Here is a 72089-nt window from a genome sequence, read left to right as displayed (position 1 = left end):
TACTTTTGAAGAATTACGAAAAGAAGACAAAAACATCTTCATTGGATAAGTTTTTAGTGAAGCTGATGAAGAGTGTTGTCAGAGTCTGTGGTGTAAGTTGAAAAAAGGCAGAAAACTTAAGAATACCTGAAGTGAAAGTGACTGGTACTCTATTGAAGAAAGACTTTCCTTCCAAACAACACTCCATATAACCTCTCTTCCTCATCACTCTCCCCCCACCATCCTAGTAGGCCTGGATTTTTCTCAGTACAGCTAAAGTGAAGTTTTATTTTTATTAAATCTAAGTATTTATTAATTTTTAGGTTTATTTCTCATGTAAGTAATGAAGTACAACCCTACCCTTTTATATATTGCCTTAAAAATGTGCATTGTCTTTGGTTTGGGAATGCATTAAACTTATTTACATTACTCATCATGGGAAAAATTTGTTTGATACTCATCAATTTTGGTACTCCTCATGGCTCCCAGAACCAATGAACTATAATACTGAAGTACCACAGTAATGTTTTATTATTAACTTTATCAATGAAAGCATTCACTTATAGCAATATTCAAGCAATAGTTTACTCATTCTTGAGTTAATATGCATACAACTTTATGTTATGATACATATTTTACATACATTACCCCTACTTTTTACTGTAATTTGTAAAATTCTGGGAACTTGTCTTTTTAGTAATTATATTCTCATAGTGAAGTGTATTAACACATATTTAGTAGTCATTGGATTTATATTTGTTGAATGTACAGTAGCATTCAACATTAAAATTAACACATGTTGAGACAAGCAATTTTTTCTGCAGTTTGAAAGATTTCAGAAAATTTTAGCAATGAGAAATAAAGGTTTTTTTCCTTTGACATTGTTACTAAAATTTTCTTCTTGTTTCATATCATTTTAAGCAAATTGCATGGCCTTTACATCTCAGTTACTTTTTCTGTAAAATGAGTATTGGATGAGATGATCTTTATGACCATTTATAGCTTTAACATCTTATGATACCAAATTTGTGACATCCTTCTCTCAGCATTTTATAGAAGAAATTAAATAATTTATGGGAATTTATCTCCATTTATCTCTTCATTTTAAATTTGGTTTCCTATCCAGAATATTTGAAGACATGGAAAAGAATAGTTCTTAGCAGGAGAATCAGTAGTGAACAAAAAGTATTTTTAAAATGTGAATACATTCCCAGGGACAGGAAACAAAATGGCTCACACAAAGGGACCATGCTGTCCACATTAATTACCTGGAAAAGTTTCAGAGAAAAGACTTCACAACCCTCATAAGAAAAGTAGAAGAAAATACAGAGTTTGGTTGATGTCCCAGATAGCATAAGAAAGTCAAATTTGGAAGTGTTCATAAAACAAAGATATAAAAGAAAATAAATCCTGAAAGATCCCATTGCATGTTGGGACAAACTTACCACCTACGACATTTTGTTAGACCACTGTTGTTTAGTAGATAAATGGAGAGAAAAGTCCATTATATTAAGTTAAAGAGAAAAATATATTATTGAATCTGAGAAAAGATCTTATATCTAGATGAATATTTAGTCAATAAGTAGAGTCTGTAGTAACACTCTATACAGAGTTGAAATGTGTACCATATTATTGATATTCAAAAATAGTAAGAAGCTCTTTCTAAGTTGTAAGTTGTTCCAAGCCCAAGACCTAAAGTCATGGAAGCTGACACTGGAGAAAAAAAAATTTGAATGTTACAACATTATGAGAAAGGAAAGATATATAAAATAATTGAAATATCTAAATTATAGAATTCATTTTTTTCAATAATCCAGCCAGGGCACCATTAGGGAATATATTAAAACAGATTTAATTTAGCATAGAGAGATGGAGATAGACATGCAAATATAAGAAAAGATTTAGTGAAGTTCTAGGGGATTTTATATCTGCTTCTACTTAAAGAGGGGGTAATAATAGTCCCCTTTAGTAAATTTACAAAATTTTCACTTTTAAATACTTCTTAAAATACTTGGCATCAAATTTCATTACCATCTTCATGGTAGGGAGGGAGAAAGAAGGAGAATGGAAGTAAACAGGAAAGAGAGAAAAAGGAGAAAAGGAATATCAGAGATTCATAGTGATGGACAGATCTTCTGTCAAAAAGGTAAGCTCTACTGTCAGAAGTGACACAGCTTAAAATTAAAAAGAAATCATATATTCTCCCAAACTTATCCAACAATCATTCTTAAACATTTTAAGAGGGAGTAATTTGAGCCTCCAATTATACTTATAATTGATGAATTATATATTTCATAACTATTGGGTAAAATTTAAGGGAATATGTTCTTCAATAGAGTTACTATTTATTTTCCAGTGGAATCTTAAGCATAGAGTACTAACTTCCATAAACATTAGGCAAAAATTGTCTCTTTTCTATAACAGGATAAATATAAAGATGAATGTTAAACTCTATAGATTCCACTTTCTATACTGGGAATGTTAGACAAAGCAAAGCCAACTGAATCTTAATAAGTGATCTTAATTATAAACTGTTTAAACATCCTTCCCTTAAATTTAAATAAGGGATAATTTATAGAGATTTATTTACATTGTATAATGGATGAATAGCAGAATAAACTCTTTGAGCTACAATTAAATTGTCATCAGATAAAATGGGAATGAAATTATAAAAAAATATTAATAAATGTGTTCATGGATTTCATTTCAGATGAATAGGTAGGGTAACTATGAAGTTTTCATGAAGATTTCAAAATTTACTCAAAATATAATTCACTTTAATTGAAATAAATGATACATTATTATGTCCTTTTAAAAGGCAATAAAAGAATAGTGTAAACAAAGAAAGAGTGTTTTGGAAACTTATATTGAAAAAATCAGCAAACACTATTTCACTTGAATTTGGCATATTGTTTTAATTTGTAAAATATGATCATATTTACCTACCGCTATATACATGATGGATATACTTTTTAAAAGATTAAATGTATGCTGAGAAGCTGGAGGAAAAAATAGGAATAAAGAGTTTACTTTTGAATCTTGTATCATTTTTAACTTACAAATCCTGAAAAGAATGATTATTTGTAATATAATAAAGTAATGCATATTCCATTTGCTGTTCATTAAATAACTTTCAGATTTAGTCTGTTAAAGACCAGTCACATTTGCATAAGTCATTTGCAAACTACTATATAACCATGAAAGCAGAATTGTTTGTGAGATAGCATTTAGCTTAACAAAATAACCAAATAAATGATCTCTTTCTTAAATCATTTTACTTTAGGAATTCTTAGTTGAGTTGTAGTGTTCCAAGGTAATATAATAGATATTATAAACCAAATACAGAAGTAAATAGTGATATATTTTCAATTTTTAAATTACTTTTTGTAATTAGATTACCTCATTTAAAGATTCCTGTGCACCTTGTTAGAGCAATGTTCTCATCAAATTAACAGCCCAATTCTAATTGGTTTTGAATATCTTTATACAATTAATATTATGCCATCATTCCTCATCATTCAATTTTCACCATTCTATACAAGACTCTTTTTTAATTTCTAAGTTACATTGTTTGCTATTCATTTGTATATGCTTTAGTTATATGACTATTGTTATTAGTTCCCTGAAATTTGTTTATTTCACCAGTCAAATCTTATGACCTTGACATTTTCTTTTTTGGCAGATATTCCATAACACACTCAATTTGGTTACTAGATACAAGGCCATTCAAGTTTGGTTTCACTTCATGTCAATATTGGTCGCTGTAATTTTCAAGGAATCTATGTGTTTCATGAATTCAAGTTTATAGGTATAAAGGTGTTTTCAATGTCTCTTTATTATTCCTTTAATGCCTGAACTATTTGTAATGACATTGATCCTTTCATTCAATATTGGCAATTTAAATTCTCTCGTCTTGTTTTCTTGAACAAATGAGTTAGGGCATTATCAATTTGGTTGATGTTTTAGATGACCAACTTTTGGCATGTCTTCTAAGATATCTATATTGATATCTTCTCTATGTACTATTACTTAATATTTACTTTACTCTTCTTTTGTTTTAGCTTTTAAAGGTAGAATGCTAAATAATGACTCAGACCTTCATTTTGCTCTAATATAAATTTCCTTCCAAACACCTTTGTAACTGCATCACACAGACTTAGATATGATTTGCATACTAGTTATAAATATTTTCCAGTGCTTTGTTTTTGTGGGATTATTCTTTGATCCATGGATTATTTTTTTTTCAGAATTTGTGGTTTTCACAGATATACTATTTCTTACTAATGAAATGTTTTTGCTCAGAAAAATAACTGTATATTGAACATTTAAAATAAATTGACATTTGTATTAAGGTTCGTGAAATGTGTATATTGGTTACTGTACCATGTGCAATTAAAAAGAATTCATTTTCTGAAATTATTACTTTCAGCATTCTATACATCACAAATAATTCCAGGTGACTGAGTGTGTTTTCAGATATTATATGACTTAACTAATATTTTCCCAGTGGTTTATCAATATCTCAGAGATGAATGTTAATATTACAAATTCTGCCCATGGTATGGTCATTTTTGCTTTCTTTCACTTGCTTCGTGTTTTAGAAGCACTGTTACCTTCAAATATATATTTTTAATTGATTTGTCTGAAAATTGATCTTTCATTATTACATAATGTTTTCTCTTTATCTCTTCTAATGATATTTGTCTTAAAATCCACTTTTTTTCTGATATGAATATAGTGTCCACAGCCTTCTTACTCTTGGCATAGTATAACTTTTTATATTTAATTACTTTCAACATATTTATGAATCTTTATTAAAAATGCTTCTTTATAGAAATTTTAAAATCCTTTTCTCTTAATCTCTGCCATTTCCTTGGTGTGTTTGTTTACTAACACAGCGTAATGTTTGAAGAGTTTGGATATAGTTCTAGAAATACTTTTTTTTTTTTTTAAAGCAGGACTCCCTAGGATAGGAGTTTAATATTTTGTTGTTCATTATGTGGGTCTCCAACCATGTGACAACAATCTATGACAAGGTGAACACATATATATTCCTTAGAAGCACGCCCTAAGTGCACCCTTTCCAACACATCCCCCCACCACTGACGCCCTGCACCAGTGACATATGTTGCCATATTTGACAAAAGAACATTCCCACAATTGTATTTTCAACCACAGACCTACACCTCCCTGAACTCACCTGTTCCTTTCTCTACCTTCCCCTCCAATTCCTTGGATAATCCAGTTCAAACCACCCTAAGCCTGCTCACCTCCACATCCCAGCACCTTTGACCTCACTCTCACTCCTGAATCTTGATCACCCCAATCCACTTCCAAACCACCCATTCCACCTTCTCATAGGTTCTGACCAGATAGAGCATCAGTTCACCACTCTCTACTCTCTTTCTGTCTCCTGGTAACCTATCTTTCAGATTCTATCTCTGTTAGTCTATCTTTACTACTGGTTGTCTTCTTTTTTTTTTAAATTCTGTCACTCTTTTCTTGACTTCTTCTGGATTATTTACCTCCTTTAGACTTTCATTTCAGCTTATCTAATACTTTTAAAAATAAACTTCTTTGCATAATTTTTAGTGGTTGCTCTAGGAATTAAAATATACACCCCTGATATTTCAAACTCAATTTGAATTAGCACTTTTACAACTGGAATAAAATGTGGAAAACTTGTAATTGTATATGAAAAGTTACCTAATTTATGCTAAATATCTTTATTGTATGCTTGAATGCACATAGGAAAATGATAGTAAACACTTTTTATCTACTCCAAGATTATATGAATAATATTAAATAAGCCAAATATTGTTTTTGACAGGATAATAAGTTGATGTAGATATTAAATTTTAGCAATGAAAATAATAAAGTTCACCAACTTTGCTACCCTATTGAAATAGCTTAAATATATGTAATGACTTTATCCATTTACAGATTGATAATCTAGAGCAGTATTTGGCAAATTGTGGCCCATGGTACCACCTGGTATTGTACATAAAGATTTATTAGACCATAGCCACATACATTTATTTACGTATTCTGTTTTGCAGAATGCTGGCATCTGGCAGAGTTTAATAGTTTGAATACAAATCATATGTACTGCAAGCCTAAAATAGTCACTCTTAGACCTTTACAGTAAACATTTGCCATTTCCTGATATGGAATATAGATTATTTAGCATTACACCAAAATATCTTCATTAAGATGAGTTTAAAGGATGCAGGTTATTAAGAGAAACACAAACTCTAAACTATGTTTTGAACATCAACTGCAAAATATTCTTTATCAACAGATGTTGATAAGAGCATGTATTTTACTCATGAGAAGCATAATTTCCATTAATAATTGGGTTTATAAAACAAGCTAGAAACAATTTTCCAGACATGAAAAAAAAGACTGATATTAAATAGCATAGCAGTTAATTGAAAATTAATCTAGTGAAATCCACATGTACAAGTTGTTACTTAAAGAAAAAATAGTTTTTAAAATAACTGAACCAGGAGATATGAGATAGACCAATGCTTGTCTCTTGTTTGGAATAATATATTTTAAAACTTAAAAATTAATTTTTGTAATATGTTATATATTGAAGATTTATAATAATAATACTTTTTTCCCCTAAAGGCCTGAGAAAACATGTTATTTTTCAAGCCTGCCTTTAAAAATAACCATGCAAAGACTTGATTTAAAATAAGTATATATGAACATACAAAAGGTGTCAATAAATAAGAATTCAGGAAGCCTCATTAGATTTCTTGGTGCTAAATTTAATTACTACATAAATATTATACAACATATTAAATATGTTAATACGCTGGACAGTGAATTTGGTATACATGTTATACAAATTAACTAAGATTAAACCAATATATAGGAATAAAAGATTAAATATTCTTGAGAATATCTAAATGGTTAGATAGAAAATAGCTACTGAAGAAACTCATACCTGGCTCATTACCTTAGGAAAAGATCTGAAAAAATAAATGAATCCAGATAATTTCCTGACTGGTTCAATAGCAGGAAATTTATCACATCAACAGGAAGAAGGATTCTGGAACTCTTTCATTCAGAGAGTAAACGGAGACCAATAAATGGAAGTTGTATGGCTAGTGGCCAAAAGTCAACCAAAAATCACTTTGGTCATAACAATTACTGACTGTTTATATATTTCTTTAACTAGTACTTGCTGTATTCAAGTCACACTTTAGAGGATTTCCTAAATGTAAAATGATAAAAAACATAAGAGTTAACATTTGTATGATGTTCATTGCACTTAAAACATTTAGTTGATTTAAAATATTAATTTATATAATCTTCACAAAAATCTTATATTGTTTAGAAGCTTCAGAATCTTAACATCTTTCATATATTTTCCAGCCCAAATTGATTATCCTAGAAACCTGTTCTCAAATCCTGCCTTATCCTGAAAACCAAAGTTTGAAGAGATATTTAGTTCACAGATACTGTTAATCTTATTTGGGTTTTTTGTGACCATATCAATATGAAATTCCTTTTAGGAAAATACCTTTGCCGATTCTTATTAAAGTAAATTTTAGTGGAACTATATGGTAGATAAAAGAAGTTGTATCTGGTAGTATATCCCATTTTTTGCCAAATACATTACTTTGTGGAAATGCAAAATTAAAATCCCTTTCAATTATTTGTTAGATTTCTTAAAAAGTATGATGCATATTTTCCTGAGCATGAAAATGGGAAAGTATCTTAGGTAAGGAAAACATATTATCCCTTCGAAAGAATGATTAAGATTTTTCCCTTCCTGCACTGTATTCAGGGGACTTTAATAAAGAGAAGACCTAAAATACTATATGAAGTAGTATGCTGAAATTGCATGTCTTAGGGGCCTTTTTTCTTTAGTCATGATCAAAATACTTGTTAATAAGACATGCAGAAAAGTTGTAAGGACAAGTATAAACTGTGCAACCAATATTAGATACCAGAATGGCACAGCAAAGAAAGTGTAGTGCAGAGTAGTTAAGCAGTCTAGGCACAATTTGTACTGTCTTCTATAAGCATTTTCTCCCTGGCTTTTTGACTTGAAATTAAAATGTGAGTATACCTTTAAATAAGAATACTATGCCTTACTAAAGCAGCAAACTCTATGTGTGAGTGGAGATGCCTATTTGTATTATGCTGCGAACATTGTTAGATCAAATGTTTTGCTTGTTTTGAACACTATGCAGAATGTAGTAATGTGGATTTTCCCTTCAAAATTTACAATACATCTATTAGGATATAGTAGCTGCTAGAATTCTGACATCTAACTCTAATGACTACTTGCAGTGAAAATAAAATGCATCATTTTGGACATTCATTCTCTATTTCATCTGCCAAGTAGAATGCTATGATGAACAAGATCAATAGAATGATCTGACCAAACACACAAATCAGATTTCACTCTCGGTATTCCACCACTAAAATTTTAAACCTACAACAGCACATAATATATCATTCAAAAGCCTCCAATTTTTTTTTTTCCTGAGCACACATGAGAATTTCTTTTGGTAAGCTAATGAGGTATAAACCATTGGATCTTTATTTAACAGTAGCTTCATTAAGGTCATATTTATAATGTCATTAATCAACTTTCTTATTTTCTATTGACAAATACATAGTAAAGAATCCATATTTTATTTTTATTGTCCACTTTTTCATCCTCCATTAAAAATGCATTTATTTTGCAGAAGTTTCTTATATAAACAATCTCGGAGGGGCAAATATTACCTAGGTCTTTGTGTACCATGCCTTAAAATTGGAGGCTATAGCCAAATATCACAATCATGTGCAAAGATTAATTTTAGAAAAAATTAGAGGTACCTAATATAGCTTGTACTCTTAAATTAAGGTAAAACTAATATTGTAGGATTATATTACTAATAATATATCATAGATATTTTAGGTACTATGCAATATTTATTACTATATTAAAAATATAATTACTCTCCAGTAGTCATTTAAGATTGGTAATGTTTTGTTGTGTTTTTTTTATATATTAGTATGGAATAAACTTTTACCTTTGTAACTGAATGATTTTTTTAAAATTTTATTTTATTTTTAAAGAAGCTTTAGATTACATAAATGATACATCAAAAATACAGGGTAATTCCCATATATCACACCCTCTCCCCCTCAGAATTGGTTTTTAATATCAGGAAATTTTTATAGTTCTATTTTGTTTAATGTTAAATTATTCTATTCATGGATAAGGAAGCATTTTGGCTAAAATCTGTAAATGAACTCTGGTTATTATGTTATAAAACATCTTTTTTAAAAAGTTTTGTGCTGAAAAATTATCATAAATCATATATTAGATGTGAATATAAGAAATTGCTTTATTTTTTATTTTCTAATTCTAATTTTTATTTGTTTTGTAATACCTTAATTGCTTTTGTATTAATGTTTTCCACAAATATGACTTCTTAATAAAGTTAAATTGATGGAAAACATTTCTTTTGTTTTTCCTAAACACCATCAGAATGTTTTTTTGGTTGCAAGGCCTACTTAAAAAAAAACAAAAAAAATAACCAACTAAGTAATATTAACACATACCACTTATCATTTTAAAAATTGTAGCAACAGTTTTATCACTGAAGTTCAAAATCAATAAATGGACATTTTATTTTCAAAATTATAAGAACTGTTATACATTTACCTATACTTATAATACGTTCATACTTTATTTAAATCCTGATTATAAAAATTGTAATTTAATTCACTATCTAATTGTTGCACTCATAGTGGAGCCCAGTCAGTTTTTGTGGCTTCAGGAATATAAAATCTGCCACAAAAGAACTGAAATCAACATGTCTGAATCTGAATTCATTTATCCTCCCACTGAGCTCAATACTCTTGCTTCTTCCCTCAGATTGCCTAAATGAGTGATTATCAACAAAATCAGTCATATTGCCTGGCTCAGAAGCCTCTATGTCTTTATTCTCTGGCCCATCTCTTTCCTTCTCAGCTTTATCTAACAAACCACATTTTCTAAATGCTTTGTAATTTTTCCCTACCCAGCTGCCACAATTGTGTTCATGCTATCATTAATTTCTACCTGAATTTTTGCAAGTCATTATTGTTGCCTGCTTCAAAGCCATTCTACATATTTCTGTCCGCTCATGCTTTTTGAAATATTTAGAAATATTATTTTCCCCAAAGTACCATATTTCTCTTATTTCTTCCAACATCTTATTTAACTCCCCTCATGACTATCACAAAAACTTTTCTTTGTATTAATGTATTGATGAACATTGCCAATAAGGATACGCTACCTCCTATATTCCCAGTTACTAGCTCCATGACCTTGGCCAAGTTACTTGAACTCTCTGTACCTCAGTCTTATCTCCTGTAAAATGGTCTAATAGAATATATTAAGCAAGATGCTAGGATGAGTATAAAAGTTAATATTTTAAAGCACTTAGAATAGTGTCTGAAGCACATGAAGAACTATATAAGTGTTAGTTCTTATTTTCAAGAGCAGTATTAGAAGACAAATTTTCTTAAATAAAATTATCTATACAGTAATTTTTATAGTGCACATGTGAAATTAATATATTCATATATATCCTTTATTAATAACGTAATTGATTCTTGACTAATTATAAATAAATTATTAAATGAAAAAAATAGATGCTACTCTACCAACTAAAATTGGATGTACTGGGATGAAGAATCTTTACTCTTAAAAAATTACGGAAGGAAGCTGTTGTGGCTCAACTGATAAGTGTCTGTCTAATAAAGAGGGTCCAGGGTTCGATACCCAGGGCCTCCTGACCCATGTGGTGAGCTGGTCCATGTACAGTGCTGCTGCACACAAAGAGTGCCATGCCATGCAGGGTTGTCCCCTGCATAGGGGTGCCTCACGCACAAGGAGTGTGCCCTGCAAGGAAAGCCACCTAGTGCAAAAAGCACAGCCCACTCAGGAGTGGCGGCACACACATGGAGAGCTGACACAGCAAGATGACACAAAAACAACAAAAAGCAACACAATTTCCCAGTGCCACATGACAAGAATACAAGCAGACACAAAAGAACACACAGTGAATGGACACAGATGCAGACAATGGGGGGGGGGGCGGCAGAGAGAAGGAAGAGAGAAGGTAATAAAATAAATCTTTTTAAAAAATTATTTAAAAATTAGAGTTATAAGAATTAATTGTATCCTACAAGTGTGTTTTTATCTTGCATGAATTCTATCATTTGTTTAAAATATAATCATGAGCAATTTTAATTTCATGCATTTTGTAATTGGCTACATTCTGATTAAAAATAACCGAACTACCATGTACTTTTTGGTAACTAATGGTATCACATTAAAATATATATAGTTCTATCAATTCCTTTTAAAATAATAATTAGTGTTGCAGTCTTTCTTACTGTTTAGCTTTCAAGACATATTCCTATATTACTCTGATATCAGAATGGGCCTTGTTCCTAACTAAGCTGTATATAGATGGGTGGTATGATTTTAGTGGTATCTAGAAAGTCCTTCTAAAGGAAGAATTCCACTTTGAAATCATAATGCAGATGTAACTTAAAGTGCATAAAATACAGAGGTATTCTATTATTTTTCCAATATTTCTGTGAATTTATTTTATCAGATTCTTCTCAAAACACTATGCAGTGACAGTTTTCCAGAATTTTTGATTATGGAATGATGGATAGGAAGTAGATATTTTGGAGAGGGAGCCATGTACTAGGAAAGGATGGGGCCCAGCAATAGAAGTCCAGGCAGTCAGAAAGCTGTGGGAGATGCCTATGCATGGTAAAGTTTTAAGAATTTTTGGTTTATTGATTTATTTTCTTTCACAGGTATAATTTAAAAATAAGTTGCATACGACTGCCTTCTTTATGCCTGTCTCTGAGTCCCATAGCACTCTGCAGGCCAATTTCAGTTTACTTAAAATTGTTACCTTGAAGAAGTTTTCATTCTTGATCTTCCTTCCTCCTATCAAATCAACTCAAGGAGTCTCTATCCCTGTTCCTTAGTTTGGAAAAAAAAAAGGTTTTACTTTCTCTGATTGGACTCTGGATATACTTTCCCATAGAAACGAGGTCATTAACTATGGTCAATAACATTAGAGATACTGAAATTATAGTAAATAAGATAGTAAATAATTATAGTAAATAAGATCTAGCCTGGTAACTGAACACCATTAATCGTACGGTTTCTTGGGGGAAAACAAACAAACAAAAAACAAAAAACAAAAAAAAACAAAACTCTGTATTCCAAGAGACCAAAACCCTTGGCCAACAGCTTTTAGATATTAAAAAGAAAAGGTAAATTGGTTAATGTTCCTAAATTGCTATCAACAATTAAGTTTCCATCATGATATTGGCCACAGTGGAATAAACTGCTATTTCCCTTTAACCATATTGACTTCAGCGATTAAAAAAAAAAAAAAAAAAAAAAATGACAGAGCCTGAGTATTTACAGCTGCTTTTAATTTCTGAATAACCTCTGTTTTAAAAATACAGGAAAAACGTGATGCAACAAAATACATCAAATTCATGTGTGTGAATATTATTGAAAACTTTTAAGGGACAAATGCAATTCACAGCACTAAAATATACATCTGAATGTGATTAAAAGGTAAAATGTTACATTGTTTATATGGGGACAGAATAAATTAAAAAAAAATCCAGGGAACTACACTACACAAACAGTAAACTCTAACTTAAATTATGGACTTTAGTTAATACTGCAATTTTTAAAAATGAGCTACTATCAATTATAACTAATGTCCTATGCCAATGCAATGTGTTGGTGATAGAGTGGTGTATGGGGATCCTGAATTTTATGTCTTTATGCATGATTGTTCTTTAAATACACAATATTGTATATTGAAATATTGAAACAGTTTAGATTATGAATAGATTTAATTTACCTAAAATATCATTAATGATAAATAACAAAGATCATTAAAATCTAACTATGGGGGAAAAGAATGAGTTGATAAAAAATTTTATTCATAAAGAAATATCACACTTTAGATTGAAAATATATCCTATATAAATTTAAAACACTATTAAAATAATTTGGCAAAAAAAAAACCAGAACAATTATTAAATGATATTCACTAAAGTTCTTCTCATCATCCATGAGCCATACTGCAATTACTTCACTATGACATCTCAGGTTTTGAAGTTTTATTAACTGTGAAAGAAATATATTGGGATTATTGGCCAGAGCTCACCACAGTTATTTCCACATCACCAACTCTTCATCAATCAAGAAATTGTCATTTTTTTTCCATACAGTATATTGAAGTTCATATTGCCTAAATGTCAGTGAGGAAGAGACTTAACTCTCTTTGGGATAGTGATCATGTACTCTCATTCTTGCTGCAACTTTTTCAGCCTTGACTAGATTTTGTTACTTTTCTTCTGGAAATCTGTGCACATATGAAACAGTAACAGGACAAAATGCCCAGAGCTTTCACATTTTCTACATTTATGAATTCTCCTATGTGTTAAGAGCAGTTTAAACGAAATAAATTTCAGAATAATTCATAAGAACAATTTACAGAGTATCCATGTTTTGCTCAGATAGTTTTTATGTGATTAATTCAGTCTAAATTTAAAATACCCTTAAGCTTCTCCATAGTCAAAGGATGACACTATTTGATACTTTCCTATTTTCCCCAAACACTAAGCCTAGGACATTTTTGTCCTAAGTCTAGAATTTTTGTTCTGTCTAGAATAATGAAAACGATTTCCTTGGGTTTATTGAAATTTTTAAGTAAAGTGCAAGATTTTAAAATATAGTATACAGTTTCTGCATTGCTATATGGTAGAGGAGCCCAAGACCAAGGATAACCAGCAGGTAACCCCAAAATTCCAATTTTTAGGAAAAAAAAATTAACTTTGATAATGCCTTCATTTGGACTTTTCCTATCCTTAAAACCATGAGCCAATAAATTCTTATTTGTTAATCCAACCCATTGCCTGGTATTTATGCTAGCAGCCAAAAACACCTACCTTCTATAAAATATACTTTAAAATCTTCTTATTTTGGAGCTCCATGCTTATCACTTAATTAAAATGTAAACCTATACATTACAATGTATTATGTATGCATTATTTTTTTGTAGAAAGTGAACATGTAAGACTGATTCATTGGGTAATCTAATGAAGTAATCCATAATTTAACACATTGTTATGCATATGGAAAGTAGGAGAATGTGATTTTTCATGATATTTAGTGCAAGAGCACAATGTGTTGTGTTTGTTTAGTGCCTGCTGTGCTGCCACATGCCAATCCTCACTTTCCTCATCACCCTTCATTTATACAGATATTGGGCAGAAGGAAGATTTTTTTAGATGCTTTTATTTGTGAGTAAAGATATTTCCTTATTGCTTAACAGTACTTTAGTTCATTTACAAACCTTGTCCTTATTTCAGGGTATAGCTCATTTCACATTTTCTTGAGTGGACATCCCCCTACGATAGCCCCATTGAGATTTCCTTTCTCAGAATTGTAATGATTTTTAAGTGTCATAGGCCCCCTAAATGAGTGATTTCTTAAATTCTGTAAGTATCTTTGCTTAATTCTAAAATGTTTGTTTACTTCATGTTATATTATATCCAGTGTCTTTTCTTGTAAGCCAAATACTTTTCATTTCAATCCAGAACACACAATATACATTCATAATTGTTTTGGACATAGCATCGTTAAGAAATTATCTGGAGTGGTTCCTGAGTGCTTCATACTATACTTTGAGGAAGAGAGTGACCAGGTGCAATGATACCAGATAAGGAGATACTGATGAGGACACGTATGAGGAAGATTTGACAAAAATTTATCATGCTCAGTCTTAAAAAGAAAGATGATATAAAAGGCAATTTTATCATTGCATTGACATTATTTATGATATTTTATGAAAAAGAGAGGCTGAATTCATTCTGTGTTGCTTCATAGGGAAATACAAGGATCACTGATATATGTGGAAGCAGATTTGGGTTAAATGACTGAAAAATCTCTTTTAGCTGCCCAAAAGTTATTTGACAGGCTCATTGAAATAGGATGATTTTTTAGCAGAAAATACATCTAAAAATAGTTTGTCTTAACAATCTCTAAATGCCTTTCTCTATCTAAGAGCTAAGATTTTCTGATTGCAAATTTATAAATACCTAGCATATCACTGAAAATCAAATATGAAGTTTGGGAATAATAGTATTGACATTTTAACCCTTTGAGATTGTATATTTGTGTAATATAAATATGTAGAAAGCATTGTTGCATTCTAGTTTTTATAATTCCTTACATATTTTATTCAGCAAAAAATTTGTGCTGAAAGGCAGTACAGGTTGATATCTAAGATCTAATTAGATCAGAGAACAGCCTAGGAACTGAACAGACAGAGAATCAAATGAGAAAACATGCCAGGAAAGCATAAAAACTATAGGGATAAGAAAAGTCAATTAGTTGATTAATTTGAGTCAATTCATCAATATTCCAGGTATTCAAGTGCCAATAATGCCAGAATATATGACTTTTCTCTTTCTACCTTCAATAACCACCGCTGTTGCAATCAACCAAGCTTAATCCCTTCCCCACAAGCCTCCTGAATAAATGAGTTTTAAAAGCCCAAAGGGGAATAATGCGAATCCAAGCAAGTCCAGCTACCAATAAAGCACATGGTCGGGCAGCCACTCCTCTTGCTCACAGTGGTTCATAATCCAAGTTCAGATGTGAAGCTATGTCTATTGGCTCCCTGGGACTTACCCCTCACCTCCACAGGGAATGCAATCTTAGTATGCTGACAGGTTTTTTCTCAGGGTAAAATTCTAAAGGTAGTTGTGTTGAAATCTGTTCCAGTCTAAGGAAATAAAGCATTAAATAATATTATTTTGCAAAAGAAAATGACTACTCTTTGTACATTTCAGGCCTCTGATATTTACTTCCATTATGGAACATCTGATATTTTAGAATGCCATTATAAATGAGTTCAGGCCTTATCAAATATAAAGGACAATAAAGAAATGATGGTTGTAACCTAAGCTATAGCAGAAATTGTTTTCATCATTTAAGAGTCTTTCTCTATCTCTTGGAAAATAATACAATAAATGCCTTCACAGCTGAGAGTTTTAAATTCATTTTGTGTTGAATATTTTCCTTTTCTATATTTTTATGCATAATACTAATATTCACAATAAATGCATAATAATGTTTTGTGTGGTTATTAGATTAATCATCTTATGAAACTTTTAACACATTTCAGAAGTTGGAGGCAGCTCATAGATATTACTTGAGAGCTGAATTAATTTCAGATATCTAAGAGATATCTGAACTAATTTTAGATCTAGGAGATATCTGAATTAATTTCATTGCAAATATATTCATTCAATACTTTCTGTAAGACCAGTCCATATTAGGAGGTAAAGATATCAGTGAAAACCAGTGATTCCCTTCCTGCCAGTACTACAATGTGGTTAAAAAGATAATTTAGGAAAAAGTCTATTTTGATAAATACTATGACATTCATCTATATGGGAAAAGGAATTCACTCCATCTGGAGAGATTCAAGGCACAATAATTCCATTAAGTTTACATAGGCTTTAGTTTTGAAGGTTACATAGGAGTTAGGTTGATGGATTAGGTGCATAGTTTTCCACAAAGAGTAAATTTCACATGAAGAGATATGAGAAAGGATAGTTTACCTTGAAAATTAAATGGATCAGACTTAATGGTAGACTACTTTGTATTCACATAAGATAGATAATGAATGTGGAGACGTAGAATATGCCAGGTCACATGATAATTTTTCAAAAGCCAATTTTTCATATTAAACAATGTAATTTCCCATTGAAATTAGATATGAAAGAATGAGCAATGATTTTAAAGTGGGGAATAATACAGTTGCATTTGCATTTTAACCATTGTACTGTTATAACCATTGTATCATGGTGCAGATGTAGTAGAGACTTGGAGAATAAGTAGATGACTAGGTTAAAATAATAGGGATATATGTTAAATACAAAAACAAAATGATGGTAAGTATAAAAAAAAGGGAAAATTCTAATAATTAAGAGAAATTAGTAAGATAATTTGAAGTACTACTGTGTTCAGGAAAAAGAAGTTTATTAGACTTTCTTATTTCTTATTTATTAATCATGTAGGTAAAAATATAGAATGCACAAATTTAGAAAGATAATTTCAAATGGAATACTGAATTTTAAGTGTATGTAGAATATCTTAGGGCATAGGATAGATAGACTCTACCTTTGTCAGAAGCTAGAATAAGCAGCTAGAATAGGTCAGGAGCTGAAGAAAAAGTTCATCATCTTTATCAACAGTAAGTGGGTGTGAGTATAGATGAGATTACTGACATAAAATAATCATGTGGATGAGAGTATGAAAAGCAAATATTCAGAGGGAAAAGAAAATGAGAACATCGTCCTATGGGAATAGCCATGTTTAGCTCATTGACAAAAAAGATAATTAAGCATAAAAGAAGAAAAATAATGAGACAAGAAACAGGAAACCAGGAGACTTTTTAATATTGGAAAGAGTTAAAATATAGTCACAACTCAAGAATGAGGAAATGGGGGACATTATTTGGTGATTAAGATAACAAATAAAATGGGATCTGAAGAATACTCACTGAATATAGAGATAAGAATATCTTTGATACTTTTACTTGACCTATAACTCTAAAGAGAGCATCATTTAGTGGGTATAGATTTCAATAATTGCATATTTTTGCACAGTTCAACAGATATTTATTAAACACCTTTATTAGTCAGCCAAGTGGTAATTTGCATTCTGATGCAAAATACCAGAAATTGGTTGGTTTTTATAAAGGGTGTTTATTTTGGGTAGAAGCTTACAGTTACCATAAAGCACAAGTTACCTCCCTCACCAGACTTTGCACAGACTTTGAACTGTTCATGTGATTTTTAAATTAAAAATAATGAAGGTTGAGGGAATTGTGGGAAGATGGTATTGGACTAGACAGGCAGGGATTAATTCCCTCACAAAAACAATGTAGAATGAGCAAAACCTGTCCACATGACCTGTTTTGGACGTCAGCAGACAAGAACAGTGCTACACAACTCCCAGGAGGGTAGGGAAAAGAGAGAGGAAGAACCCAAAACAACAGTGAGTTACCAAAAGGCAGCTGGGAATGGTTCTCCTGCCCTACCTCTAAGATATTAAGCTGGGATAAAACACCTGGCTCACTGCAGCTGACTGAGAGGGAAACAGACATTTTCTTCCCTGTCAGCTGTTTAAGGGAAAAGAAAAGGGAGTGGGAGTCACAGGATTTTTTCTCAGTGAATTCAGCAGCAGAGCCTTTGAAATTTGGCTCTGGACAGACAAATCTGTTATAAGGCAAGAAGAAGGTCATTATATATTAATAAAAGGTGTAATTCACCAAGAAGAAGAAATAACTATAGTAAATATTGAGTGACCCATAATACAGGAAGCACACACTGGCAAAACTGAAAGGAGAAATAGATGTCTCTACAATAATAGTTGGAGACTTCAATACATGACTTGCAGCATTGGATAGAACATCTGGAAACAGGAACATCAGGAACAGAGAAAAATAAGGAAACTGAGAACTTGAATAATACGATAAATGAACTAGACCTAACAGACATCAATTATTTTCATCTTTGGGAGGTTTTGAATACTATTTCACTCTCTTCAGAGACCTAACAGACCTAACAGCACTGTACCCCAAAACGGCAGTATATACATTCTTTTTAAGTGCTCATGGATCCATTCCCAAGGTAGACCATATGTTGGCTCTTAAGACAAGACCCAATAAATTTAAAAAGATTGACATCATTCTAAACAGTTTCTTTGATTATAATGTAATGAAGCTGTAAATTAATAATGGATTAAAAAAGGGAAAAGTCATAAATATATGCAGAATAAGCAACACGCTATTACATAATAAGTGAGTCAAAGAAATTGCAAGAGAATCCAGCAAACATCTTGATATGAATGAAAATGAGAACACAATATATCAAAACCTATGGGATAGGAGTGGATGTGGCTCAAGCAGTTGAGAACCTGCCTTCCTCATTAGACGACTTGCATTTGGTTCCTTATGGCTCCTGAAAGAAAAAAAAAAAAGAACAGACATGGGGTAAAAGCAATAAATTGACAACAAGCAAAAAATACTAAAAAATGAATTGACCACTTAAAATGTGTGAAATATAAGCTTTGTGAATTATATGTCAATAAAACATTTTAAAAAATAATAAAACATGGGACACTGCAAAGCAGTGCTAGGAGGGAAACTAACTTACACTGAGAAAGAAGAAAGCTAAAATTGAAGATGTATCTTCACACCTGGAGGAACTAGAAGAATAGTAAATTAATCCCAAACCAAGATGAAGGAAATAAATAGTAAAAATCAGAGCACAAATAAATGAAATCAAGAAAAAATAACAGTAGAAAGAACCAATAAATCCAAAAGTTGGTTCTTTGGAAGATCAAGAAAATGGACAAAGCTTTAGTTTAAGTGACAAAGAAAAAATGAGAGAAGACACAAATTTAAAAATCTGAAATGAGGGGAGACATTACCACTGACCCTACAGAAATAAGAGAGATCATAAGAGGATATTATGAACAACTCTATGCCAAAAAACTAGACAATGTAGACAAGATGTACATATTCCTAGGAAAACAAGTGCCACTTACATTAAATCTATAAGTAATAAAAGACCTCAACAAATGAATCACAAGTGAAGAGAGTGAAATAGTATACAAAACCTCGCAAAGTTGAAAAGCCTGGAACCAGATGGTTTCATGGGTGTATCCTACCAAACATTAAGAGATGATCTCATACCAGTCAAACTCAAGTTCTTCCAAAAATTGAACATGAAAGACAGGTACCTAGCTCATTCTATGAAACCCAAATCACCCTAATACCAAAACCAGATAAAGATAGTATGAAAAAAGAATATTACAGACCAGTATCTCTAATGAATATAGATGCAAAAATCCTGATCAAAATACTTGCAAACAGAATCCAAAAGCACATTAAAAGAATTATACACTATGATCAAGTATACAAGAGTGCTTCTACACAAGAAAATCAATTAGTGTAATAAGTCTCATTGATAAATTGAAAAGAAAAAAATCACATGATCCTTTCAATTGATGCGGAAAAGGAATTTGACTAAATACAGCACTTTACTTATAAAAACACTCCAAAAGTTAAGAATAGAAGGAAAGTTTGTCAGTATGTCAAGTGCAGTAATGAAAAACCTACAGATAGCACTATACTCAATTGTGAAAGACTGAAAGATTTCACACTGAGATCAGGAACAGGACAGGATGCCCACTGTCCCCATAGTTATTCAATATTGCAATAGAAGTTCTAGCTAGAGCAATTAGGTTAAAAAATATATAAAGAAACCAAATAGGAAAAGAAGTAAAACATTCACTATTCTCTGATGAGAGGATCCTATATCTAGAATCTCTTGAAAAATCCATAGCAAAGTAATGACATTTCAGCAAAGTGGTGGGATATAAGATCAATATACAAAAATCAGCAGTGTTTTTATATACTACTGATATGCAGTCTGAGGAGGAAATCAGAAAAAAAATTATATTAAAATAGCAACTAAAACAATCAAATATTTAGGCATAAACTTAACCAATGACATAAAGGACCTGTATTTAGAAAACTACAAAACATTGCTAAAAGAAACTGAAGAAGACTTAAATAAATGGAAGGACATTCTGTGTTCATGGCTTGGAGGACTAAATATCATTAAGATGCCAATTCTACCCAAACTGATTTACAGATTCAATACATTCTCAATAAAAATATCAACAGCCTTTTTTTTCCAGAAATGGAAAAAACAATTTTCACATTTATTTGGAAGATTAAGGGGTCTCAAATAGACAAAATGTCTTTAAAAATAACAAATTTGGAAGACTCTTATTTCCAGACTAAAGCATATTACTCAGCAACAGTGGTAAAATCATCTTGGAAGTGGCATAAAAGCAGACAATTTGACCAATGGAACTGAATCAAGAACTCAGAAAGAGACCCTCGCTTCTAAAGTCAAATGATTTTTGACAAGGCCATCAAGCCCTCCCAGTGGGCCAAAACTGACTATTCTACAAATAGTACTGGGAGAACTGGATATCCACACTCAAAAGAAAGAAAGAAGACCCTTATCTCAAACCTTATAAAAATATTAACCCCAAATGAATCAAGGACCTAATTATGAATGCAACAATCATAAAATTCCTATAAGAAAATGAAGGAAAAATTCTTCAAGACCCGATGTTAGGAAGTAGTTTCTTAAACCCTACACCCAAAGCAAGAGCAAAAAAGAGAAAGTAGATAAATTGTACCTCCTCAAAATTAAACACTTTTGCACATTAAAGAGCTTTGTCATAATGGAGAAAAGGTAGCTGACTCAATGGGAGAAAATATTTGGATATCATATATCCAGAAGGGTTTAATGTTGATGACCTATAAGGAGATCATACAACTCAAAAATAAAAAGACAAATCACCTGATTGAAAAATGAGCTAAAGACTGAGAAAGATATTTGTCCAAAGAAGAAATGCAAATGGTGAAGAAACACATGAAAAAAATGTTCAGCATCACTAGAGATTAGGAAAATGAAAATCAAAACTATAATGAGATTTTTTCACACTTAATTGATGGGTGCTATTAAAAAATTGGGAAACTAGTTGTTGGAGAGGATGTGTAGAGATAGGAACACTTATTCACTGTAGATGGGAAAGTAGAAGGTACCCCACTATGGAGAACTCTTTGACAGTTCCCAAGGAAGTTGAATAGACTTGCCACATGAAACTGCAACACCATTCATTACTAGGTATATAACTGGAAGAACTGAGAGCAAAGACATGAACAGACATCTGCACTCCATGTTCACAGCAACATTATTCACAATTGTAAAAATTTGGAAACAACCCAGGTGTCCATCAGCTGATGAATGGATAAGCAAATTGTGGTTTATATACACAATGGAACATTATGCACCAGTAAGAAGCAATGAAGTAGTGAAGCATATGACAATATGCATGAACTAGGAAGACATTATGTTGAGTGAAGCAAGCCAGACAGAAAAGGAGAAATACCATATGATTGAACTATTATAAGCTAAATATATTGTGTAAATTTATGGAGTTAATAATTAGATTATAGATCATCCAAAAATAGAAAGAGGGTAGAAAATGGAAAGTTGAGAGTTAATTTGCACAGAATTGGTAAATTTGTTTGTAAATCTCTGGAAATGTATAGAAAGAGAAAAAGCACATCATGGTTTTTGTAACTAGCAGAGCTATTATATGACTATGACAGTAGTTGAAAAGAAAAGTGTAAGGACATTTATATTACTAGAAGGAAAGCTAAAAATTGTAACATGGGGCTGTATTAGATAGCAAAATCTCACGTAAAACACAAATATATGTGTGGTATTGCATATATAAGACAGTTTTACAAAATATAAATAAAAATATACCATAAAGAAGGAAAAAGAATCCAGTTATGTAAGATAGGGGAAGCATAGAGATTGACAGGTGATGAGTTTGTGGGTTTTTTTGTTTATTATTATTCTTATTAAGTATGACTGAAGTGATGAATGAAGTAATATGTAGTTACACTGAATATCATTGATTGTACACTTTGGATAGTTTTATGCCTTATTAATATGCATCAAGAAACTTCATTTGTGAAAAAAAAAAAGAAGTGGTAAAATTAAAGACCTAACTACATGCCTGGAGGAACAAGAAAAAAGAATAGCAAACTAATCCCAAAGCAAGCAGAAGGAAAGAAATAACAAACACTAGAGAAGTAAATGAAATAGAGAATAAGCTAAAAATAATATAGAGAACCAACAAAACCAAATGTTGGTTCTTTGAGAAGATTATCAAAATTGACAAACTCTTAGCTAGACTAACAAGGGAAAAAGGAGAGAAAATGCAAATACATAAAACCAGAAATGAGAATGAGAACATTTCCACTGACTGACTCCTAAGAAACTAAATAAATCACCATAGGATATTTTTAACAGCTATGTACCAACATATTGGACATGGTTAATGAAATGGACAAATTCTTAGATATATACAAACAAGCCACACTGGCCTTAGAAGAAATAGAAGTCCTCAACAAACCAATGACAAGAGATTGAAACAGTCATCAAAACCACCCCAAAATAATAATGAAATTGTTCTAAAATTTTTGAGATGATGAATGTACAACCTTGTGATTCTACTAAAAGCCATTTATTATACACTTAGGATAGAATAGCCAGAAATAGAAGCTATGTACATTGGGTGCAGTATAGAGAGATTGAGAGATGAGGAATTTTCTTCTTTATTAGTATTTTTTTGTTTATTATTATTAGTGAAATAATGAAAATGCTCTAGTAAAGGTTGACGTGATGAATGCACAACTATGTGATTATAGCAAATACCATTGATTGTACACATTGGATGAATTGTATATTTATTAATATGTACCATTAAAATGATTTGTTTAAACAACAACAACAAAAAAAAAACTCACAAAAATGAATAGCCCAGGTACAGCTGGCTTCACAGGTGAATTCTATCAATCATTTATAGAAGATCTAATAAAAATCCTGCTCAAACTCTTCCAAAAAATTGAACAGAAGGGAATGCCATTAAATTAATTCTACGTAGCAAACTTCACCCTAAATCCAAAGCAAAATAAGATATTACTAAACAGTAAATTGCAAACCAATTTCACACAGGAATATAGATGCAAAAACCCTTAACAAAATTCTTGCTAACCAAATTCAAAGTTCATTAAAAGAATTATACACCAGGATCAAGTGGGTTTTATACTAGTTGTGCAAGGATAATTCAACACTAGAAAATCATCAATAAACTATAGAAGAAAAATCACATGGTCATCTTAATTGTGCAGAAAATGCATTTGACAAAATACAACATCCTATCTTGATAAAAAGCTATCTGAAAGATAGGGGAATAGAATGAAATTTTCTCAACATGACTAGGTGCATATATGCTAAAACCATAGCAAACAATGTACTCAATGGTGAAAGGCTGAATACTTTCCACTGAGATTGAGAATAAGAAATGGATGCCCACTGTCTCCACTGATATTCAATATTGTGCTAGCTAGAAGTTCTAGGTAGAATGATTATGGGAAAAAAAAGATTTGAAAAGGCACCCAAATAGGAAAAGAAGTAGTAAAACTTTCACTATTCACTAATGATATGCTCCTATACCTAGAAAATACCAAAAAAAAAATTCACAATGAAGTTATTAGAACTAATAAATATCTTCAACAAAACAGTGAAATACAAGATTAATATGCAAAGATCAATAGCATTTCTATACACTACTTGAGCAAACTGAAGAGAAAGTCATGAAAAAAATTCATTTATAAAAGCAATTAAAAGAATCAAATATTTACTAATAAACTTATCCAAAGATCTAAGAATCTGTATTCAGGCAAATGGGCATAGCTCAACTGATAGAACATCCATCTACCATAAGGAGGGTCCAGGGTTCGATCCCCCGGCCTTCTGACCTGTGTGGTAAGCTGGTCCACACACAGTGCTGCCATGTGCAAGGAGTGTTGTGCCACACAGGGGCGTCCCCATGTAGGGGTGCATGTGCAAGGAGTGCACCCCTCAAGGAGCGCTGCCCTCTGTGTAAAAAGGGCAGCCTGCCTAGGAGTGGCACCACACACACAGAGAACTGATGCAGCAAAATGACACAACAAAAAGGGGATGTTTCTCAACTGCAGGATAATGCAAACAGATGCAGAAGAATACACAGGGAGTGGACACAGAGAGCAGACAATGTGGGGGAAGAGGAGAGAAATAAATAAAAAATTAATCTTAAAAAAAGGGAAGAAAAAGAATCTGTATTCAGAAAACTACAAAACATTACTAAAAGAAACCAGAGAAGACTTTTAAATTAATGGTAGTACATTCTGTGTTCATGGATTAGAAGACTAAATATTATTAAGTTTTCAATTCTACCCAAATTGATATACACATTCAACACAACCACAACAAGTTTCAACAGTCTTTTACAGAAATGGAAAAGTCAATCATGAAATTTGTCTTGAAGGATAAGAGCCAAAAATATCTTTAAAAGGAAAATGAAATTGGAGGACTATCATTTTAAAGCATTTTATTTAGTTACAGTGATAAAAAACAGTAGGATACTGTCATAAAGCTAGGGAGATTGACCAATTGAGAGTTCAGAACAGGCCCTCAAATCTAAGGTCAACTGATTTTTGCCAAGGCAGTCAAATTCACCCCAGTGGGTCAGAACAGTTTATTTAACAAACAAAAGAAAGAGGACCCTTATCTCACACCTCGTACAAATATTAACTCAAAATGGATCAAGGACCTAAATATAAAAGATAAAACCATAGAACTCCTAGTAGAAAATGTAGGGAAACATCTTCAACATCTTGTTGTTGGTAGTGGTTTCTTAAACCTTATACCCAAAGCTAAAACAAAAAAAGAGAAAATAGATAAATGCACGTCCTCAAAATTAAACACTTGTGCTTCAAATAACTGCTAAAATGTGAAAAGACAGCCTATACAATGGGAGAATATTTTCAGAAACCACATATCTGATAAAGGCTTAATTTCTCTGTTACACAAAGAGATCACACAACTCAAGATAAAAAAAGATAAGCAATCTAATTTAAAAATAGGTAAAAGATTTGTGTTCTTCCAAAGTGGAAATACCAATGGATGAAAAGTACATTAAAAGATGTTTAATATCACTAGTATCAATATCAATATCACTAGGGAAATTCAGATAAAAACTACAATGAGATATCACTTCATGTCTTACAGAATAGCTATTATTTAGAAAACAGAAAACCACAAGTGCTGGAGTGGATATAGAGAAATTTGAAAACTCATTCACTCTTGGTGGGAATGTAAAATGGTGCAGCCTTTATGTAAGACAGTTCAACAATTCCTCAGGAAGCTAGATAGCAGACTGCTATATAATCAGGCAATTCTGCCACTAGGAATATATTCAGAAGAACTGAAAGCAAAGATTCATACAGACATTTGCACACCAATGTTCATAGCATCATTTTCACAATTGCTAAAATGTGGGAACAATCTAAGTGCTTGCCAACTAATGAATGGTAAAAAAAAAAAGTGATATATACATATTATGGAATTACTATTCACCTGTTAGAAGATATGAATTTGGGATGCTTATGACAACATGGGTGAATTTTGAGGATATTATGTTGAGTGCAGTGAGCCAGCACAAAAGGACAAGTATTTTATAGTCTCACTAATATGAATAAAATATAATGAGTAAACTCATGGAGTTTATCTATAGCGTGTAGGTTAGTAGAAGACAGACTGCGAGTTGAGAAGAGGGAGTTGACGCTGAATGCATGTAGAATATTTAATAAGGTTGATTGTAAATATTTGGGAATGGATAGAGTTGAAGGTAGCACATTATAATTAGTTTAAGAAACACTGATGATTTATAAATATGAGTGTGGTTGAAAGGGATAGTCCAGCACAATTAATGCTAATTGAAAGACATCTAGAAGATAACCTATGGCAATTCATAGTGATATCTGTGGTGGTTGAGGAGTATGGTTAAAAAAAAAAAAACACAAAATAGGAAGTGGATTTGGCTCAACAGACAGAGCATATGCTTACCACATGGAAGGTCCAGGGTTCAAACCCAGGGCCTCCTGACCTGTGTGGTGAGCTGGCCCATGCACAGTGCTGATGTGCACAGGGAGTGTCATGCCATGCAGGGGTGTCCCCCACATATGGGAGCCCCACACACATGGAGTGCACTCTGTAAGGAAAGCCACCCAGTGTGAAAAAGTGCAGCCTGCCCAGGAGTGGTGCCGCACACACAGAGAGCTGAAGCAGCAAGATGACACAACAAAAAGAGACACAGATTCCTGGTGCCACTGACAAGAACACAAATGAGCACAGAAGAACACAGAGCAAAAGGGCACAAAGAGCAGACAACGGGGCGGAAGGGAAGGAGGAGAAATAAAAAATATATACAAGAATGTTCCTCTATTACTAGGTTTTAAGAATATGATGATACACAGGAAAATACAAATAATGTAACTTATAGATTATAGTTAACAGTGATATAGTAATAATTTTATAACAAAGGCAAAGAAGGTACTATATCAATGCTACAGGTAGAAAAAGAATATAGGACTTAGTTTTATGATATGTGAATATAAACAAGCAATTTTTTCACTTTTTTTCATTAACATGGAGACCTTGGTTATATCATTTGACCAATTTGGGCTCATTTGTTAATCTTTTGGAAGGCCGGAGAAACAGTTGATTTCATTTTTAGGATTAAATAGGATAAATGTGTCTGGACAGGACTTTTTTGGAGTAATGCTTGCATGATTTGTTGAGCTGCCTATTGTCTGTTGTTTTGTATTTTGAAGTTGAATTTTTTTTTAAAAAAAGAAGTTACTTGAAAGTATACAAACACACACACACACACACACACACACACATATATATATATATATATATATGATTGAGAATCCACAATAAAAAAAGACATTTTAATATATGAAAAGAATGTTTCATTTAGAGAGACATTTGAATGTAGAGGTTAGAGGGCAGATTTTGGCATTAGACTCCTCTTCAAACCCAACTCATCTAAATGCTGTCTGTGAACTTGAGCAAGTTATTTCAGTTAACTTTGCCTCAGTTTCTTCTGAGGAAATACGAGAACTATATTAATATACATCTCTTTGAATCATTATGAGTATAAATATTTAAATGTATGAAAGGGTACAGGACAATTCTTGACAAATGGAAGTCCTGGCGTAACAAATTAATGACTTTAAGTGACCTTACAAAGGTCATTGGGAGGCATTAAAGTGTTTTCACTAGTGAAAATGAATATCGGGTTTATACATAGAGTATCTACAACTGCAAGCAAGACCGTAAAAATATAATTTAGCAATAAATCAGATAAGAAATGATGAGGAAATGGAAAAGAGTATGGATAGTGGGATTTATGGAATGAGCAGAAGAATGCAAATTCAACCACATTCATATTTTTCCTAGAATATATCTTAAGCACAAACTATATAGCAAATATTATGTATAGAAAGGAAATGATCATCTCAGACCCTGAAACTTCAGGTAATATTTTTTAAAAAGATGGAACTGATAGCTCTACTATTTCAAATGGGAAAGTTCAAACACTTTAATACCTTATAACCTCATTGTTTCCAAGACCTATACCCTAATACCTGAAAGTGTTACTCTACAATTGTATGATTATCTGTCCAGCTGCACTTAATAATCACAGTGATGCTCTTGGGAAAATTTCTTTTCTTAAAACTAATCCTTTCTTCATGTTCATTAGCAACTTTTTCATTTAGAGGGTGACTTTTGAAAGATTCTTTGATCTTCCTGAAGCTTTACCACTGGATGATGCATTCTAAAAAAGCTTAAGAATATTTTCTTTTAGAACCTTAGACTTTATGAAAATTTAGGCACAGTAAAATCAGAAACAAATTATGAATTTCCCCAGTTGGCCCCTGGATTTTGTGAAATAAATACCAATCAGTGATCTTTATATTGACACTAATATATACGTATAAATTTAATAGACCTTGATCTATTGTTGCACCCTTGTCTATTATTTTCAAGAGCAAAAGCTGCATATATTAAGTATATAATTCTAAGTGTTACACTAAATCTAAAACATTTCTTACAGAAAGAGAGAATCTATCTAAAATTAAAACACTTAAATATTAAAATATATCTTCTAATTTCTGGTAGACCATATTCTTCTGAATACCAAAATGGCTTGCTAATTAAATTGAATACAAAATTAACCTAGCTAAAAAATAAATGTTAAGTTAGCCAGTTATAGCAATCAAAACAAGCAGTTGATTTATTAAAATTTGATTTTAATTTTTCCCCAATGTTCAACTGGTTGTTTTGATATGAATAAATAATAGTTTTTTGTGATTATATGAGAATTTGCTTGTAAACCAAATTAAATTTAAGCACGTACATCATTGTAACTTTGAGATATGTAATATGAATATATGTGAAATGGATTACCACTTATTAAAGACAAATGATATTTAAAAAAAATAGTTATATATAATATACAATTACAAAGAAAATTAAGAAATTGTATATATATATATATATTTGTTATATACCTTTAAAGTGCCATTGAATGCAAAATATGAAATCCGTTGCATGGATGCTTTCTACTTATGGAAATATGGGGTAGACAAAGTTTTCCATATTTCTCCCTACAAGTACAATGAAACATACTGGTCATTACAAACCAAACAAATACAAAGATTGTAAAAGGTGGACAGATGGAACCAGTCAACCAGGTTTATAGGAATTGAAGAACAGTAATGATGGTGAGTTCCCTGCTTTTTATTTTCCATTTTGCCTTACATATCCTATATTTGAGATGAAAAATGTGGAAACATAGAAATGCCAATGGACACACGGAAACACCCTCCCCAAATCCCTTCTCTTTATAGCCAAGGGAAAAGGAAAGGGACAACATAGTAATAGACAAAAAGTCCCTTAGGCAATAAGCATCCTACCACAGCTGAGCACCACAAGAAAAAATCTGGTCCCATCCTACCCATGTTAGCAAAGATAGGAATCTAGATTTATACCCTCATGAGACTGTAATGAGGAACACCAACACACCCAAGAATATGTTGTCAGAAAAGTACTTATGAAGAGTCAGGTTCTTCACTATATAATAAGTGGCAAGGGTAAGGAGGCCATCACTACCTCAATACCAGTGGAGACCATGTGAGTAGCTAGAATTCCCTCCCCTGTCGAGGAGCAATGTGGGGCCCCATACCTTTGAGTGTCAACAGAGATCAAGTGGGGAACCTTGACTTCTACATATACCTAGAAATAACAAGGTAGCACCCTTTCTTTCATCTTCTGTATCATTGTCAAAGAAAGCTAGCAAAAGAGATTTAGATAAGATCCAGAGTCTCAGGATTTAATACCCAAAACGTCTAGGTTTCAATATGAAATAACTTGTCATACCAAGAATCAAACCAGGAAGACCTCAAACTGTATGCAGAAAGATAATCAATAGATACCAGCATTGAGATGAGAGAAATGTTAGAATTATCTTACAGTGACTTTAAAGCAGCCATGATATCATGCTACAATGAGAAATTATGATTATAGAACAATAGAAAGTTTCAGCAAAGAAATAGAAGATATAAAGAAGATCCAAAGGAAACTTTAGAATTTAAAAAAATGTGATAACCAAAATAAAAATCTTAGTGGATGGTTTAAACAGCAAAATTGAGGGGACAGATAAAAGAATCAATAAACTGGAAAAAAGAAAGACAGATATTAACCAATGTGAACAATATAGTGTATAAATATTTTAAAATATGAACAAAACCTCAGGGACCTTTTGATTATAACAGAATATCTAACATTAATGCCATTGAAACTCCAAAAGAAGAGTAGAAATAGTGTGGGACCGAAAAATTACTCAGAGAAATAGAGTGAATTCTTCCCAAATATGACAAAAGAAACTCCAAAGATAAATGCAGAGAAATTCACACTAAGGTACATCAATTCAACTTCTGGAAAATGAAGAAAATTTTAAAAAATATTGAAGAAATGCGATAAAATGACACCTTACCTTTAGGGGAAAACTCATTAGAAAGACAACAGTTTATCAGAAACCATGGTGATAAAAAGAATGTGACACTATAATTTTCAAGTGCTAAAAGGAAAGCATTGTCAACACAGAATCCTATACTCAGCAAATATATCCTTCAGGAAAGAAATGGAAATCATAACATTCTCAGACAAAGGAAAGATAAGAGATGTGTCACCAGCATACATATCTAAAAGAATGCCTAAAGGAAGATCACAAAAAAAGAAAGGATATGAAAAGTGAAACAATTATGGATCATCAAGAAAGAAGAAAATACACTGCAGTCAAAAATATGGGTAAATGCAGTATTTTAATTCTTTTGGGTTTTTAAAATTATGTGTGATGATTGAAACAAAAATTATGATATTTAATATATGTTTCTAAATGCGGATAGAGTAAATATTTAAGACAGTTATAGTGTAAACTAGAAAGGTTAACGTTATATAGAGGGAAAAAAGTTTTATAAACTTTACTCAAATTAGTAAAGTGTTTACCCAAGTACACTAGGTAAGCTAGGCATACATAATGGAGGATTTAGAGAAAGAAATACAAAAATATATACAAAAATATACTCAGAAACTATAAATAAATCAAAATGAATTCTAAAAGTTGTTCACTTCATAAAGAGGAAAGCAGAAAAAAGAAAGCAGAGGAAGAAAAAATCGGAGAGAATGTAGAGAACACCAAAAATGGCAAGTTTTATTCATTATATATCAATAATTATATTAAGCATTGATAGTCTAAGTAAAATAACTTAAAAGAGGGGAGCAGATGTAGCTCAAGTGTGAAAACCTGCTTTTATATACAAGATCCTGGGTTTGATCCCTGGTACGTCCTAAAAAAAAAAAAAAGAGCAACTCTCATTTGGGAGCAGATGTAGTTCATTGCTTGAGTGCCTGCTTCACGTGTACAAAATCCTGGATTCAATTCCCAGTACCTCCAAAAAGACAAAAGAAAAAGAAAAAGAAAAATTAAACTAAAAGACAGCGGTTGGTAGAACAGATTTTTTTAAAAATGAAGATTGTAGGAAGATGGTGGAATAGGAAACTCCAGAATTCAGTCATTCTACCAGAAGAACTATTAAATAGATAGGGACAGTCTGGAATAAGGGTTTTAAAAACTCTGGAAGCCAATAGTACACAGTACTACTTCCAAGTAATTACAGGAGAAAGAAATTGGTAAGTCAAGGTAAAGATAAGTAAATTGCTCTCTCTGTGTGACCATTCCCCACTTTCACAAAAGCTACTACAGAGTTCAGCCCCTGGCTAGTTTCTTAGTGACAGAAAGGGACAAGACCAGAGGTGTACATGGCTGATCACTGATCACAGCTGTAGAGTAGTGACTTGGATCATCTTGGACTTGGTTCTGAGGGCAGCAACTGTTTCAACTTGCCTAGACAAAGGCAGCAGCAGTCATTGTTTCAGCACATCCAACACAGAAGAGGTGGTGGAGGAGATTTGAGGTTGCTGCATTTCATCACAGCTACACGGGACCTTTAGTTGAAGGGCTGCATTTTCTGGGCTGGCCAAGAAAGCTCAGATACGAGAGTTTAAGACGGGCAGTTGGAGCTATCTACACACATTTCATGGGTCTCTGACCCTGTTTCAACTGGGAACGACTGACTTGGGAATCTTATCTCTGTCATGCCCCTAGTCCCAGAATTTGCCCTCCAGGCAAAGGCCGCTTAAGACAAAAAAAAGTGTATAAGAAATTATGGAGGCAGATAATCTGGGACATGGGCTTACCTGTATTAGATTAGACACCTGGGAGAAGATGGTCTCCTTGGAAATGGACTGGACATTGAAACCTCTGTAAACAGGGGTATTCCAAAATAGTTAACAAGCACAAGGGCAGGACAAGACAGACCCAGAAAGATAAGGAGGACCCTCCTTACTGAATTGTCATGGGCAGGCCTTCTCAAGGAAATTCTATCTTATCACCAGCTGGTTACAAAATCAAGAAGCATATCTCAGGGAATAAATATCAGTGTTAACATTTAAAAATGATATAATCTACCATGTGCAACAAAGAGTACAAGATAAACAAAGAAATAAGAAAGATGGCCCATGTGAAGAAAGAGGAGGAAAATCCAGAAAACCCCAACAAAGAAGAACAGAATGTGGACATGCCAACAAGGGCTTTAAAATTTTATCTTAAGAATGCTCAAGGAGATGAAGGAAAATACAGAGAAAGAACTAAATGATATCAAGAAAATAATGAATGAGCAATATAAGAATCTTAGTAAACAGATGGAAATTTTAAAAAGGAAATAAACAGAACTACCAGAGTTGAAGACCACAATAACTGAAATGAATAATTCCCAGGAAGTTTCAAGAGCAGACTGGAATAGCAGAAGAATCAATGAACATGAACACAAAACCATCAGAATGAGTTAGATTTAGAAACAGGAAAAAATATATATATAAAAAGTGAAAATTGACTAAGACACTTCTGTGATACCATCAAGCATGCCAATAAATGCATTATGGGGGGCTCAGAAAGAGAAGAAAGAAAGTGGCAGAAATAATATTCAAAGAAATGGCAAATAACTTCCAAAACTTAGCAAAAGGCATGAATATATACTTCTAAGAAGCCCAAGAATACCAAACAGGATAAACAGGAAGAAAAATACACTCCATCATATATTGATCAAACTATTAGTTGCAAAAGGACGAAGAGGGAGTTCTTAAATCAGCAAGAGAAGAGACACATATTATGTACAATTAGATTGAGGGCCAATTTATCGCCAGAAATAATGAAGGCAAGAAGACAGTGGATTGAAATACTAAAAATCCTGAAAGAAAACAAATGCAAACCAAGAATTTTATTCAAGCAAGACTTTATTGCAAAACTGAATGTAAGACATTCCCAAATAACCAAAAGTGGAGGGAGTTCATCACCACTAGACAGGCCCTACAAAAAAAGCTGAAGGAAAGGACGCTAGACAATGGTTCAAAGCAGGGTAAACAAATAAAGACCTCTGGTTAAAGAGCCATTCTGGTAAATATAAATGCCACTAGTATTATACTGTATTGTTTGATATGTCATTTTACTTATTCCTTCTAAAAAAGACTAAAAGGAAAATGAATAAAGAGTAATGAAAAATGCATGGTTTTGACATACAGTGTACAAACATGTAAGTACAAAAAATTAAGTTGATATCAGACCAAATGATTGTTATAATTTTAGGATGTTAAATTTGAACTCCATTGTACCCACAAAAGAAAGAGTTAAAAAACATATACATATAGGAAAAGAAAAGAACTCAGTATGGTACAAAACAAAAATTCAAATAAGCATTAGTGGAATAATTGAGGGCTGAAAATTATAAGATAAAAAATGTTAAATAGCACAGCTGCAGAAAACACTCCTGCATTTTCAGTAATGAATTTAAATGTAAATGGCTTAAACTCTTTAGACAAAAGGCAAAGATTGGCAGAATGGATAAAAAAGCATGACCGAAATATAAACTTTTTCAAGAGACTCACCTTGATATTAGTAGATTGAAAGTGAAAAACAGGGAAACAAATATACCATGCAGGTAGCAACCAAAAGAGATGCAGCGGCTATAGTAATACCAGGTAAAATAGACTTTAAGTCAGAAACAGCTATGAGAGGCCAAGATGGTCTTTATATACGTATCAAGGTGACAATTCAATAAGAAGATATAATGATTTAAATATGTATGCAACTTGTAGTAGATACCCCAAATTATATGAAGGAAATACTGACAGATTTGAAGGAAGAAATTGATGGTTGTGCAATAATTGTAGAAAACCTCAGTACACTACTCACAATCATCTAGCTAGAAGATCATTAAGAAATACAAGGCTTGAAAAACAGGTCTAAAGCGAATAGATCTAACAGACAAATAGAACACATCACTCAATAACAACAGACTGCACATTCTCCTTGAGTGCACATTGATCTAATATGTTAGGTCACAAAACAAGTCTCAATAAAACAAAATAAAAATATTGAAATTATATAACGTACTCTTTGTTCGCCACAGGGTTGCCAATGCAAAGTACCAGAAACGGGTTGGCTTTTAAAATGGGAAATTTATTAAGATAAAAGCTTACAGTTTCAAGGTTGTAAAAATGTCCAAATCAAGGCATCATTAAAGATGCTTCCTTACCAAAGGAAGTTACTGATGATTGTGGCACCCTGCCACATGGTGAGGTAAGATGGCAGCCAATCTCTGCCTAGGTCCCTGTCTTCCCTTTAAGTCTCACCGTGTCCTGGAGCTCAGCTGTGTGCAATCAGCATATAGCTCATCTTTTGAGCCTCAAGCTATTCCACAGGCTTAACTATGTGGGGACTTTCTACCTCAGCGTTGGCTGCTAGCAATCCTTGAGCACTCTCTCTCATGGCAGATCAAAATGGTAGAGCTCTCTTTTCTCTGTGAGACTTTTTCTTTTTGTATCTCCATTTATATAAGACTTCAATTAGAAGGCAAATACTCAACCTGAGTCATCCAATCAAAGGTGAGCTAATCTAGGTAACTAATAAATGTCCCTTAAACAAATCTAAAGGAATCAAAGGGTCTAACACTCTCAGGAATGCTTATTTCAAAAGCATAATCTTTTTTAAAAAATGTTTTTGTTTGGATTCACCAAATTCAGACTGTCACTTGTATCTATTTCAATATAATGGAATGAAGGTAGAAATGAAAAAGAGAGGGAGAAATAGAAAATTCATAAATATGTGCAAATCAAACAATATAATCTGAAACAACCAATGGGTAAAAAGGAAATATAAAGGGAAATTAGGAAATATCTTAAGGTGAATTAAAGTGAAAATAAAAGACAATGAAACTTATGGGATGCAGCAAAGGCAGTGCTAACAGGGAAATTTACAGCTCTAAATGCTTTGGCAAGGCCACCATGCCCACTCAACTGGGACAGAATGGCATCCAACAAAAGGTGCTGGGAGAACCAGATATCCACATCCAAAAGAATGAGAGAGGATCATTGAACCTTCTCAAAATTAAAAAAGTTGCTCTTCAAAGGAATTTGTCAAGAAAGTGAAAAGGCACCATACTCAACAGGAGAAAATATTTGGGAAACATTTATCTGATAAGGACCTAATTTCCAACATATATAAAGAAATCCTACATCTTGAAAATAAAAAGACAACCCTTCTTAAAAATGGGCAAAATATTTGAACAGATATTTCTCCAAAGAAGAAATACAAATGGCTAAAATGAAAATATGCTCAATGTCACTACCTATTAGGGAAATGCAAATCAAAACTACAATGAAATATTATTATACACCTATTAGACTGGCAGCTATTAAAATAAAAGCTAACAAACAGAGAACTACAAGTGTAGGAGAGGATGTGGAAGAAAGGGAACTCTTATCCACTGCTGGTGGGAATGTAGAATGGTGCAACCATTGGGGAGGATGTTTTGCCTGTTCCTAAGGAAACTTACTATAGAATTACCATATGATCCATCCATCCCACCACTACGTTTAAACCCAGAAGAATTGAAAGCAGGGAAATGAACAGATATATGCACACCAATGTTCATTGTGGCATTATTTACTATTACCAAAGACTGGAAGCAACAAAAATGTCCATCCACAGATGAAAAAATAAGCAAATTGTGGCATATACATAAAGTGGAGTATTATTCAGCTGTAAGAAAGAATGAAGTATTGAGACATATGAAAACAAGGATGAATCTTGAGGACCTTATTTTGAATAAAGTAAGCTAGTCACTAAAGGACAAATATTAAATGGCCCCACTGATATGATCTAAGCATGTTGAGCAGACTCATGGAGGTAGAGTCTGGAAGATAGATTATCAGGGACAGAAAGAGAGTAGAGTGTGGAAAGCCAATGCTCAATATGGGAAATACCCAAGATAAGGTGGAAAGGGTGGTTTGGCAGTGAATAAGGGTGATAGTGCTACAGGGATATGAATGGGGCGAATGGTGTTGGAATGTGAGGGTGAACAGGGTGTGGGGAGTTTGGTTGGATTATCCATGGAACTCTGGTGAAGGTTGGAGGGTGGAACAAGTGAACTCTGGAGACCTGTAGGTCTGTGCTTGAAATTAAAATGGTGGGAATGTTCTTTTGACAAATATGGTAGGTGAAGGTCACTGGTGCAGGGCATTGGTAATGGGAAAGAGTATACCTGAGGCATGCTTCTATGGAATATGAATGTGTTCATATTGTCATAGGGTGTTAATTCAGTGGATGGAGACACACTAAATAGACAAGAAAATGTTAAACTCCTATCCTGGGAAGTACTGCTAGGTACAGGGGACAAGAATCTGTCAAGTACATAGGCAGTGACTAATAAAAGAAAACCGAGTGATATGTTAAGTCCTCAATATTAATATATGTAACTATGAAACTTATTCTTCAAAAATTGAAACTTAGTGGTTGCCATAGGTTCAGAAGGGCGGGGGAAGGTTGAATGGGTGGAACATAGGGCATTTTGGGGGCATTCAAATTGTTCTGCATGATCTTACAATGACAGATACAAGCTACTATATATTTTGTCAAAACCTATCAAAGTGTACACTGAAAAATGTAAACAATAATGTAAACCATTGACCATGGTTAGTAGCAATGATCCTATACGTGTTTATCTATTATAAAAAATATATCATACTCATGTAGGATTTTATCGGTAAGGAAAGATGTGGGAGAGGGGGATATATGGGAATCCCCTATATTTCCCTTTTCTGTAACTTAAAGTTTCTTGGAAAATAAAGTGAAAAAAATAAGGCACTGCAGAAACATACAGAAGAAATTGTCAATATACATAAAAAATAACAGCTCCTATGATAATGAAAGTCACAATACAAAAAATATGAATTTATTTTATTTTATTATTAATTTTTCATTTGTTTTTGGGACAGTTTGTATTTAACTGTGGCAGGGGAGGATCACAGGTGTGGGACATCAGTGGTGGGAGGGTGTTTGGGGAGTAGTATACCCGGGGTATGCCTCTATAGAATATGAAGGTGTTCATGTGGTTATGGCATGTTGTCTTGGTCAGTGGAGACCCACATAATAACTGATAGAATATTGAATTTCATCATATGGAATCCTGCTACATTCTTTAATAGATTGGGAAGAATTTCAAGAGCACATGAGCAGCACCTAGTAAAGGAGGACAGACTAACATGCCCAGCTTTTGATTTTGATGGTTGTAATTAGAACCTTGTTCTTATGAAATAGAAACTTAGCCTAGTAATATATATTGCCTAAGAGGTACCTCCTGAAAGCCTCCTTGTTGCTGAAATGTGTTCTCTCTCTCTATACCTCACTACCATTCCCCCTCCCCCAGCATGGGCTATGACTCCCTGGGATGAACATCTCTGACACCAAAGGACTATTATCAGGCTCCAACTAGCAATGCATTTGGAAAAAGACCTAGACCAAAATGGGTAAATATGAAATACAAATGAATTCATATGGCTAAGAGATTTCAAAGTGATTTGAGAGGTCATTTCAGAGGTAACACTTACATATGTCTCAGTAGGATCTCACTGACTACCACAGTAAAAAGGGGGCTCCTGAGGATTTTAGAGACATCTAGACACTATAAACAGGACAGACAGCCCAAGGAAATTGGAACCCTGTCAGTGGACCTTGCCTTTGAATATATGATAACTAATTCTCCCAGTGTATCAGTTACATTCATTTATAATTTTCTTACACATGGTACTTCTGCCCATTTATTTGAACATACATTTAGCACTATGGCACTATTAAGTATATGTCCCAGAGACCTTAAAATCTTCTGACTGTTCATATGCTACTTGAGTCCTGAATTTCAGCAGAATTGAGGCCAACATCTATTCTCCAGTTCATTGGATTCACTCAGGACAACTTACAAATGGATGATGATGGACAATGTCTGCTCCAAAAAAAAAACCAGAGTATCTACAATTCTAAGCAAGACAGTCCCATCCATCTGTCCCATGGGATCTAAGTACTCTCTCAATTGGAAGCAGAGTGGGCATCAGCATTCCAAAATCCTCAAGATTGAGGTATGAACAAACATAAGGGGGGCATGCAACTATGGGCCAATGTAGACTTATTACTATTTCAGTAATGGAAGAACTTGAACATGGATATAAAGAGAGTGGTCACTGGAAGTTCTCAGGGGAGGAAAAAGGAAGAATAAGTGTAACATGAGGCATTTTGGGGACATTCAAGTTGTTCTGTTATGATGGATACAAGTCATAAGACATTTTGTCAAAACCTATAAAATTGTGCCATGAAAGGGTAACCCATAATGTAAATTATAGAACATGCTTAATAGCCAGGCTTCAATATATGTTCATCAATTGTAGTAAATGTACCTCACTAATGAAAGATGTTGTCAATGGAGGAACTTGTGGGGAAGGAGGGTGAGGTATAGGGGAATTCCCCATATTTGCAATGTAACATTTATATAATCTAAAGCTTCTTTAAAAATAAAGAAAAACTTTAAAAAATAAAAATAAGAATATTATATATGGGAAACCTGTATTTTATGCATGATTGCTCTATAAACCCCACTTCTCTAAAAACATATAAAATAAATTACCCAAATATATTATGTGTGTAATATATTTGAACACATAATACTCACTTCAATGGTAAAACAAATGTAGGTAGTTTGAAAATAAAATAATTGAAAAGATATATTATGCAACCATTGATCAAATGAAAACAGAAGTGGCTATAGTAATATCATAAAAAGTAGCCTTCCTAACAAAGACAATTACCAGAGACACAGAGATTCATTTTTTAATGGTAACTGTGTCAAATCACCAAGAAGACATATATTCTTAAATTTTATGAAACAAAGACCTCTTCCTTTGTAAAGATAAATAAAATTGACAGTCCTCTAGCAAGAGTGACAAGGAAAGATAGAGAGAAAACTCAAATTACCAATATCAGGAATGAAACAGAAGATAAAACTACAAAGATGAGAACGTAGTAAGAGAATACTACAAAAAATCTCCAAGCATGTAAATTTGACAACTTAGAAAAAAGCAACCACTTATTTAAAAAACAAACTCTCTTACAACTTATCTAACTTGTAACTTGAAAGATAATTTGAATAGCTGTATAACTATTAAGAAATTTCAACACTCAATCCAAAAACATGATAAATGTAGTCTCCAGACCCAGTCTCACTGGAGAATTCCACCAAAATTTTAGAGAAATATTAATATCCGTTTACACAGTTTGTCCAAGAAAATGTGAGAAAAGAACTCTTCTTAATTCATTTGATGAAGTTAACGTCATCCTGACACCAAACCCAGACATAGTACAAGAAAGAAAACTACATACCAATATCCTTCATAAAAGTAGATGCAAAAATCATTAACAAAACTACTGGCAAAAAAATAAAATGTTTATCAATTAACATTCAGCAATAACAAAACATCTGTACACTTTTATTAAACAAAGTTTATTCTAAGTTGCAAGACTGGTTCAATATATGAAAGCTAGTCAATGCAATCCTCCATATGAATGGGCTAAAATACCTCATGATCTTATTGAAGGATAAAATGACAGAATCCAATACCCAAACATTATAGACTCTCTTATGAAATATGAATAAAGGAGAATTTTGAATTTCCTCAACCTGACAATATCTAGCTACCAAAAAAAAATGTATAGTTAACATTATACATAATTATCTAAAACTAAATATTGTCCCCCAAAATCAGGGAAAAAGACAAGGATATTTGCAGTCACCATGATTATTCAAGATAGTGCTAGAAGTTCTAGCCCATGCAATAAGACAATTAAAGGAAATAAAAGATATACAGGAGAGATAGTTATTAAAGAAAATGACCTTTAAAAGTATCAATTCTCTTGAAAACGATGTATTAGTTTAATAAAATTATAATTTTCTTTTTAAAAAAGCATACATATGAGAAAGGAAGAAAATAAAATATTCCTATTTGCAGAGAACCTAATTGTCTGTATTGAAAATCCTAAGGAATTTAACCAAAACTCCTAGAACAAATAAGTCCAGCAATCTCACAGGTTTTAAAATAACCATATAAAAATACATTGCATTTCTATATACTAGCTATAAACAAATGGACAGGAAAATTAAATTCCCACTACCATTTATAATCACTCAAAAGTTAAATACAGGCAAATCTAATAAAACATATAAAATATTTTTATGCTGGAAACTACCCAAAGCTTATGAAAGAAAAGAAAGGAGATCTAATTAAACGGAGAGTGAAACCATGTTCATGATTGGAAGACTCATATAATAAAGATATCAATTCTTTCAAAATTGACATATAGACTTACCACTATTCCTATCAAAATTCCATTGCTTCCAAAGATTTAGACAAAGTTACTATGAAACTTATGGAAAGCCAAAGGAAGTAGAAAAGTTAAAATAATTTTGGAAAACAAGAATAAAACGGGAGGACTCAGTCTTCCTGATTTCACGTCTTACATTTAGCTATGAAAATCGAGACTGTGTTATTGGCAAAAGGATAGACACATAGACCTATGGAATAAAGCTAAGAACCCAGAAAAAGATATACTCAAATGATTTTGACAAAGCTTGAATGTAATTCAATTGAGGAAGTATAGAACAGCTCTTCAATGAATGAGGCTAGAGTAGTTGGACACCTATAGGTGAATTCTGAGATAAATATCACATTTTAAACAAAAACTAACGCAAACTTGTTTGAATAATTTAAAACTAAAAAAGTAAAAAAACTATTAATTAAACAAACAAACGGGTCTGTGGCTAGTAAATTATTTCTTAGACTGACACAAAAAGCAGAATGATAAAGTTAAAAGACTGATAGGTTGGACTTCATCAAAATTAAAAATGTTTGTTATGAAGAATACCCTGTTAAGAGAATAAAACTGAAAGTTACAGAGTGGGAGTAAACACTGAAAATTCATATCTGACAAAGAGTCATTATCTAAAATAAAATGGAATTTCAGGACACCACAGAAAACAACAGTGAACAATCCAAGTAAAAAAAATGCACAAAATACGTGAAGAGTTTTCACTGAAGATGATAGTCAGTAAAAAAGCACATGAAAATATCGTCAGCATCATTGCTTATTAGGTAATGAAAATTAAAACCACAATGAAATATAATTATATACTAATCAGAAATTTTTAAAAAAATGATGATAGGAATAAATGTTGAAGAGGATGCAAAAAAAACTGGATCACTCTTACATTTCTGGTGTGAATTTTACATACACACCAATGGTTGGCATTTTTTTTAAAAATGTAAACATACAGCTATAATACAGCTTAGCAATGATACACCTGGTCAAATGTCCCAGAGAAATAAAAATGTATAGTGCCATCAAAACTCTGCAAGCTTATTTATAGCAATTTTATTTATAATAGTCCCAAACTGGAATTAACCCACATTTACTTCAAATGTGAATGACTAAATAAACTGATGTATCTCTGTACTGTGGAATACTATTCAACAATAAATAGGAACAAATTACTGATGCATCTAAAAACCTAGGGACATCGCTAGAGAATTTTGTGAGTGAAAAAGTTAATCCTTAGTTGCATACTGTAGGATTCTGTATATATAATAATGTCCTTAAACTGAGAAAATTATCCAAATAGAAATTATATTAATGTTTTCTAAAGCTTAATGACTGGGAGGTGTGGGCAACATGAAAGGATCCTTGCAGTGATGGACATATTTTGTATCATGATTGTATCCATATGGACAGCCTTTTTGTGATATTTTATTATTGTTTTGTAGGCTACTACCATTGGAGGAAACTGAGTAAATGGTATAGGGATTTCTCTAGTTTATTTCTTAAAACTGCACGTCAATCCACAATAATCTCAAATATGACATTTTATTTTAAAAATCAACTACATGTTTCCAGTTTTATGTTTCTCATCCAGAATGAGATGTCATGTATTGAAAACTATAGAGGTTGAAATACTTTTAAACATTGAAATAAAAACATTTGAGCATATATAATTATTCTCTTTTATATATGGAGATGAAAAAATAGAATGTCATATAGTTAAAGAAATTGAATATCTTTGTTGCAGAAATGACCTATAATGGAAAAAAAAAGGTCAGAATTTCAAGTTAGTTAAACATGTCAGTCCTCCATTCATAGGGCATGGATATGCTGTATATGCTATATAAAACTTTTAAAATAAGAAATTTTTAAAAATAAATAAATTCAAATTTTATATATTTGAAATATACTCTATTTTCTCCACAATTTTGAAATTTCTACAACAAGAATTTGTATGTACAGGTCATAGAAATAATCTGGAATGTTTGTTATTTCAATATTATTGTCACTCTCAGATATCAATTAAATAATATTGAAACCACTACTTTAAAATATATACATAGGGAATGTGTAACATTTATCATGTTATAATGTGTTGTATCAGGGGATGGATACTCACATAATGAGCAGGAAGATGTTGGACTCCCATCCTGGGGAGTCCTACTATGTTCTCTTGAGAGCATAGGCAGTGCCTAAAAAGGGAGGACAGACCAGGCAGGATGTTAAGCTTTCAATGTTATTGCAAGTAACTATGAATCCTGTCTTTCAATGAATTAATCTTGGTGGTTACCATGGATCCCAAGGGAAGATGGAGGGAAGAACAGAATATATGGAAAATGGGACATTTTTGGGGTGATGAAGTTGTTCTACGTGATTCTACAAAGATGGATACCATGTTAAACTTCATCAAAATCTATAGAAATATGCAGTCCAAAATGTAAACAACAATGTAAACCATTGATCATGTTTAGTAGCAGTGTTTCAATATTTGTACATCATTTGTGAAAAATGCACCCTCCACATGTAAAATATTATTAATAAGGGAAAGGAGAAAAGGGAGAGGACGATGGGTATATGGGAACCACCTATATTCTGTACATGACTTTTCTGTAACCGAAAGCTTCTTTGAAGAAAAAGTGAAGAAAAAAAAAAGACACAGGGTTAAATGGAAGCAAATGCCACTGTACATACCAGACAACAGATCTTACAGTGATGAAAGACATGCTAAAAATTTACAAACTCTTTTACATTATTTCAAACTTTTTAAAAGTTTTAGTATTTTATTCGTTATTTTTAAAGTCATTATTATTATATCATTTTCCTATTAATAGTACTCAATTATTTTGATGGCTCCAATTTGAAGAAATTTTGGATCACAGAAGGATTATGACTGTGGTGGGGAGGATCACTGGTGTGAGGTGTCAGAGATGGGGATGCATGGGATGAGGTTCACCTGGGGCATAACTATAAGGCATATGAATGTGTTCAAGTGTTCATGGGGTATTGTCACAATGACTGGAGATCCACACATTACCTAAAGACATATTGAATTCTACATTCTTTGATGGGATAGCAAGTATTCTCTGAGTACAGAAGCAGCAACTACTAAAGGAGGATGGACCGTTGATGGGCCCTTGATTATCATGACTGTACTTATGAGCCTTTACTTTTGAATTGAAACTAAGCATAGTATTATAGGGTGCCTAAGCATTACCTCCTGGGTACCTACTTGTTGCTCAAATGTGGCCTCTCGCTAAGTCAAGCTCATCATATAAATGCAACTAGCAACGCAACTAGCAATGCAACTGAAAAAAAAGACTTTGACCAAAAGGGGGAAAGGGTAAAGACAAATGTGTTTATAAGGCTAAGAGAATTTAAAGTGAGTCAGGAGGTCATTTCATGAGGTTATGCTTCTGCATGCTCAGCAGTAATTCATTGAATGCCAAAGTAAATATTACCTCAAATAGGTGGGGCTCCTGAGGACTCTGGAGACAGCTAGACACTACAGGCAAGGCAGACAGCTCAGGAGTTTGGTGCCCTGCCAGTGGGGCCTACTTTGGCAATTATGTTCCCCACTGTGATGGAGTTGGACTCAGTTTTGCTTTCCCTGCACATGGTTCTGCTGCCCCTCTATTTTAACCTATAGTTAGTACTAGAGCTGATGGTTGTGTGTCCAAGAGAGTTAATTCTTTGTGCTGTCCATATGCCACTTGGGCCCTGAATCTCAATAGACTTGCAACAGCCACTTTCTAGTTCATTAGACTCACCCAGGACAATTAAGAAGGTAAAGAGGACTGACAATGACAAAACTCAAGGAACAGAGAGAGTCTGTAACTGCAAGCAAGAAATTCCCATCAGTCTGCCCCATGGGAGCTAAGCCCCCTGTCAATTAGAGATGAAGTTGTCATCACCATCACAGAATCCTCAGGCTTGGCGAATGAAAAATGGTCTAGAGTAGACTTACAGTTGTTCCACTGTAGACTTGTTGTGATCCTAGCAATTGAAGAACTTTTATCATGGATGTGGAGGCAGTGGACATGGGAGTTCTGAGGGGAAGGAAAGGGAGAAATAGATGGAATTTGGGGTCATTTTTGGGACTTGGAAATTATCCTGAATAACATTGCAATGACAGATACAGGGCATTTTATATCTCGTATTAACTTGCAAAAATGTGTGGGAGAGAGTGTTAACTACAAATGTAAACTATAATCATCACCTAGTGGCAATGCTCCAAGATGTGTTCATCAATTGTAGCAAATGTACCACACTAATGAAGAATGTTGTTGATGTGGGGAAATGTGGGAGGGCTAGGAAGCAAGCATATGGGAATTTCCTATATTTTGGTGTAATATTTATATAATCTAAGTTTCTTTCAGAAAAATAAAAAAAATTTAAAAATAAAATACAAGGACTCTACTATTATGGTTATTAAATGTCTCCAAATACAATCTATTTGGGAAATTTAGGTCCATTAAAAGGATGAATTTCCATCTGAAATACTCAAATACATCCATTTGGAAAAAAGGCAAAATAGTATTAATAAAATAAAATATATACATGTTTAAAATGACTGATATTAGATATCATATAATGAAGACAGGATTTGTATTCAAGTAGTACCAGAGCAGATCACGACTTATTTCTCTATTTTATAAGTTTTCCCTAGTAATGTCTTTTCACTATAAGCCAACAACAACAACAAAAGTCAGGCAACTTGCAATTTAATATTTTATGAAGTGAATTAAAAGAAATTGTTTGGCTGTGAAAATTGAATGAAAGAAAAAAAAATATTTCCAATCTTTCTCAGAGGAGGATACCATTTATAACCCATAGCATATCATTGAAAAATGTGCATTAATTAGTTAAGTCAACTTTTTAAATTTAAAATTTATTTTCTGAAATCTGTGAACTTGGTTTTCCATATCCTGAAGAATGGAGCAGTTTAAAGTTCTTATTCACCAGGAGATCGCTGTCTAGTGTAGGAATTTTATTATCATAATATGTAATATATCCTTACTGCTCAAAAAATTTAAAAAAAACTCCCTTTTAATTTTTACAAAAAGTCAAACAAAACAAAATCAAACAAAATTATAAGGTGTTCACAACTCATCCTATACAGGTACTTATATTTATCTCCCCCTTTTATTCCTGTAGCTTATTTTTAAAATATTTTCTGCATCTTTCAAGTTATTATCTTGTAACCCCCTCCACACATAAAATATGCTCAAGCCCTCACCATCTCATAAACATACAATTTTATTATACCTATCTGAACTAAAAATTAAAGCCAGATGAGAGAAAGTTAAATCCAAGTTGGAAGCTGAGAAGAGGGACTATGAAAGCAGGGACCTTCTTACTATTCTAAGAAGGCCTAATATTGCCAAGAATTATAAAGTAAATTTTAAAAAGTGTGTAGTAATATACTGTGCAATGAACTTTTAGGAGTCACTTACAATGCATATTGAGCTAACCTATAGATATTTCAGCTTCTAACATGGAAAAAGCACTATGTTAAGTTACCCTGATTCATAAATTATCCCAGGCAAGGCTGAAGCGTGGTCCTACTGAAGGCTGGAATGCCAATGAAAATGACAATTGATTCACTCATTCTTTCAGTAATTGCCCCCGTACGTGTAATCTGTGAGGCCTGTCATCTGTTACTTACACTTGGAAATAAGCAAGCGGTCAGATTTTAAAAGAGTAGAAAAAGGCAAGGAGTATACAAAAAAATCACTGCTGGGACAAAGCAAACTTCTTGAAGGGAGTAATAACATCCTCCTCCTGCTCAGAGAGTATCATAACCACTAGGTAAATATATGGAGACTTGAAGGCAAGGATTTCCCCTTGCCTTCTGACTAGTGTCTTACTGTATAACAACCTCACCCAATAAACTGCTTTTCACCTAACTTTGAGTGTCATTATTTTTCTAGGTCTGAAGACAGATTTCCAAAAATCATAATAAATATTTAGGAAAACTGTATAAATGGCAACCATGAAATGCCCATATAAATGAGATAAGCATATCTCAGGCTTGTGACCTACCTGATGTTTCAAAATCACCACCATTATTGTAATTGTTAACTGGTATAAAATATTTAAAGTGCCAAATGAGTTCTGATTTTAGAGTGCTCAATTCAAGGAAATTTTACAAGAAAAAAATGAAACTTCATCTGTGTGAAAGGAGTTGCTGCATAATGCATTTGTGGGAACAGGTTCAGGAACAACAAAGATTCTCAACACATTACTTTATTACATACACAGCCCATAGGCTCTAAAAGAACAGGGAAAGAGATCCTATCATGACTGGTTTTCTGGGGAAGACAACTGCTCAGGTCAGTGCCAGGGGGCTGAAGCGCCACATGTTTCACTTCATATGGAAGCAGAGAGAGAAATCTGCACTGCCTGAGGAAAGGATATTTATTCAACCCAGAAGAAATGATCCCTGCCACTGAAAGTTCCCACCTTGTTAAGCAACTAGACTTGCTTGTTCCAAGTTTTTATTTCAGGTTTAATGTATGGTCAAGCAGCTCCTAACATCACCACTCATCAGCTGCAGAGAAGAAGCATATTGAACTATCTGCATGTAACAGAAAATGTGGAGGTAGAATAGGTGAAAGCTGGAAAATGGACACTTGGTATTTCCCTGACTTCCCCAGCAATCCGCTCTTTACTGGTTTATGGGGAATTGGATGGACAGGACAGAGATAGAAAATTGCCTGAAGAAATCCATGAGGTAGAAAAATATATGCCAGAAATAAGAAGTAGATCAGTATAGATCTTAAGGAAAGTTCATGCTTTCTCTAGCATACCACTGATGTTAGGTCCTTAAGTTGACTAACAACTAACGACTCCTCTAGGTTTCACTTTAGGTATAAACAAAAACAAAACCCATGTATGCATTCAAATATAAATGAAAGCTTACCTCTTTAAACACCTAAAATATTTGTTTTTAGTTTTTCTTTTCATTCATAAAAGAAACAAAAAATGTTGCCACAAGTGTCTTTTAAAAAAGCCGTAGGCTGTTTTAGAAGTATAGAATGTCTATGATATTGGTGCAAATACACTGGGAGCTATTAATTTTTATTGCAAATATGTTGTAATATATGAATTGTATTTTTTGTCACAAATTCTTGATACATATTCCATTCCTTCATTCTATTTATGGACATAAATCAGAAGCCAAATTATTATACATCTTAAGCAACAAGGGCATTTATTGTCGTGGTGCTACATGACCACATAGCTGAAAAATCATTGTTACTGGAAGGACAAGTAGCATTTCAACAAAATACTGAATATAAACCAGAGTGAAAGGGAAAAATGACCAGCATGTTATAAATAATAGTGCTATGAATTTTATCTCTTCTGCCTCTATTTGTCACTTTACACATTAGAGGATCAAAGAACTTGAAGAAAATATCCAACTGGCCAAATCTAAATCACATTACTATTAGCTGGCTTTGCCTGGCTGGGAAAAGCAAGCATACACCTTTTTCTTGGGAGATAACCACTTACTCTAAAGAGTATACTAACAAGGAATTCACCAAAAAATTAAAATTAAAAAAAATAAATTAAAAAAGGAAAACCTGTGGCTAATCAGAAGGTGAGCTGGACACTCGAAAATCACTCACTTCAAATATACTTCCCACAAGTGGTGATGGCTATTATATTGGCAAAAATTAATGTGATAGTGTAAATTGGTGAATAATATTGAGCAGCAATTAGGTATTTAGCACTACGCTGTTTGTTTTATCAGATATAACAGCAATATAAAATTTGGACAATATTGTCTGCTTATTATTCTTAGAGAGTGGTATTGGTTCTTTATCTCTCCTTCTAGCTCTACATGTTCTTCAATTTAGCTATGTATCTATGTATCTATCTACCCATTATCTATATAAAAGAAATACTATGAATACTCTAACAGTTAAATATACAAAGAAATCTGGATGTACTAAAAAAGGTGATTTTAAAAGTGTTTATTTTCTATACATACCAATCCTTGGGAACAATATCACAATTTCCCTATGGACCGTAAATCCATATATAGTTGAACTTCTTCCTACTTCTCTAAATTTCATACCACCCCCATTTTCACACTAAACTTTAAACACACAGTCCACCATGTTGTTACTCAAATAGTTCTTGTCACAGGTGTTTGCTCATGCTGCCACTTTTATCTGAAATGCATTTCCTCTGACTCTTCATATGGCTAGTTCCTTCCCAACATTTAGGATTCTCTGCCCATCCTTTCATTATCTCATTTCTATGTATAAAACACCTTGTTTATTTTATGGGTAGCTCTTGTAACAATATAAAATTATGTTGTTTATCTCTGTCTTTACATGTTTATTGACCATCTTCCCATTATGGCATGATTATAGTAATATCTATAGGATCTGATGTAGATGGTACCTGGGAAATGTTTCATGTTCATGAAATATTTGTTGAATGGGTAAGTGAATAAAAATTCACCCTTGAGAAATGGGAATAGATCAGTAACCTGAAACGTAAGCACATGTTTTTTTTTAAATGACTTCCATTAAAGAAAAAAAAGGATAGTTATGACAGTTTTTCCTGAAATTTAGAGGGGGAGATGCTGCTTATTTCCCAAAGAGTATGATATGATACACCAGATTTATATATGCATGTTGTGTGCAAGGCCAAATAAATTGAAATATGGTTGATGATAATACTAAAAATAAAATTTATGCAGGTATCTTTTTCCAAAATCTGTGGAGAAGAATTTAGTCAGTGGTTGAGTCCATCCACTGAAATATTACAGCTGTAGTAAATGACCATATAGAATGACAGAAGCAGCTGCTGGATGGTCTCAAGGGCCAAATAATGAGATGTGTTAATAGGTGATAATTCTTTGGCCACAGTACATAGATTTTGATTTACTGTGTGGGGAGAGTGGAGAGGGTGGAGAATCTCCATATCAAATTCCAAACTACAAACCCAAATGAAGGTGAAAAGGCCTCCAGTTATGTTTATAGCTTTCAGAAAAAAATCAGGACAACAAAAGCAGTGACTAAAGGATAAATGACTTTGGAAGGTATGCATTAGAAGACTCTGTCAAGGTAAACAATTATGGTGAAAAGTTTAGAGGTAATGAAAACAAAGATTCTCAGTTACTCACAGTTGATGAAAATGATCTGATCCATAAATACATCACATTAGCTAAAAAGAGTTTTTAGAAAAAGCAGGTAATTTAATAAATATTCTGTTCCATAGGTCTGGTTTTCAAATGAATGGAGAAGAGTTTTATGAACAATTGTACAATATAATGATTGAAATCCAAAACGTTGCTCATCTCTTCACTTTATTTAATCTCAGTAATTTAGATCTATAGCACATCATGCTATAATGATGAGTCTAAGAAAAGATCAATTGTCTTTGCTTATTACATTGAATGAAATGTATACAAGGACAAATTGCTCACATATGTGAAATGAATCCTAAGTATAAATATTGTCTCAGCACCTTGGAAAGTGAAATTAAACCTCACCAGAATAGAAGAAAACTCTCCTGTCTTCTGCCTTTTTCTAAGTACACAATAATTTCATTAATACACTAGAAAATCTGAAAAGGTTTTAAAATATGAAGGGAGATGTTTTGGCTATCTATTTCTGCAAAGAAACCACAACAAAAACTGGAGAGTTAAGAAATGCACTGTTATCTTTAATAATGCTATGGTTTAACTGAGTTAAATCATTGATTCCACCTTGAATTACCATAAGGTAGCTTTCAGTCATGGAACTGCAGTCATCTGAAGGTATCTCAGAGTTGGACATTGAAGACAGGTCACTTTCATGGTGGTAGATGATGCTCATAATCATCTGGAAACTCTTATGGCACTACAATATATGCTAGAGTATCTATATGCAATTTTGCTATATGATTTGGCTTCTAATATTATAGTAGCTAAATTCCTAAGGGAGTGTCACAAAATAAGCATTCCAAGGAACAAATGGCAGTAAAACACTTATGGGCCCATAAATATGCACAGTCACCTCGTATTATGTGACAAAAAGCATTTGCAGAATTATCCTTAATACAAAGTAAAGAGAGGTAAGCCCTATCTTTCAACAGGTATCATAATTTGCCACGGGCTGCTGATACAAAGCACCAAATGTATTGACTTTTATAATGGGGATTTATGTGGGTTAAAACTTACAGTTCAGAGGCCATGAAATGTTCACATCAAGGCATCAGCAGAAATGCTTTCTCAGGGTACTAACAAATGGTGAAACAAGATGGTTGCTGATCTCTGCCAAGGTCTCTGCCATCCCCTTCAGAATCTACTGTCTTCCAGAGCTCAGCTGTGGGCAACCAGGCACAAGGCTTGTCTCTTACCAGGCCAACTCTCTCAGTCTCTGCTGCTTCACTTTCTTCCTGAGTTCAGCTGTGAGATATCAGGTATATATCTCATCTTTCCCTGGGCCTCAGTTCTTTGAAACTATCAGGGATATCTCTCCTTGAACTTAGTTTTGGGAGAGACCGGAGTCCTTTCTCTCACATTTCAGGATCAAATATGGCAGTTTCCGTCTCTGTATCTCCATTTATATCAGACTTAGCCAAAGGGAAGAAATTCAATCTGTGTCATTCATCACTGATGTAGTCTAGTCAAAAGTGTCTTACAGCCACAGAAATCGATTAGTTCAAAAACATAATCTTTCTCTTTTGGGGATTCATAAAAGAAATTCAAACTATCCCAGTGGAGATGTGACCATTTTTAGTTTTGAATAACAAGTAAAACTGTAGTGTCATGTTAAGGTAATCATTGCATCCAAATAAGCAACTTGAAGCAAATATAATGAAATATTTGGAGAATTTAGGTCTTTTCAACCAAAATGAAAATAACCACTGGTGTCAATGGCATATCATGTAACCATTTTAAAAAGGTTATTTTATGAGTGCATAGATGACCTACATTGTTATGCCTAGTCCATTGCACCACTGCTGAAATTTCTGCTCACATATAGCAAAGCAAAATCTATTTATATTGGTTGAAGAATATTACAAACAGAAACTTAACAGCAAAAGTATACTGATCTGATTTCTTGAAGCTGAACTGTAAGAAACATAGCTGTATGTTTTTTCTTCTAGATGTAATAAAAGACTTCAATATAAAAAAGCATCATTTCATAAAATCCCTGGGAAATTTAACTTCAGTGACTCCACAGAAACTTTCACATTGAAAACATACATGAGGAATTAACTGAATTCTATGTATTCATTGTCATTGCCACAAGATGAATCAGAATGTTCCTTGGGAAATAAGTTGACTGTTCAACTATATCCCTATACTCTCTTAGAAAGATATTCATGGGGGATTTCAAGTTACTCCTATTAATGTATAAGAAGGACAATGAAAACACTCCTTTTTCCCACAAAAAAATTAAAAAGATATGTTACAGTGTATTTCTAGAGCTTTCTTATAGGATATAATGGAAAAGAAAATAGATAAACTGAATTTTTTATCCCATTGATCTACATGAATGACATGAGTGAATATTGGAAACTTGGGAAAGCATGAGTAAGGTAAATTAATAGTATTAGATAAGATGAAAATTTGGTTGACATACCTTTCGGGGAGCATCTCTTCTGGCTTATCTGTTTTTTCTGGATTGTTTTAGAGTATGTGAGTTACTCTGAACTTCAAAAAGAGTCATTTTCAAAACTCAGAAAGAATAGGACCAAAATTATAAATGACTAAAGGATGAAATCATGAGAAAATATTAATTCAAAATTACATTGAATAAATGACTAATTATTGTTAAAACTTGGATGCTATGAAAGCGAGGTTAGATACTAAAGTATTCAAAGTTGATAAACACTGACTGTGGGGGTGAATACAAAAAATCAAAAGAATAAGCTGACTTTGTTCATTATATATGAAACCAAATACAATCTTTAAAAACAAATAAAAATATTGTCTTTAACCTGATTGTAAACTTCATGAAGGTAAAATATTGTTCCATATTGTTTGCTACTTTAGCTCCACTTCTTAGAACAGTGTATGGAATGTATTAGTTTCTTAAATAATATTTGTTGGAAAAATATTAAATGAACCTATGAATGTCAAATCAAGAAATCTTATAAAGTACCACACCTATGAGAACAATCCATCTTAAATTAGCAAACTGGTGGTAGTAATAGTAGTTGTAGTAGTTTTATAATATCAGAGAATAAAACTTTAAAAAATACACACAAAAGAATAAGTAAAATTTTGGATTTTAGGAAGAATTAATGATCCATCATATATTAATTATCCTTAAATAATGCTAAATATTTCAGTTTCATAATGAATCTCTTACTTTATGCCCATACTCTCACAAAAAGGAAGTAGTTGAGGCTGCTTAAAAATTAAGAGGCAAAACAGGTGAGATGGAAATAGCCTAAGGACAAGTATAAGTGTTATCAAATAGAAACATAGAATAAGGTTATTTCACATTAGTTTTGGACATGAGAGAAAATGCAAAGGGGAATTTTAACCTATATTCAATTTTCCTGCTGATGCCTTCCACTGGCTAAACCTAAACAAAAGTCAGAAACCAAGGGTTTTCAGGAAGATCAGCACCTGTGGAATAGCCAGTTGATAAAAAAGGAAGTGTGAATCTTGAATTTCAAGGGAAAATATCCAGCACAAACAGTTGATGAAACATAAAAAGAGTTACATTAAAATTTTTGATATTTATACACTGTAAATATTAATTAAATACTTCAGATGAATTGATTGCACAAATTAAAGTAATTTGGGTTTAACAAAAATATATTCCCCAACAAATTTCAAAAGATGAAAAGTTGAACTAATGTAATACTACTGAATTTAGAGAAAGTTTTGAGTTCTCATTTTCCCATTGCTTAGCAATGTGATGGGAACATTACATTACCACCATCATTTCTGCTTCTTGGTCTATAAAAAGGCTCAAATACTAATTATTGTACATAATCAATGGAGTGGTGGAAGAAAAAATAGAGATATTTTTCTATATACACATAATGCACAAGGAGGTTTCCTTCATTAAATTTTTTAAATTTATAAGATGTTACTTCCTCTTTCAGATTGTTTACAAAGTACAGGTCACATTAATAATTACTTCAATTGAAATAAAATAGCACCATTAATTTTCAAACTATGAATATTCTGGTTAATATGGTGGAAGATAAAACTCAGTAATACACCTAAGAGTGAAAAAAATGTATCACTATATGTACACAATTAGCTCATCTCCTTGGCTTAAGAAGTGATATTTTAAAACATCACTTAAAGGGACATCCAATGTATGTTCAACAATTAGCAAGGTTAGATAAATATAGGACCATCCAAAGAGAATAATTTGAAAGGCAGGTCTGAGTTCCACATACACAGCCTAGGAGGACCAAGGCCTGATTTTCATAGAAATTTACCCTTAATTAATGCACCTCCTATCTGTCCTAACTGCTTAAAAGCAAGACCCAAAGATTTCTTTGATCATGGCTACAATTAACTATGGTTCCTAATCAGTAATATCCCAAGACCTAGAATGTATTTCATCTATTATTCTTTTAAATTTTCAAGTAGGTATTCAGGGCCTTTTTAAAAATTAAAAATATTTATAAGAAATGCAAAAGATGATCACTAAAATAAAGCTTTTTGACTTTTATTTTCAAGTTTCTCTTCTATAGAGTCCATATTGAATCCCTAGAATTTTTTTTTATCTATCATGTAATCAAAATCAAATACAGAGGGGAAGCCAAGATGGTGGCAGAGTAAGAAGCTCCAAAAGTCAGCTCATCCTAACAGCCAGTTAGTAATCACTGAGAACTATCTAAAGCACCTGTATGGGGGTCCCAGGAGACCAGAAGAGAATCCTGTAACATCCTTGAATGTATGAAGAAGGAGATTGCCCATCTGTAGAGAAAATTCATGAGAAGAGCCCTCCATGTTTTGGAAGCTGGTGCCCACATTGCAAGCAACCTCTGGAGCTAGCTATTCAGTGGCTGGAGTTGGAAACTCCATTTCTCAAAAATGAGGAAGACATGATATGGCACTGACTTCAGCTGCTGATTAGGAAATCAGGTGGGCTAAAGTATATTCCTAAGACTAGCTATAGTTTAAACCTGTCCAAGTGAGAAAGAGACCAGTAGCTGCCATTTTGACTCTGTCCACACATGAGGGTAAGTGGAACTGATTGAAAATCATGGTGCTGGTAGCGACTGGCTTCTTTCCACCCAGAATGGATTCAAATTTTAGCCTAAACCCTAGCCTCACCTCTGGCAGGGAAGATGCTAGGGAGACCTGCACCATTTCTCTGGGAAACTGCAAACCACACTGCAGAGGTCAGTGCTCATCCTACTCTAGTGGCATAAGCTGCCTAGGAGCTATTCCATGGTTGGAGTTAGAAGCCCCATTTCCCAAAAATGAGGGGGGAAGAGACAGTTGTCTGCTGACTTCAGCTAATGATTGGTGGACTTGGGTGGCTAAAGTATAATCCTAGGACTAGCCTGGATTTGAACCTGTCCAAGTTGAAAAGAGGTCAGTAGCAACCATTTTGACTCCAAAGGGGTATTAGTCAATCAAAGGGTTGCTGAAGCAAAACATCAGAAATTGGTTGGTTTTTATAAAGGGTATTTATTTGAGGCAGGACCTTACAGATACCAGGCCATAAAGCATAAGTTTCTTCCCTCACCAAAGTCTATTTTCATGAGTTGGAGCAAGATGGTTGCCAATGTCTGTGAGGGTTCAGGCTTCCTGGGTTCCTCCTTTCCAGGGTCTTGCTTCTCTCTAGGTTCAGTGTTCCTCACTTCCCTGGGCTCCAGCTTCAGCATCAAATGCCAACATCAAAACTCCAAGAATCCCCAACACTGTCCTTTGCCATGCCTTTAATCTGTGAATCCCCATCCATCAAAGGGTGGGAACTCAACACCCTATTGGCACAAGAGGTTTACTTAATTACTTAATCAAGTAAACCTATGCATCCAATATAATCTAATATGCCCAGAGGAGAAGATCAGTTTACAAACATAATCCAATATTTCTTTTCGGAATTCATCAATAATATGAAACTGCTACACTCCACCACTGACATGTGGGGAAGCTGGGCTGACTGAAATCAGCGAAGTTAGGGACTGAATTCTTTCCACCAAGATTAGACTGCAGCCCTAGTCTAGGCTCCGGCCCCACCTCCAGCAAGGAGGAGGCTTGCAGTACCTGCACCAGGTTCTCCAAGCAACTGCAGGTGCTTTTCAGCCAGTACAGACTGAGTAGTTGGACACCTGGGGCTGCATTCTCACACCCCAATTGGATAAGAGAGGATCTCCAGGAAATTGCAGGAATTTTCAGTACACACAAACTGGTTTGCTGAGCACCTTTGAGTACATCTCCACCTCTGTCCCCCTGTAGGAGGGGAGGGATTGGTGTTCCCACAGACTCTCAAGACAACTGCAGGTGCTTTCAGCCTGTACAAACTTGACCATTGGGCAACTATGACTTGACCACAACCCCAACAGGACAAGAGAAGGATGTGTTTGTCCAGCCTCTTGGTAACTTCAGGTGCTTTTGGACCACACAGCCTGAACTGGTGGGTACTTTGGATCCACCCCCACCTTCCAATAATAAATGAGGGAGCTGATGTTTCCACAGCCTTTTCAGGCAATGACAGGCACCTTCAGCCTGCAAAGACTGGACTGCATGATGCCTGTGGACTCACTCCTACTCCCAATAGGATGAGGGGTCTGGTAACTCTATAGCCTCTTCAGGCAGTGGCAGGTACTTTCAGTCGACAGAGAGTGAATTGATGGGCATTGATGGTTCTGTGTCCATTCCCCCTCAGGGCAGCTGCAGGCATATTCAGCCCAAACAGATTAGATTGTTGGGCACTCTAGAGAGTCTATCCCCACCCCTGGCAAGGAGAGTGGGGTCAGTGCTATATCAGTTTAACTGGGCCACTGAAGTTATTTGGACCCATATGGCATAGATTTCTGCCCACAAATACAGCTCCATCTCTGCCCCTGGAAGAAGAGGTGTACAGCTTCATCAGTCTTTCTGGTAAACAATGGACATTCTTATCCTGCAAAACTTGGACAATTACACACAGCTGCAGTGTGCAGTGTGCGAAGCTTTATCAATTCCAGGGGCAACACGGACAGCTTCAGCTCCACAGCTTACAGCACCAACTGCATCTTTGGCTTCTACTACAAAATCAGTAAAGGAGAAAAGATGAGAAAGCCCTAAACTAAAGGGAGAAACTGCACCCAGAGTAAATACATCTAGTAAGCCTGATGAAAAGTCACCAACCAAAAATTACAATCCACATCAAGAAACAGGAAGGTATGGCTCAGTTAAAGGAACAAGATAAGTTTGCTGGAGGCATAAAGGAGTTGAGACAACAAATCATAGATGTTCAAAAAAGTCTACTTAATGAATTTAATGAGATGGCTAAAGAGATTAAGGATATTAAGAAGACACTGGGTGAACATAACAAAGAATTTGAAAGCATACATAGAAAAATAGCAGATCTTATGGGAATGAAAGGTGCAACAAATGAAATTAAAAATACACTGGAGGTACATAACAGCAGATTTGAGGAGGCAGAAGAAAGGATCAGCAAGTTTGAAGACATGACCTCTTAAAGTGAGCATACATAAGAACAGATGAAGAAAAGAAGGGAAAAAATTGAACAAGCTCTCAAGGAACTAAATGACAGTAAGAGATGTGCAAACATAAGTTTCATTGTGTCTCAGCAGGTGAAGAGAAGGGAAAAGGAGTAGAAGGAATATTTGAGGAAAAAATGGTAGAAAATTTCCCAACCCTACTGAATGACATAGATATCTGAGTCCAAAAAAGCACTTTGTACTCCTATGTGAATAAATCCAAATTGACCAACTCTGAGACACATACTAATAAGAACATGAAATGCCAAAAACAAAGAGACAATTCTGAGACCAGCAAGAGAAAGCAATGCATAATATATAAGGGATACCCAATAATATTAAGTGTTATTTTATCATTAGAAATCATGGATGAAGGAGGCAGTGGTATTATATATTGAAAATACTGCCAGAGAAAAACTGCCAGTCAAGAATTTTATATCCAACAAGATCATCTTCCAAAAATGAGGGTGAGTTTATAATATTCACACATAAACAGAATTTGAAAGCATTTATAGCAAAAAGAATGGATTTGCAGGAAATAATAAAGGGCGCATTACAGCCTGAAAAGAAAGGATAGTAGAGAGACTTGGAAGAGAGTCAAGAAATGATGATTGTATCAGTAGTAGTAACTAAAAGTATCAAAAATGGTGAAAATAAAATGACAGATAAAAGGTCAAAATGGATGAAATAAGAACTACCTTTACAGTAATAACATTGAATGTGAAAGAATTAAACTCCCCAGTCAAAAGACACAGACTGGTGGAATGGAAAAGAAAATATCAGCCATCTATATGTTATCTGCAAGAGACTCACCTGAGACCCAAGGAAACTGGGATGGTTAAGCTAGTGTGTCAACCTGGCTGGGTAATTGTGCCCAGTTGCTTGGTCAAGCAAGCAATGGGCTAATTGTAATACAAGGACATTTATGGAATTTATTGCATAGATAGCTGATTACATCTATATTAATCAGGGAGATTACAGTCAGCAATAAGTGACACTTTCTCAAATTAGTTGAATGCCTTAAAGGGGGAACTGATTCAGAGAAAATTTCCCTACTCATCATTGGACAGCCAATGTCTCCCAGAAACCTATCAAGGGCCTTCACTGGACTTTCATCAGAGCCCCTAGTTTGTAACCAGTCTGTGGAACCTGACCTTGAACATCCCCACAGTCACATGAGAGACTCTTATAAAATCACACACTATTGACAGATATGTCTTGTTGATTATGTTTCCCTAGAGAACACTGACTAATACAACTTGGTACCAGGAGTGGGGTGTTTCTTGAGTCTTAAACATGATATGTCTAATGGGACACTGAGAATTTTGCCATTGGATTTATACTCTAATTTGACCCAAGGGTACTAATGACGTCTTTTCCAATAATGAAGAGACCACTAACAGTCAATGGCATTAGATGATAACAGAGACAATCAAAGTATCATCACTGGATTGCCCTACTTCCAGACTTATAAGAGGGAAGGGCCTAGTAAGAGTATTTTCAACACCTTAACAAATTTTGTGGAGTCAAAAGGCATAGTGATGTTGGAGTTTTGATGATGGAGTTTTGAGCTGGGACCTGGAAAGTGAACACCAGGAGATGAACACAGAGGAATAGAAATGGCTTCTTAGACACAGAAGAAGTCTTAGAGTGAGAGATAGAGCCAGTTACCCAATAGTCTACAGCTGACCTTGTGGAAAAAATAGAAGAGCTGAACCCAGAGAGAAATGAACCACAGGAAGAGAGGAACCTGGAAAGGCTGAAACTGGCAGACTCAGCAGCCATCTTGCTCCAACACATGGCAAAAGACTTTGGTGAGGGAAGTCACTTAAGCTTTGTGACTTGGTAACTGTAAATTTCTACCCCAAATAAATACCCTTTATAAAAACCAACTGATTATGGCATTTTGCTTCAGCACCCCTTTGAATGAATAATACTGATACCAATATATTGATGGTGAAAGGTTAGAACAAGATATTTCATTCATATTGTAACCAAAAAGAAAAAAAAAAAAAAAAGCTGGGGTAGCTATATGTATATCAGATGAAATAGACTTTAAAAGAAAAACTCTTTGTAGAGACAAGGAAGGACATTACATATTAATCAAAAGAATGATTCACCAGGAAGAAATGATAATCATAAATTTATATGCACCTAACCAAGATGCCACTATATATATGAGGCAAATACTGGCAAAACTGAAGGGAGAAATAAACATCTCTAAAATTATAGTTGAAGACTTTAATACACCACTCTCAGCATTGAACAGAACATCTGGGCAGAGGATCAATAAAGAAAGAGAGGACTTGAAAAATATGATAAATGGAATATACCTAATGGACATATACTGAACATTGCATCCCAAAACAGCAAGATATACATTTTTGTCAAGTGCTGATGGGTCTTTCTCTAGGGGAAACCATATGTTGGATCACAAAGCAGATGTCAATAAATTCAGCAAGATTGAAATTATACTAAGCACTTTCTCAGATCATAATACAGTAAAGTTGGAAATCAACAAGAGACAAAAATAGGAAAATTCACATATATATGGAGAATAAACAACACAATCTTAAATAATCAGTGGGTCAAAGAAGAAATGTCAAGAGAAATCAATAAATATCTTGAGATGAATGACAATGAGAACACAACATATTAGAACCTATGGGATGCAGTGAAGGTAGTGCTGAGAGGGAAATTTATAACTGTCAACGCTTACATTTTAAAAAGAAGAAAGCAAAATCAATGACCTAGCAAATTAATCCCAAAGCAGGTAGAATGAATAAAATAACAAAGATCAGAGCAGAAAGAAATAAAATTGAGAGCAACATAAAAGAGAAAATCAACAAAACCAAAAGGTGGTTCTTCAAGAAGATTAACAAAATTGACAACTCATAGCTAGACTAAGAAAAAGAAAAAAAGAGAGAGAGCGAGAAGATGAAAAAAATGAAATAAAAAATAAAAATGGTAACATTACTATTGATCCAAGAGAAATAAGCACGATCATAAGAGGATACTTTTAACAAATTTATACCCAAAACTAAACAATATAGATGAAATGGAAAATTTCCTAGGACCATACAACCTAAAATGATCTGAGAAGAAAGAGAAGGCCTCCAAAAACCAATCACAAAGAAAGAAATTGAAGCAGTCATCAAACTGTTCCTGAAAATGAAAAGCCCAGGACAATATGGTTTTACAGGTGAGTTTTACGAAGCATTGAAAGAAGATTTAATACTAATTTCACTCAAGCTCTTCCAAAAAATTGAACAAGAAGGAACACTACCAAACCCATTCTATGAAGCCATTATTACCCTAATACCAAATCCAGATAAAGATATTACAAAAATAGAAAATCAGAGACCCATTTCTCTAATAAATACAAATGAAAAAAATCTCAATAAAATACTGGCTAATGAAATCCAACAATACATTAAAAGAATTATTCATCGTGATCAAGTGGCTTTTATACTAGGCATGCAAGGGTGATTCAACACAAGAAAATCAACCAGCATAATACACTACATCAATAAATCAAAGAAGAAAATTTACATGATCTTATCACTGACATAAAAAGGTATTTGACAAAGTACAGCATCATTTCTTGATAAAAATACTACAAAAGACAGGATTTGAAGAAAAATTCCTAAACATGATAAAGGCCATATAGGAAAAACACACAGCTAACATTGTACTCAATGGAGAAAGACTGAAAGCTTTCCTGTTGAGATCAGGGACAAGTATGCCCACTGTCACAACAATTGTTTAACATAGTGTTAGACATTCTAACTAGAGCAATCAGGTAAGAAAATGAAATAAAAGGCTTTCAAATTGGAAAGGAAGAAGTAGCACTTTCACTATTCACTGATGATATTATCCTATATCTAGAAAGTACCAAAAAAATCTACAACAAAGCTGCTAGAGCTAATAAATGATTTCAATAGTTTCAGGATACAAGGTCAATACACACAAATCAGTGGTGCTTCCATACAATTGTAATGCATAATCTGAGGTGGAACTCAGGGGAAAAAAAAATCCATTTATAATACCAACTAAAATAATCAAATATTTAGGAATAAACTTAACCAAGGATGTAAAGCATTTTTATTCAGAAAACTATAATGCACTGCTAAAAGAAATAAGAAAAGATCTAAATTGGAAGACAAAATATCATTAAGATGCCAATTCTATCTAAATTGGTGTGCATATTCAATGCAATCCAAATAAAAATTTCAACACCATTTTTAAAACAAATAGAAAAACATAATCATCAAATTTATCTTGAAGGGTAAGAGGCCCTGAATAGCAAGAAACATCTTAAAATGGAAAAGTAAAGTTAGAGGACTCTCATTTCCAGACTTTAAATCACATTACCTATTTACAGTGGTAAAAACAGCATGGTATTGGCATAAAGTAGACACATAGACCAGTGGAATTGAGCTGGTGGTTCAGAAATAGACCCTCGCATCTATGGCCAAGTGATTTTTAAAAAATCTGTCAAAGCCACTCAGCTGGGGCAGAACAGTCTATTTAACAAATGATGGTGGTAAAACTGGATATCCATACCCAAAAGAAAGAAGAGGATCCCTATTTCACACCTTGTACAAAAATTAACTCAAAATAGATCTAAGACATATGTATAAAAGCAAGAACTATAAAGCTCCTAGAAGAAAATGTAGGGAAACATCTTTAAGACCTGAAGGTAGGTGGTAGATTCTTGAACCTTACTCTGAAAGCACAAGCAATGAAAGAAAACATGGTTAAATGTGGCCTCCTCAAACTTAAACACTTCTGTGATTCAAAGGACTTCAAGAAAGTGAAAAGGCCACCCACTCAATGGGAGAAAATATTTGGAAACCACATATCCAGTAAGGGTTGATTTCCATTCTATATAAAGAGATCATGCAACTCAACTATAAAAGAGCACGCAAGCTAATTTAAAAATGGACAAAGAATTTAAATAGGTATTTTCAAAAAAGAAATACAAATGTCCAAAAAGCACATGAAAAAAATGTTACATAGCACTAGCTATTAGGGAAATGCAAATCAAAACAACATTGAAATATCATTTAACATTGTATAGAATGGCCATTATTTTTAAAAGGCAACAATAAATGCTGGAGAGGATGTGGAGAAATAGGAACACTCCTTTACTGTTGATGGGATTGTAAAATGGTGCAGTCTCTGTGGGAGAGAATTTGTTTGTTCTTCAGAAAGCTAAATATAGAGCTGCCATATGATCCATCAATTCCTCTATTAGGAATATACCCAGAATAACTAAAAATTATGACATGAACAGACATCAGCACGCTGATGTTAATAGCAGCGTTATTCACAATTACCAAAAGATGGAAACAACCCAAGTGTTCATCAACCAATGAATGGATAAACAAAATGTGGTATATACATATGATGGAATACTATGCTGCAATAAGAAGAAATGAAATTGGGATACATGATAACATGGATGAATCTTGAAAACATTATGCTAAGCAAAGTAAGCCAGACACAAAAGGACACATATTTCATGGTCTCATTAATACCATCTAAATATGAAGAATAAGCACATGGAGTTAAAACCTGTAGTATAGGTTATTAGTAGACAAGAAAAGGGTTCAGAAGAATTATTGATGCTTAAAGTTTTAATTAACTTGAATGTAAATGTGTGGAAATGGATAGAGTTGATGGTAACACATTATAGTAAATAGTAACTTGTTTATAAATGGGATTATGGCTGTAAAGTGTAGTCTGGGGAAGTAAATGTCAATTGAAAGAAAGCTAAAGAATAATCTATGGACTGAATAACACAGTGAATCCAGAGGTGAATGAGAACTGTGATTGATAGTACAGATGCAAGAGTGTCCTTCTGTGAGCTAGAATGCATGTACATCACTATTGCATGGGAATATAGAGAAGCATGTGGTGCCCAACGTGGGGCAAGGCAACTCCACCACAGCCTCACTCCATAACCTGGTGCCCCCCCCCCTCTTCTCACCTTGGGACTTCTCTCATGCAACATTGCTGCTACCTGAGCCTTGGCTACCTCATATGATCCACGGCGGTCTGGGAGAATCACTGGATGGCTTTCTCCTTCCATGTCGGGGGCTTATACCAACCCGCTATGATTAAGAGGCGCCAATAAAACTCTCAGGAGCGCGTGCCTGAGCACCTCCACCCCTGCCTTCACCTCTGCCTCCTCCCCTCCATGCTTGCTCCCCTTTTCCTTGCTCCACTGCTCGTTGTTCCACCTTCCCCTCGTTGGGGCCTTCTCTTGGCCTGCGACCACCATCGGAGTCCCACCGGCTCCAACCCCTCGTCTCACTGCACACCTCGGCTCCCATCGCCGTGCTCTCAAGGTAAGGGCCCCTTTTCTTATCGGCTCCAAAAGGCCATTAGCAATGGGTAACATCCTATCTGCTAAGCAAGCCCTGCAAGTTCGGGCCCTCGCCGGTCTCCTAGACACTCACCGGTGTAAGATCTCTTTGAAACAGCCCCAAGTCTTCTGTAACCACGGCCCCCCATGCCACCATCACTCTCAAGCAGCTCCAGCCCCACTAAATGGCCCGCAACCTGCTTTCCCCAGCCCACAGCCAGCTTTCTAGCATCTAATAACGTTTCTGCTTTTAACAGCTCCCCATACTTCTGCGGAGCTTCCTCCTGTCTCGACCTCACTCCTCTTCTCAGCCATCCAAAGCGTCCTTTCTTGTCCCTCGCCCCCCTCCTTTTTTTTTGCTTGAACCCCCATTGCATTGCAGATTAGGCCGCCTCAAGTCGGCCCGCCCCATTAACATCGGCCTCTCTCACGCCCGTGGAGACTTTGGCCTTCCTGTTGTCCTTGCCTACGTCTCCACCACTCCCGACGCTGCCGCCACCACCGCCGCTGGTGCCCTGACGCGACTTGTCCTCACAGCTGCGATCCTCCAGATCATCACACAGTCTGCCTCTGCCGCTCTTCGCCGCCAAGAAGAGATCAACTACCTGTAACGCGCTGTCACCCTGGACTTTTAACAGCAGATGGATCTTATAGCCGCCGAGATCAATGAGAATTGGACATTGGCCACCCTTGCTTGCAACGGCAAGATACTGCCCCCCAAATTGTACATTTATATCCCCGGCATACTCACCTCCCTCTTCAGCCCCGCTTCCCTCATTGCTTGCTGCCTCTTGGGCCTCAGCTACTTGCTACTGCTGCCATCCTGGCCTTTATTTGAAAAGAAGGGGGAAATGCGGTCGCCCCTCGGGCTGAAGTGTGGTTTGCTGACCTGGCGGGGGGCGGCGGCCGTGGTAGGCCTATTCCGCTGCCCCTGTAATGGGGTGGTTGGTCAGGCCCACCGCCACCCCTGAAGGGAGCTCGGCATGGGCGCAGAGTGCCCTCGGGTCTCCCCTTCTCGGCAGCCATGCTTCTGCGGCCGCCCCTCCTCCCGGATGGCGCCACACGATGCCTGTGGGGTGGCACCCTTCTTCTTCTTTCTCCCTGCACAGGCGCAGGGTGGAAAAATCCAGTCTGTCCTTTTCCCTCCCCCCGACAGCAGCTACAGCCAGGCGTGGGCGGGAAACTCAAGTCTGCCCTCTACCCCAGCAACAGCAGCCACCAATCCCTAAACCCTGCCCCTTCCCCCAGCAACAGCGACAGCCAATCCCTAACCACCACCCCTCCCCCGTCCAGCACCTCCCACTGACCTTTCTCCGGCAACCAATCAGAACAGGGCGTGGCTTCGACCAATCAGCCTTCCCCAGCCCCTATAAAACTGTTGCCTCTCCCTCAATAAAGTGGACTTGCGTGTTTACCTTGTCTCCGCGGTAGTTCTTCTGCCGTGCGCCCTCCAGTCCTGAGAGCCCCGACAAGGGCCTGGCCTCCCTTGTCCCCAGTTCATCGCCTGCTTCTCCGGGTGACCCGCTTGTCGCCGGCTTTGCCGGGCGACCCCGTCAGCCGAACCGCGCAACCCCTTGTGAGACCGATCCCTCGTCTGCTGCCGGACCGACCCCTCGTCCCAAGTGGGACCGACCCCTCGTCCCAAGCGGGACCGACCCCTCATCCAGAGCTGGACCGACCCCTCGTCCGCAGCCAGACCCCACCTCTACCGACCGAGCAAGCCGCCGCAAGCATGGGAAAAATACAATTGGTGTTATTTATGGACTATAGTTAACAGGTACACTATAATATTCTTTCATCAATGCTAAAGATGTACTATGTTGATAATAGGTGGTGTGGAAAATGTGTGCCAAATGTACAGTATGAACCATGGTTAGTGGTAATAGTCTGATGATATTATCTCATAATTTGTAACAAATACTCCACCATGGTGTGGTGTGTTGGTGAAGGAGTGTTGTTTGGGAATTCTACATATGTGCATGATTGTTTTATAAGTTCACAACCTCTTCAATAAAAATATATTTTTCTAAAACAGAGTGGGTTGGGGAAAAATACACCAAATGTAAGATAGCGACTGTAGTTAGTAGTAGTATTTTGATGATACTCTTGCATAGTTTGTAACAAATGTTTCACAACTGTAAGAAAGAAATCCTTTTTTCTGGAAGAAAATAAGTCTCACCTGATTGTGGAGAAGAGGATTCATTTTCAATCCTGCAAGAAGAGGTGCACAACCAGAAAATGTAGTTGGTGCCCCAAACAAGAAAAATGACACAATTTATATCCCTAAGTCTAGCACACAAGCCCGTCCTCTGTTTCTCCATAGATTGGATACTTCAGAGGTTACAGCCTATTCAAGAAGTCTAACTTTCCCATGCAAGATTTCCAGTTTTTGATTAATCACTTCCCCCATCACATTCCAACTATTTTAGCTTTTACCTGCTCTTTTTGCCAAATAAGGTATGGAATTTAGTGCTGAATTGGTACTGACTTGACTCTTTCTTGTCCATACTTTTGACTGGCTATAGGGCTGGAGTAAGCTGGTTTCTTTTGTTCCTGCTTAACCCAGGAGTGGGAGATGGAGGCAGTAGGCTGCCAGGTTACATTAATTTTTTCTTCCTTTATGTGAGAAGTAAACTAATCTCCATTTCTTAAAATCATCCCTCTTTCTTTTAAACTCTTTTTAGTTTTCACATTTCCATTCTTTAAATTTTCTGGGAACTATCTCACACTTTTTTTTCATCATAGGGATCTCTTTCTTTAAGGGGGTACAGACTGTTTTGTTTATACTGTATGAGCATTTGTTTGGTTAGGGCAGTTTCAAGAAGTCTGAATTAACCATTGAGCACATGGAATGATACAACATCCAACTATGGTAAGTACCCCAGCTGAGATAATGAGGGAAGTTAAGAGGACAGTGTAACCCCTTTCCATTTTCCAAACCAATCTTCAAGCCATCATGTGAGTGAATTGCTAATGCCAGAATTCTCTGCTAATTCCTTAGATAGGGCTGTTAGGCCTTGTAAAGCTTTAGTGATAGCTCTGTCAGGGGCAGTGTTTTGGGGATGAATGTACAGCAACTACCTCCAATCATAACACAGACTCCCCCTTTCTCAGCTAGCATCATATCTAAGGCCATTCTATTTTCCCATGCTGTCCTGCTAGTATCATCTAATTGTTCTGCAATTCACTTAATTGCATTCCTGGTGTAATTAATAAATCACTGTTAATTATAATAAATATAATTAATCCAATTTAAATTTTTATTAATGGTGGCCTACCAGAACAAGAATGACTCAAACCCAGCTGCTTCCTAATTTCTAGCCTTAACTTCATCTGACTCCTCAGGGAACTCCTATATTGTCTACATCAAAAGAATCAAGTGAATTTCTCTCTTCTCTCCCTCCCTGGGATGTTATTTCCACTTCTTTTTCAAATGCCAAGGTGGATGAGATAGCCAATTGGACCAGAGCACAGATTCCACCTTACCTCTCAGGCAGTAATGGTCAGAGAACACCCTTTCCACAGTACCACCACAGGTCTGCTCAAGGTCTGACAAAACAGGAGAAATTGTAAGTATGATCACTGCTTACATTCCACCCTTGTGTACAGGAGGCCATAGTTCCAAGGCCCTGTAATCCTTTCCTTTGTCTCCAGAGACAAGTAGAGTGATTCCCTGCTCCCAGATGGGAGGAAGTTATGGTCTTGGTGTTTCAGTTTTTGACCTGTGGGAAGAGAGAGGACAATGTACTACAATTTTCACCAGGAGTAGTATTTTTGAAGAGGAGTATCATGCACTCAAATTCCTTTTCATGCTTTTGCATACCTAGCAGAAAGGGTACAATATGAGCTGTAGGCTGGCCTGTTACACAAGTGTAACAGTTGCTTTTGTTTAGACTCTGGACTGTATATTTGGTCTATTCTACCCAGGCATTTGTGTCCCCATATCTTGTTTCTTTTTCTGTGGTTTGCTTTAAGTCTTCTGCCTTAAGTATCCTATCTCCTTTGAGATCATTTTGAATTGGAGAACTGGCTTTTGTTTGGTTTTCCTGTGGTATTCCTGAAGGGTTAGCTGGAGAGGGCATTGTTGATGTCATATCTACAGGAGGAGGAATGACTCAGATATGGAACCTCCCCAGAGGATCTTTACCTGTAATATTTGCTCCCATTCCATATACTTTATTGACTACTTGGTCCCTGGCACTGCTCCATGATTCTAATTTTCTGCTTTCTTAATAGTTATTATTACTGGATTGCACTGATGACTTTTGCTGTCTGGCAGTGTATTACCTTTATAAAAGGCTGTCTTATCCTTTAAGGCCTTGAACTTGGTGAGACCCATCCCATATTCACAGTTCATCCCTTGTACTGGATAGTCCATCACACATCATCCCAGGAGGGGCAGTGGGGGGGGGGGGCTCAACTGTAACCATTCCCTACTGGCTCTGGGCATAGGTCTTTACTTTCCCCACTCAGCCATCACTGGTGCTCTAAATTCCCACAGTCTATTACTTGGCAGGCATCAAAATGCACCGTCTGGAACTCCAGACCTTCAGTCATATTTGTAACTAATTTGATGGGGCTAGTTGCTTCTTGGGTTTGAAACATCGTGGCTAGTAAGATTATTTTCACCTGTAACTTATGGTCTGAATTTCTCCTTTGGTATTTTGATAGGACTAGGGCCATTGTTGACTAGGATGACAGCTCACACCCCCCCCCCCCAAGTTATTGTTTTTTTTTTCAGTACAATTTTTAAGGAATCTGGGGCTGAAATTATTTTCCAAGGCTCAGATGAAGTTGTTGGATACTTATCATTTGTTTCAGGTACTGGTACTTTTACTCTAGTGTAATAAGTCCAGCCTTTTTCTGCCACTTGGACTTCTGTTTCAGTTGCCAGCAAGACTTGATAATGTCCTTCCCAGGTCAGTTGGGGTTTGAACTCATTCCAAGACTTGATTAGGACCCAGATGTCAGGTCAGTGTTGGTGGACTGCAAATTCAAGAGGCAGAGTCTGAGCCAGCAAACTCTGATGTCTGAGGGATGACAAAGTAGAAGATAAGTCCAGTATATAATTTTGAAGAAAGAGATCCTTCAACTCAAAGGAGGGGAGTTCTCCAGGCTTCCCAGGGAAGGACAGACCAAAAAGCATTCTGTAAGGAGAAATTCCCCGTTCCCTCCTAGGGGCAGTTTGGATTCTTATCAGAGCTAAAGGTAAACATTTAACCCATGGTAATTTGGTTTCTAAGACCAAGTTAGAGAGATTTATTTTTTAAGGTTTAGCTCATTCTTTCCACTTCCCCTGAGGATGGAGGGTACCAGGGTGTATGGAAGTTCCATGTGACACCTACACCCTGCATAATATTTTGCAACACTCTGGATGTAAAGTGACTACCATTGTCTGAATCTATATTTTCTACTAACCCATATTGGGGAATGATTTGTTCAAGGATAGTTTTTGAAGTCCCTGATGCTGTAGCTGAAGCAAGAGGGTATGCTTTTACCCACCCTGTCAGGAGATTCACAATAATCAGAACATACTTTAGTCAACCTACATGGGGCATTTCAATATAATCAACCTCAATGCTCTGGAATGGTCTGAGGCTGGGCTCCCTACCCCCGGCACTTGCTTTCTTAAAATTTTCTTAGTAACTTTCTGACAGATTATGTCACTTATAATCACTTATTTGTTTGGCTGTAGTATAAAGACCCATACACCTGAAATGCTTGAGGACCAGGTCACACATGGCCTGTACTCCCCAGTGATTTCCTTGGTGCAAAACTGCTAGTACTTCCCTCATTATTTGCTTATTCAACATCTGCTGGCTGTCTGAGAGGAGCCACTTCCCTTGGCTATCTAAGGTTGCCCCCAATTTTTCTAGTTCTTTTACTTTCTTTTCAGAGACTACAAGGATTCTAATTTCTTTGGGGATGGAGGGTATCAGGACCATAAGTTCCAGAAGGGAACAGAGGGAAGCCTTTTTGGCCTTCTCATCAGCCAACCATTGCCTTTTGCTTCAAAAGTATGACATTTCTGATGCCCATTTGTATATACCATGGATATTTCCCTTGGTAAGAGCAGACTGGCTAACACTTGTGTTACCAGTTCCACATGAGCTAATTCCTTCCCTCTGCTATTGATCAATCCCCTTTCTTCCCAAGTTTTTCCAAATATATGGACGATACCAAAGGCATATTTAGAATCTTTGTAGATTGCACCATCTTTTTCCTCTAACAATTTAAGAGCTAGATTTAATGCATACAACTCACAAGTTTGAGCTGACCAATCATTGGGCAGTCGGCCAACTTCTTTCACCTTACAAGTTAGCCCATTAACAACAGCATAGCCATTGTGGCTTTTTCCTTCCAGGACCCTAGAAGACCCATCTATAAGCAATTTTTCCCTCAAATGTAAGGGGAGGTTCCCTAGGTCAGGTCGGACTCAGGTTTGGTATTCAATTAAGTCTAAACAATCATGTTCAGGAGTTCCTACCTGGTTGGGATCTTTCCAAAGGAAAGAAGCTGGGTTCAGGCTATGATCAATCATCAGTATTACACCATCTTTTTCCATTAGAATAGCTTCATGTTTCAGAATTCGGGAATCCATTAACCACCTTCCCGTTTTTGAGACAAAATAGTCCTGACCTCATGAGGGGTGTTAGAAACTAAGGCCCTTCCAATGGTCAGTTTCCTGGTTTCTTCTACTGAGAGAGCAGTTGCTGCCATGACCTGAACACACCCTGGTCATCCCCTTGAGACAGGGTCCAGGATTCTGGACAGGAAGGCCACAGGCTTCCTTTGACCTCCCAGATCTGGGTTAGGACTCCTAAGACTGTCACCTTATCTACTGTAACAAACATATGGAAAGGTTTTTTGAGGGAGGGGAGGACTAGAACAGGGGCTTGCACCAATGCCTGTTTAAACCCCTCAATGGCCTTTATATCCTCCTTCTTCCATTCTAATTTGTTAGACTCCTCCTCCAACAGTTTTTGGTATAACCATTTGGTTTGGGATGCATAAGAATCTCTCCATAATCTACAATATCCCACCAATCCAAAAAATCATCTTGGTTCTCTTTTTGTCAGGGGAAGATGTAATTCAGTAATAGCCTGCATTCTTTCTGGATTTTTCTTTCTCCTTCCCTCATATTGAGATGACCTAGATATTGACTTCCTTTTCTATAAATTGTAGCTTACTTTTTGACACTCTTAACCCTTAATCTCCCAGGAAATTCAATAAGCTCTTTGCAGTTTGGACCACTATCTGCCTTTCTTCATCTGATAATAGCATATCATCTACCTATTATAATAGGGAAATTTCAGATGGACCTGCAAATTTCTCCAATACTTTTTCCAATTCCTGCCCAAAGAGGTCAGGGGATTCTGTGAAGCCTTGGGGTAAAACAGTCCACCTATATTGCTGTTTTCTTCCTGTAGAGGGATCCTCCCACTCAAAGACAAATAAATCTCTACTCTCTGGTTCAAGGAGACAAGCCCAAAAGGCATCTTTAGATCTATTACACTAACCCATTTATGATGGCAGGGGATCTTACTAAGGAAAGTGTATGGATTTGGGACTACTGGGACTACTGGGTGTCAAACCTGAATTCCAACTACCATCCAATTTCTGAATGGGCAAGATAGGAGAATTGAAGGGTGACATGCAGGACTCCAAGAGTCCATCCCAAAAGAGTCCTTCAATGATGAATTGAAGTCTCTGCCTCCCCTTAAGGGGAATAGGATATTGTCTTTGACAAATAATTTCCCCTTTCTTTTCAATTTGATTTTAATAGGGTATACCTGCAAGCCTCCTCTATTCCCTTCTCTCACCCACATTTCCTCTCTGATATCTTTTCATCTTCTTCAGTGAGCATTGCTAAGACTACTTTTAACTGACCACCCTTTACTTCCAAATCCAGACCCATGAATACTATTAAGACCCTTCCCAACAAATTACTCCTGGCTTCTGAGATGTACAACAAAGTGCCTAAAATTTGATTGTCCTTCCAACAAATATTAATGGGAGAAAGAACACAGACCTCAAATCCTTCTCCTTTTACCCCTGTAAAGAGGATATTCAGTATGTACCTAAGTTCGGGCCTGG

The sequence above is a fragment of the Dasypus novemcinctus genome, chromosome 4 (genome assembly GCF_030445035.2).
Source record: "Dasypus novemcinctus isolate mDasNov1 chromosome 4, mDasNov1.1.hap2, whole genome shotgun sequence".
In the NCBI taxonomy this organism is placed as follows: Eukaryota; Metazoa; Chordata; class Mammalia; order Cingulata; family Dasypodidae; genus Dasypus; species Dasypus novemcinctus.
The sequence above is the reverse complement of the archived record's forward strand: the minus strand, read 5'-3'. Positions refer to the sequence as shown.